This window comes from Rhinolophus hipposideros, assembly GCF_964194185.1.
Source record: "Rhinolophus hipposideros genome assembly, chromosome: 14".
Classification (NCBI taxonomy): Eukaryota; Metazoa; Chordata; class Mammalia; order Chiroptera; family Rhinolophidae; genus Rhinolophus; species Rhinolophus hipposideros.
Window position 1 is genome coordinate 30,271,342 of NC_138060.1, and position 72,089 is coordinate 30,343,430.

The following is a 72,089-nucleotide window of genomic DNA, read 5'->3' on the forward strand; positions in this document are numbered from 1 at the left end:
TTTGATGTAATTGTTATCAGAGAACACAGCATTATTTCTAATTCTTTTAATTTTTTTGTTTTAAATTTTTGTTCTATGACCCAAGATATATTCTATCTTGGTATATGTTCTGTGGGCATTTGGTAGGAATGTGCATTCTGGTAATGTTTGGTGGAATGGGCTATAGATGTTGATTAGATCCTGTTTGTGGATGGTGGTATTGACTTCAGAGTTCTTCTGTCCTTGCTGACTTTCTGTCTAGTTTTTTCATCAATTGTTGGAAGAGGGGGAATGAAGTCTTCGACTACAATCGAATTTTCTATTTAACCAAAGGAGTCATGAATTTAAACAGGTGATAAAGCATGATATCAGGAAGTGAGTACCATGGACACTATTAAGAGATACTACCTGTACTCGTCAAGATTCTTTACGAAATAGAACCAATATAAAGAGATTTATTATGAGGAATGAACCTATGCATTAATGGAGGCTGAGAAGTCCCATGATCTGCTATCTGTAAGCTAGAGACCCAGGAAAGCCAGTGGAGTAATTCAATTCAAATCCATAGTAGGCCTGAGAACTAGGGGAGCCACTGGCCTAAGTCTCACTCCAGGGGCAAAAGAAGATCAATGTCCCAGCTCAAACAGTCAGGCAGAGAGTAAATTCTCCCTTTTCCACCTTTTTTCTTTCTATTCAGGCCCTCAATAGATTAGACGATGCCCGCCCACATTGCAGAGGGCAATCTGCTTTACTCAATCCAATTCAAATGCTAATCTCATCTGGAAACACCAGTACAGACACCCCCAGAAATAATGTTTAGACAAAACACTGAGGGCACCTCATGATCCCACCCAGTTGACACATAAAATTAACCATCACACTATCCAATACCCTGAAAGTTACGGGAACTCCAGTGGCCACATACAAAGATGATTTGTCAGCTTCAATGAATCTATCCAAAGGGGCAGTGTGTTCTCTGGCCTGTCCAGAGTCAAGTTGCAAGTTGTCAGACATAGTTTGGTGATGGTGTTATCTAAAGTGCAAAGGAGATGCCCAGGGGTGGGGAGAAAGGGAGACACATGCTGCCAACCATGGCCCAGGTTACATGTCTTGCTTGGCTGTGTTTTCCTTCAGGGTCCCTTAGCATACAGGGTCGTCAAGTTCAGTTCATTTGAGGAAAAGATCTTCCACTCCACATGTTTGTTAACGGCTCAAGAAACAAAGCATAGTAGAAATAGCAGGGAGATAGGAAATTTCGAATGTTGAAAACTGTATTTAACCTTTCCTAAAGGAACATTAAAGATACTTTAATACTTGGGTTGGGGGAACCCCAGTGTGTGAAAAAAGAAACAGCAATTGCTGACAGAGTCATTTTCCACTGAAGGAACCATGCCAGAATCAATTTCTAATAGGAGGGAAGGGTAATGAGAGTGCATTGTGGATTATAGTCACGTCCTACGTCTCAAAAAGCTTCTGAGACTGTAAATTACCCTGACCTTAAAGAAAATGTTCACACTAAGGCTTTGGTTTTTATGAACATTCCACCTGGACAGTCTGACCTGGCTTTAGATAAAATAAGAAATGAGCCAAGAAACCAGCTGAGCGACACACAGTCAAGGGTCAGGCATGGTTGATGATTGAGTCATCAGTAATGGAAGACCAGCTAGAAATCTTTACATGGGCTTTGTACTGGGTCCTCTTCCAGAAGGCCAGGCCCCAGTGATTTGTACCAGTTTCCAGCCCATTCTCTAGCCCACTTCTTCCTGGCCCTTTTATTAAACATTTACTGCTGAATTAGGTGCAATAGAGGGATACAATATAGGAAGGGAAGGGAACTAACATTTACTGAGTGGTCATTGGCCATTGAGTGTTTCGGAGCCTAATTAACTTAACATTATCCTTTCAACAGGTAGGGCTGTTACCTTACAACATCAACCTGTGTGTGAGGCCCAGCTCTACCACATATTGTGACCTTGAGAAAGTTATTTTAACTTTGTGACCACCAGCTTTCTCATCTGTAAGATGGAAATACTTTCAGGATTGCTGAATGAAGCACCAAACTCTGACACATGGCTAACTGTTGTTACTATCAGCATCAGCTGAAATCTGGCCATTCTCAAGTGTCACCTATCCAAGAAGCCTTCTACAATCGCCTAAAGCTGATGGTATCCCATCTTCCTCCTCTTGTCTTTGGTTTTCTTACTGGAGCTCAACACAGGCAGTGAAGGCTGTTGGAAAGCAGGAATATTCACTGCATCCCTAGCAGCACCTAACAATGGCTTGCACACAGTGGGTCATCTATAAAAGGTCATTGAATTGCAATAGCCGAAACGGGATTTTTCACGGCAAACTATCCATTTAGTACCCTAAATTTGCTAGTTAGTGGTCTGAACTGCCTTTTCTCAACAAAGAAAGAGATGTTTTATATTGACAACAGAGTCCCACAAGCAAGATTTGGGTTCTACATTTAGCATATTATACAACTCATGACCAAATAACCCTTAAAGATGCTCTTAAGAAATGGGCCATGCTGGTGACTGACACGCTGCCTTTCAATAAACCCAACACAGCTATTTCCCCCTTTAATTATTGATTCATGGGTTAAGGCTAGATAACACAGATGGATTGCATTTAGAGGCATGTGATAGGAAAATCATCTGTTTTTAAATTCCCACATCTCATTCAGTGAGGGAAAACGTTCTCGTTATGGGAGGTTCAAAAGAACTGAAGTGTTTTGAAGGAACAGCAGATTCACTTCCTAGTTTGAATTCACTCCATGGGAAGGGAAAAAGTACTGCTAATGTTATTTAAACTATTTCTTTATTTCTGAGCTCCAATAGCGGAATTTGTATAAATCTCTATGTGTGATGCGATTCCACTCTCATCACAGGCTAAGGAACCCACCCTGTCTTAGCTCATCGGTAAATCCTACTCTGGGTTGTGTTGTACACACTAGCTTTTCAGCAAACTGCAAATGCCAGTGGTAAGGGGTGAGAACAGGGGAATATATTTGATCAGTGGAAAATGTTTTAAGCTGACTTAAGTGCTCTCTTTCCTGTAATCTTCACTGTTGAAAGATGTAGCTAAATTTCTGGTCTTTCTGCCTTCTCCTCTAATGCCGAATGCAAGACTGATGTTTCTCCTTATCCGGGGCTCTTAAGTGGCAGTGTGCAGCTTGTATATCTCTTTGGTATCATGCGGATGCTCTCTTATTATCGGCCCCAGCTCCCTATGGAATCATGGCCTTCCAGATCCAGGGTCCAGCGGGAGGGGCCTCTGTGTATGCACTGCTGACACCTGCAGACTGACCGCTACTGCACTGTGTCCTTCATTCTTCACTTGTTTAGCCATGTGGCTACAAGCCACGAAAATCTGTAGCTAGCCCCCAGCCCTTTTTACTGCAATTGGAATTTACAGTGCATGCAGTCTTTCTGGGTTTTTTGTTTGTTTGTTTGTTTGTTGATGATGATGAAACAAGCAAAATAATTTTATAAAGTCTCTTCAAAGAGTAATCACCCTGGATATATTTGTGAGGATAATGTGTTTTTTTATTATATTATTATCATAAACTCAGCATCTTTAGGATAGAAACGGAGTCTTTTTTTCTCTAGCTCTATTACTTTACATGATTCCTAGCACATAATAGGTCCTCAGGAAATGTTATTGAATTTAATTGTATTGTATATATTATCGGCTTGGTGCTGGGTTTTCAACATGAGTTCTATGAAGTCTTAAAATTGTATGAAAAAGTATATGTGTATGTACCTTTTTCCCCCCTCAGGAGAAGATCCTGCTGTTATCTGGGAATACTGGTAACTGACCTTTCCCTCATATTCTTATCCAGATGTGGGAGGAAGCAGTGGTGGAGAGAATGGAGGGAGAACTTGCGACAGATGATTGAACAGAGTCTGTGGGAGAGTCAAGACGGAGAGCTGCTGGGAGAAAATAGGTGCATGAAAAAACACAGGGGGGTGCGGGGGCAACCAGTTGGCTCAGTGGTTGGAGCGTGGTTCTCATAACACCAAGGTCACTGGTTCAATTCCCACATGGGCTGGTGAGAGGCAATGGCTTGAGTTTGGAGCTGAGCTGCTGGTGAGTGGTCAGTTTGCTCAGTGGTTGGAGAGAGGTTCCCATAACACCAGGGTCACCAGTTCGATTCCCACATGGGCCAGTGAGCTACATCCTCTACAACTAGATTGAAAACAACGACTTGACTTGGAGCTGATGGGTCCTGGAAAAACACACTGTTCCGCAATATTCCCCAATTAAAAAAAAATTAAAAGAAAAAACATGGGGAAAATTCTTGCCAAATATGTCAAAATTGTATCCTGCCACATTACCCATAGATGGGTTCAATTTTAAGGGGCACTGAGAAAGGGTCTGTCTCTTCTCCTTTAAAAGTGTAGCTTTGGTGTATGCTAGTATTCTGTTATGCAGCTCCTTGCCAATTCAGCCTAGACCTCCTTATTCTAAATCAGAAAAGCTCATCACCATGATTGTCTTTCATGCTCAGAATGCCTTATTATTAAGACCCAATTATAAACTCCCTAGAGGGTCTTGGTTTCTGGTAATAGCAGGCGAGGTAATTCAGATGAACACACTTGCTGAAAACAACAAAAAACACTGCTAAATTAGATTTCAAACAAACACCACTACATTAAAATAATCAAAGATCTGAAAGAACTTTTTGGTCAATATCTGGATGAAAGTCCTCTGTGGAAGTGGTAAGAAGACCATTGGATGATCAGAAACCCTAGGGGCACCTGTCAGTAATGCTATGGTCACTGGGGACTAGATGAGCACAAGTTAAGGCCGGGCGTCCACTGAAAATGAAATCTTATGGGATACCTTCCCCGAATTAATACGCATGGAGATTAAGGATAAACCAGATCTAACTCTGCCTCCCTTACCCCTCAACCTCAAGGGACTGCAGGAAGGCCTGCCTTGGCAATGAGCAAGGCAGGAGAATTAAAAAGAAAAGGAACAAAATGTCTTTGAGAAATCGTGGCCACAGACCACCACCCTCTTGTGGGTTTGTACTGTGGGTACACTGAGCCTGGGTGGGCTCGAGATTTTTAAGCCATCAATTTGGTGTGACAAGATCTCAATTGTTATTGCTCCCAGATGCCTGGCAAACCAACACAAAGCCTCTCTGAAGGGGGACACATCCAAACTAGGCTTAGGAGTATCCCCATAAATAATTTAAGAACAGTGGCCAGTCCTCCAATCAAAGATACTCAAGCACTGAGGGAACAAGAACCAGCAAAATAATAGAAGAAATAGACTCATACAGACTTCAGCTGTTAGACCCAGGTCTAAAAATAATTTTGCTTATATGTTTATGGAAATAAATGACAACCTTGAAAATAACTATAAGGAAACAATGAAAAGTTACATGCCATATCTGAAAAAGAACCAAACTAAAAATAAAAAAATAAAATTAAAAACTCAATGATCATATTTGCAATATATTGACACTATCAGGGAGAAATAATGAACTGGAAGGTGGGGCAGGTAACTTATATATTATAGGATGCAATGCTCAGAAAATGAAAAACTACACATGGTATGTAGGAGATGGGGAGAATATGGTACAAAGTTCTAACATTGGCATGTCAGGAAGAGACAAAAGAGAATAGGATAGAACTGATGAAATTTTTTTAGAACTGATGAAATACACCTATTCACAGATTTAAGAAACTCTGAGTTCAAAGCAGAATAGAATGTAACCGATGCCTAGACAACTCATAATGAAATTGCAGAAAACCAAGACGTAGAGAAAATTTTAACACAGCCAGAGGAAAAAGGATTGTCTTCGAAGGAGCAATGGACGATGGACTTTTGATTCAAAAATGAATTTGGCCTCTTAGTCTGTGGTCCCCTATAAAATTCTGGACACTCTGGGAGACGCTTGGAAAACCCATGTTGATTGACTGCACTTTAAAGTGATGGGCTAGGTGATGAGTTCATCAGACCAATGTTTGAGAAAGTTATAGAACAAGCCTTGTATAGAATACAGAGTTGGTGGAAAAGGGAGGAGGGAGTACCTGAGAGGTTGGAAGTGGCCGCCAAACACCATCCAGGCCTACCTTATAATTTTCCCTACGATGAATACAGCTTGTTGGTGGAAAATACCTGCTTTCTCCTGCCATCGGTTCCCCATACAGTGATGCAGTAAGGACCAGTTCCTTATCCTTACCTTACAGGCACCTAATGTTACCTTACCTCACATTATTTAATAATGCTAAAGTACCTGCATTCATCAATCAGAAAAGATTCCCATCACAGGCCAGATACTAGCTGTTGTACAAGATCAGGGTCCTGGAGGCCCCCTGTGGTGTAAGTTTCTGTCCCTTAATGGTTAGAATTTGGAGAAGCCCACAGGAGGGACCTGATCAGCTAGGGTGGTGGAGACATTCAAGGCAGCAGGCTACTGTGTTTCCCCGAAAATAAGACCTAGCCGGACAACCAGCTCTAATGCATCTTTTGGAAAAATTAATATAAGACCCGGTATTATATATTTTATATTATATTATATTATATTATTATATTATATCATATTATGTACCTGGTCTTATAGTATAGTAAAATAAGACTGGGTCTTATATTAATTTTTGCTCCAAAAGACGAAAGAGCTGATGGTCCGGCTAGGTCTTATTTTCGGGGAAACACGGTATCTAGCCATTGGTATTTTAATCCACATCCTTGTGGTACTAACACAGCCAGCTGACGCTGAGCCCTACTGACAGCCATTCTACCAGGTTCCTTAGTGGCTCTCATCCTTCCTCTGCTCCCTGGTCACTGCCTCACCTTTCTTCCTTGCAAACTTAAACCTTCCAATAAAGCTGCTTCCTTGTCTAGTTGTACCAGGAATATGCCTTAACAAAAAGCCATAGGACAACTTTTTTTCTCAAAACCTGGCTCCTAGTTTCCCTGGAACACTCAGACGGGCATTACATATTCTCTTTTGGCAAACTGTTCGTTCCTAGATATGACTGTATCATTTTGTTGCACCATAAATGGGCATTATAAAATGAAAATCCACATTGATGCAGAAAATAAGAAATATATCTTGCTTTTATAGTTAGATTCAAAATAGGCTTCCTTCAAAGGACAAGCTCCTTTGCTACGTTTTATATTTGGGTAAAATAATTTGTTTTCTGTATTACACAGTATAAGTTTATAATAGAAAAGTTAGACAATACAAATAAACAAAAGCACCTGTAACCTCCTTCCACGTCCCTCGGATATTGACTTTCCCTATATATGTAGGTACGTGTGTGTGTCTGATCCAATTAACATTTACTTTATACAGAAACATCTTCAGGACAGAGTTATATCTACATTCACTGTCAATGTCAGATGCACCAAGGTATGGCCATATTTTGCAAAAGAAACAATTTATTCTTCCTAGAGACAATACCTTTATTGGATTCTAGTGAATGAATCCAGCATTATCAATGTGAAGTTGCTTTGACATCAAATGAAAAACCTTGTAGGACTGTATGTAGCTCAATGTGATTTCGATTATCGTTTTCAGTTACAAAAACATATCATAAGTTCAGAGCCCAAGGACTTCATTTTTAAACCTTGGGGCTTGAACCACATTTGAATTCAAATTCAGTAATGCCCTTAGATCAACTTGAGCTGACAAATTCTTTAGAAGAAAGTAGAATAGGGCAATTTGGTGGAAATTATACTGTGCAGTGCCTTGTCACTCCAGATATTTCACTTTTACATTAAATTTTTTTCAATTAATTTAAAGGTAACTGCTATATGCCAGATATCCAGGCTATTTGTCATTATTATTCATTTATTTATAGGCAGCACTGTCATTTACAGGGACATAATTCTTGAGGAAACATAATTGCTCTAAACCTATCAACTTGCTTATGTAAAGTTGTAGGTAAAACTTTGCAAAATCTTTTCTCTGGAAAGAAAGTTAAGCGTTGGCTGCCAGAGAATTTTCACCAGGGACCTCATATACTATGCACACTTGGTCCTCTACTCCTGATCCCCTCACCCCCCTCCCCCGGGGTTCTTTGCCCTGAGGGCCAGGGCCTCAGGTTTGTACAGTATATTTCCAAGCATAACGAAGCCTGAACAAAAATTGGCTGATGTAAGGTTGCTTCCAGAGTAAAACAGCACTGCACACTGTGAAATATGCAGGAAGAACTGTATATTCACATGAGTGAAGTAAAAACAAATGTCTATGAACACATCTTGTATTCATAGGAAACATAATTAACAAGAACATAGAATCACAGACTCCACAGTCTAAAGAAGCTTGGAATAGAAGGGACTTTAGAGTTTATTTTGTCCAACATTATTTTGTAGGGTAATGAAACTGAGACCCAGACAGTTCACTGCACAAGACAACCCCCGGGGCAGAGAAATCTGCAGAGACTGCTGGTCATGATTTGCCATGGGTCGTCTTAGCACCCCACGTGTGAAGAGCCAGGTAGAATGTCTGGGTGCATGGAACACTATAGAGGTCCCTAAATCACATGTTTCATAATTCCTATCTGTGATATCACCTCCTTCATTCAAAGCTCACTTTAAACTCTGACTCCTCTAAAAATGTTTATTAAAACAACACGAAGTTAATGCAATTTCCCAAAAGGTAAAATTATACCCACACCAAAAACATGACTAAAAATCTGGATTTTTATGCTTTCTGGTAAACAAAAGCAAACATACCTTCCATCCCGAATCCACATCAAATTCACATGGAGTAAATTTGTGTGAACCAATTTTAAATTCTTAGGTGGTAATCATATGAAGTGCATAGCACATTGTAGTCGCTCAATGCTTTTGCAATCAGTCAAAGCTTTTGCCTCTACGTGCCGGGTAACCACAAGCTTCATTATTCTTTGAAGACAGTTCAATGGTTCTCCAATTTTATTTAGTCTGCTGATGTTTGGTATGTGATTATGTGGTTAAAATCCTCGCTTTCATTCACTGCAAGCAGAAATCTAGCTGATAACCGTAATATTTCCTTTAATGGGGAATGTAACTGACATGCAATGATGAATCAGTAATGGAGCATAAAGATTACCCTAGTTAACATTCTTCAGTGGTTCCCTTCAGGATAAAGTCCAGACACCTTAAACCGGCAATCGTAGACATTCAGGAGCTGAGCTTCATCTGTCTTTCCAGTTCTGTTTCTCAATCCTCCCCAACCTGTTCTCTGGCCCAGGCATGCTGAACTACTTTTAGTTTCCTGGAAAAACCAAACTCTCACTTCCCTTCTCCTGGACTACCCTGTGTATACCCTCTGATGTTTGTCCGGTTAGTTCCTACTCACACTGTAAAGGTCCATTTAGTCGTGCATGTCCATTTGGAGGGTTACTGTCATGAAGTAGGTAATGTCAACTGCACCCTAAATATGAGAACAATCGATCAACTTCCAGTGAGACATCAACATTTGCCTTTTCATAACTAATCTTCTGGTAAAATAGTGACCACCTCCACGTTATCATCCAATCATTTCTTAATCCCTTGCAAACCGGCTGCCCCTGGCATTACTCAACTGAAAATGTTTTGAAGACTACTGTTTTCGTAACCATTTAATTCATTGGCAATGTTTTCTTTTTATTCTCAAATACCAAGCCTCCTTAACTTCTCCAAAGTCATCTAGACTTCTAGTCACCCTACTCTGTCCTTCCTTTTCTTTCTGCAGCATACAGTTTTCCTAGATGTCGTACTCTAATTGTTCCCCCTCTGTGTCATTTACTGGCTCCACTTCTTCCTCTAATTAAAGACATTCCTCTGGGTTCATTAGATTCAAGGCATTAGCATTAGGCTATTGGGATGCCTCCCAATCCTTTCACTCACAAAAACTCAAATCATTTGTGTATCCTGTTGATTCTAGCTTCTCAATGAAAGAGGATGAACTCACAATCCAGTAAAAAGAGCATTAGTTTTCAAGATAAACTTGGGTTCAGATCTGAAGTCCATCACTCCTTGAGCAGTGTGGCATGGAGCATATTAGTTAATCCATTTGGGTCTCAGTTTCTCATCTATAAGTTGGAGAAAATGCCTATATTTTGGTATTACAATCTAAACTGCAGCATACAAAGTGCTTCTGGGTGCCAATGCTGGGTACATAGTGGGCACTCAATAAAATTATTCATTATTACTGTTATTTCCACACCCACTTCCCCAAAACCTGTAAAGTATCTCACTGTCCCAATCCATTTCTTCATACACATCTATAAAAGGCATATCTTATGGGATCGGATATGAACCAGCTTCTTTTCTGGCCCAGTGTTTCCCAATTGCTTACTGAATCAAAGCCCAGTTCCTCCCTATTTAAAAATCTTTTAAGTTTTAGCCCCATCCTTCCTCTCCAGCCTTCTCCCTCACCACCCTTCTCAATGAATATAGCCAAATTCAGTATGTAATGGTTTAAAGAATGAATTTATAGTACGGAATGTTACTCAGTACAGAACTGCAGAACTGAATGTTACTTAACTGTAGTGGAAAAAATGACAAAATATATAGTCAAGGTGAGTGTGATACTTGATTGCTCAGCCCCTCATCAATACCAGCTAGGTAAATCCTTGCGTACCTAGTGGAATACAAGAATTTGAGTTTTCTCAACTGAGTTCCTTGAGAATACAGATGATCTATCACTTTATTTTGTAGTATTTGGTACTGTGCAAAGTCTGAAGATATTTATTCAAGTGTAAGAGTATCCATGAATCAGAAATACTGGAAGCTCCACTTCAAGCAAATTAGGTATAGTTCATATTTGTAAAATTTTCGACTCTTGTGATCCTCAAAAGCATAAGCAAAGTATTCAATTAGTCTCAATTTACATATCATAACATCACACTGCTGGCACTAAAATCCAGTTCCAGACCCACTCTTCTTTCTACTATTGAATATGACAGAAAATCCAAATGGTACAAAAGGGAAGGGTCTTTAGAAATTATTCAACCTAATTTTTTTTTTTTAATGAGGAAAACTGAAGCCCACGAAGAGGTCATCTTAGCAGCAGATCCTAAAAGATCCTAAAAGCCAAATTACCTGATTCAGAGTCCATGTGTTCCTCTGAATGTCACTTTCAATACACATATTTTTATTTTTATTCATTTATTTTTGCATTTCTGAAAATCTAGAGGTCTAAGAAAACCTCCAAGGCTTCCCTCAGGCCAGAGGTACTCGTTTATATGTGGTCAGAGGACACGTTTTATTTGGCCCATGGTATTTAAAAAAAGAAGAAAAGCAGAAATGGAAGGTGAAGGGTGGTTGGCAGTGGTGCAGGTCTTTATTCTAGAGTCCAGCTACCTTAATGAAGAGATATTTGATGCAGTGCAAAGAGCACAGGGCTTTGAGGACAAACGGGTCTGGGATCAGATACTGACTCTGCTGCGTAATATGCAGCCTTGGCCAGGGAACTTCTTTGAGCCTTAGTTTCCTCATCAGTAAAATGGAGATAATTTAGATTTCATGTGGCACACAGCTGAGGATAGACACACATTTGGTGAATGAATAACACGGTCGACGCTCAATAAAAAGGTGAGCCTGTGCAGCTGGTAGTCCCATCGCCGGGCGAGCGCCAGAACGGAAGGCTCTTCACGTCCCTCTGACCTGAGGCCTGAGGCTCCGCCTGGCGTCCCGCTCAAATCTTTCCAGCCTCCATCAGTGCCAGCCAGGTCCCGGGCCCGCAGAGAACTCTCTGGGCCTCTATCTCTGGCCCGTCAGAATCCTGTGGGCTTAGAGCCTTGCCTCGCCTGCATCTCTCTCCCCCTCCCTCTTCTCGGTCCGAGCCCGACAGCGCTTCTCAGCCTCTGGGACACAGCTCCACTATGAGGGGAGCTTCCCCTGCCATTAGCGTCCAGCAGGGATGAAGCATTTCGTCTTTCCCATTTTTTTTCTTTTTATTTTTTTTCCTTTTTTTTTTTTTCCTTTTTTTTTTTTTTTTTTTACGTATCTCGGCTTTCAAGCTCCCTTCCAGGCTCAGCAGCACCGGGCCACGGCCCTTGATGGGCGAGGCCACACCTCCCTGCTCACGCGGCCACAGGAGGGCTGCGTTGCCTAGGAAACTGGGGAGGGGCTTGGGCCGCTTGAGGCCCACGCCTGGTTTGCGCAGGCGCTCGCGCTGGTCCCCTATATCGCGAGAATTGCCACACGGAAGTTCCACGTCAGTCAGTCGGCGGGTCAGCGGGTCGGTGGGTCTTTTCGGGGGTTGTGTTGCCGGTTTCAAGCGAGGGCGGACGGCCTGGGACCGACGGAGACATGGTAGGTCCAGACCCTGCGGGAGGGAGCAAGGCCCCCTCGGCCGAGGCCCGTTCCTGGGGCTCCTGGCCTTGGGGCCGCCGCCTCGGGCCTTGCGGGGTCCCGGTGCCGTTTGAGTTGTGTGGTGGAGGAGGCGGTGGGCCCCCGGAGACCCGGGTGGCCTGGGGCGGCGGTGCCTGGCGTTGAGAGGTCGCTCACTGCTCCGCGCTCGGGCCGTTGGACGGGGCTCGTGGGGTGCGCCCCGGGGTCCGTGGCGGGGGGAGTAAATCCGCGAGGCCGAGACGCACTTGGTGGGAGGCTTTGGCGAAACGCGCTCCTCCCGCCCTTGCATCGGGGACAGCTGGTCTTGGGTCCGTGTGGAACTTACTACTGGTGTAGTGTGTGCTGACCACAGCTTAGGGACGCGGGCAGAGCAGCAAGCAGGAGAGTCAGTGTGTGTGGAGTCAAGAGTGGATTAAAACTGCCTGGGGTCCTGGCTTCGGTTCCTGGGGGGGAAGCAGGGTTACAGGGTCGTTTACAGAACTGGCTGCTCTTTCGCGTTTGCACATGTAGTGGCTGCTGGAACTGTCGGTCGTAACAGCACTTGTGTCATCATCGCCCTCATCCCCAAAATGCGCTGTAATACTTTTGCGCAAGAGTGTTACAATAAGAAGAAAACAAACTACAATAATGTGAAAATGTCTTTTCTGAAAAAAAATGGGAAAAAGTCAATATTTTATATTTAACCATTTTCCTGCCCCCTTTTTTTTTTTTGGAGGTTAAAGATCTTAGGAATTAAGTCCAAGTTGTTCATCTTGCCGTTAAAAAAAACCCCTTAAAATGCAGTTTGTACGGGCTAATTGAGGCAGAGTTAGAGCTGCAGCAGAGATTGATTCCTTGGGGAAGCTGGTGCAAGTTTCGGGTACTCTCAGAAAAACGCACAGGGAAACACAGCATTACATTAATTACAAAGACACCCCCCCCTCCATGAACTTTCTGGAGTCCCCAGGTTAAGAGCGCCTGAACAAGACTTCAAGGGTCTTAGTTATACCACCTCCCATTGCTAAGGACCGGCTTCGGTCTGCGGTCTGCTGCGCTTTCAGTAACGGGCATTGTTGGAAAAGGCCTTCGGATCTGCCCAACTGAGTTTTCTTTTGCAATTTTTACGTTTAAGAGCGTATTTTTGTAATAAAATGTTTCCTTCATTCGTTAACACATTTAAAATTTTTTGTGTAAGATTCAAAATGTTAATGTCTTTGTTCACTTGTTTATCACAGGGCGTTTACTGTGTGCCTTAATTCTCACAACTGGGAAAGGGAGTTAAGTAATATTTGTGGGGTGCTTACGATGGATCAGGCACTGTTCTAACTGCTTAACACTGAATTCGTTTCTCATAATACTAAGAGGTAGATAATAGTATCATAACGTTTCCACTTATGTCAAACCTGAGAGCACTGAAGTAAACCTGTCTGTCTGCTGTTGCACATTTGAAATGAGGGTGGAACTGAAATTTGAATCCAGCATGATTCTCTAGATCTGGATTATACTGTCTGTCCATAAACCCCCATAACCCAAATACAAGCATACCTTGTTTCATTATGCTTTGTTTTATTGCACTTTGCAGATATTTTTTGTTTGTTTGTTTTTACATATTAAAGATAAAACCCTCTACCAGCAAAAAGATTACAATTTGCTAAAGGCTCAGGTGATGGTTGGCATTTTTTAGCAATGAAGTATTTTTTAACTGAGGTGTGTACGTTGTTTTTTAGATATAATGCTGTTGCACACTTAATAGACTACAGTATAGTATAAGCATAACTTTTACATGCATTTGGAAACCAAAAAATTCATGTGACTTGCTTTATTGCAATGGTCTGGAACCAGATCACAATAATATGCAGAGTACCCCTGTTTATATAAGGTGCTGTGGAGATAAAATGTGTAAGCAATGATCCTGCCCTTAGGAAGCATCTACTTTAGAAAGCAAAAAGAGAAATACACACAAATGTTAAAGGTTCAAATTAAATCTTAATTTTAACAGCATCCCATAAGAAAGGATACTTCTGGCTAGAGTAATCAGAAAGATCATGTTGGTGGCAGTAGCTTTTAAGCTGAGTCCTTAAAGTACAGCTTTTGGAAGATGGAGGGAGACGTTTAGAACTGAGGGTACAGAATGAGTACCTTAATCATCTTTGTATTTCACAGTGCCTAGTACAATGTCTCATTCAAAGTAGGCACTTAAATGTTGTGAGAACTCCGGCAAGAGCTCCTCGCTGTGCTTTTGAAACTGGGATTTGTTCTTTGGGTGTAGGTAGAAGTATACTGGGATTGCTCAGTCCCCTGATCCACCTTCTTAGTAATCAATCAGTTAAGACATTTTTATGGTAAAATGTACAGTTGATTTAAGTGTCCAATTTATTAGAGGATTTAAAATATGAGGTGGGATGGCTTATGTGAAAGCCCCACCATGGTTCCTGGCACATAATAGACACTTCATGTTTGTTGATTCTGAAGAGACCAGAAAAAGGAGTTAAAGTTTTTTTATGATAATTAATGGGGCAAAATTCAGAAATGGGTGAAGTAAAAGGTCCTGCTTCCCTGAATGAGCAAAGAACGTGAAGATGATAGTTTGAAAGTAGAAAGTTTGAGATCAGGGGGAGATATGACTGGAAACATTTTTGTGGTGATTGTAGAGAAGAGCCAGAGAACTCTGGTCTTTTAAAGTAAATTAAGAGGTATAGGTTGTTGCTAAAAGCGAGGGAGGCATGTATAGAAGAACAAGGTTAGAAGTAATCAGTGACCCACAGTTGATACAGATGCAAAAAAAATGAATAAAAGCCCTGTGAAGTGTTTGCTTTGTCTCAGGACATTATCTGTGCCGAAATTATCTACCAGTCTTCATTTTGTGTTGAAAGTATCCTTAAATTTCTCTCCCATTCATGATCATCATGGAAGATCACAAAAATAAAGATTTGACGGTAACTCAACCTGACAGATAAACTTTTAGGTTGTGTTTAAGACCTGTTGAAGGGGAAATATGTTTCAAATCAGTCTTTGTCAATTTGCTTCCAAGAGAGAATTAAGACTACTGCCCTAAGGCATCCTGTAAGTAATGAATTAACTTTTCTCCTAGAATGGTATCCTTGGGAGAATTGAGAAAATAGTTGTTTAAATCATTATCTGTTCTGTGGTTTAGATGAGAAATCCAGGTTGAAAAAGGCTGTCTTAAACTATTAGTATTTTCTGGTTTGAAAGAGTATTTTAGTTCTTGTTTAAAATTGTTCTAATTTTTATTAGGTTCCTGTAACTTACGTAAATCCGTTAAAATAATATAAACAACATTTATTTTGACTCCATAGGCCTTCATGGATGTGGATATAACCCATGTTGATCACACATTACATTGCCTAATATTTACTAATATTATTGCCAAAATCTGCTTTTCTTCAAAGAACTTAATTTTTTTTAATTGAGGTATAGTTGACATATAACATTATTAATTTCAGGTGTACAATATAATGATCCGATATTTCTATATCTTATGAAATGATCACAATAAGTCTAACATCCATCACAATGCATAGTTACAAATAATTTGTTTTTTCTTATGATGAGAACTTTTAAGATCCACTCTTAGCAACTTGCAAATATGCAACACAGTATTATTAATTATAGTCACCATGCTGTGCATTACATCCCCATGACTTATTTATTTTACAACTGGAAGTTTGTTCCCTTTGATTCCCTTCACCCATTTCATTGATCCCCCATTCTCCTCTCAGAACCACCAATACGTTCTCTATGAACAGATCTATACACTTGGTTTTTGTTGTTATTTTTGTTTTTAAGATTCCACATAGAAGTGAGATCATACAGTATTTGTCTTTTTCTGTCTGACATTTCATTTAGCGTAATGCCCTCAAGATCTATCCATGTTGTTGCAAGTGGCAAGGTTTCATTCTTTTTATGGCTGAATAATATTCCATTGTGTGTGTGTGTGTCTGTCTTCATTCATTCATTCATGGACACTTGGTTTGTTTCCATGTCTTGGCTATTGTAAATAATGCTGCTGTGAACATGGGGATGCAGATATCTTTCAGAGTTGGTGTTTTTGTTTTCTTTGGACAAATACCCAGAAGTGGAATTGCTAGATCATATGGTAGTTCTATTTTTAATTTTTTGAAGAACCTCCATACTGTTTTCCATAGTGGTTGCACCAATTTACATTCCCACCAAGAGTGCACAAGGGTTCCCTTTTCTCCACATCTTCATTTACACATTACTTCTTGTCTTTTTGGTAATAGCCATTCTAACAGGTGTGAGGTGATATTGTGGTTTTGATTTGCATTTTCCTGATGATTAATGATATTGAGTATCTTTTCATGTACTTGTTGGCCACCTGTATGTCTTTAGAAATATATCTATTCAGATCTTCTGCACATTTTTAAATTGGATTTTTTGTTTTGTTTTGCGGTTGATTAGTATGAGGTCTATGATTTACAATTATTTTCTCCCTTTCTGTAGGTTGCTTTTTCCTTTTGTTGGTGGTTGCCTTTGCTGAGTGGATGCTTTTTAATTTGATGTCGTCCCACATGTTTATTTTTGCTTTTGTTCCCTTTGCTTTTGGTGTCATTCAAAAAATCATGTCTAAGACAGATGTCAGGGTGCTTTTTTTCTACGTATCCTTCTAGGAGTTTTATGGTTTCCGGTCTTAAAGTCTTTATTCCATTTTGAGTTAATTTTTGAGTATGGTGTAAGATAGGGGTCCAGTTTCATTGTTTTATATGTAGCTGTCCAGTTTTCCCAACACCATTTATTGAAGGGACTGACCTTTCCCATTGTATATTCTTGACTCCTTTGTCATAAATTAATTGACCATATGGATGTGTGGGTTTATTTCTGGGCTCTCTATGTGTTCCATTGATCTCTGTGTCTGTTTTTATGCCAATACCATGATGTTTTGATTAATAATATTGTTTAGGGTTACTAAGACTCCATGAATAACTCTTCTTAAGAATGTTTTCTTATGTGATGCTAATGACATGGGCAGAAATTGTGATTTAGTAGATAGTTTATGTTTACTAGGTATTCTGTAAACCAACAGTTCTCAAAATATGGTCGACAATCTCCTAGGAGACTTCTATATACTCTTTCAAGAGATCCACAGATTAAATGGGAAGGATGCATAAAGCACTTGTGTTGCATACTGTTGTTTAAGTTGCTAGCTTTACTTGAAACAATGGCTGACAAACTGTGATTGTTTAGACTCGATTAATTAGCAGACATTTTCTAAAAACTGAAAGAAGTTATTTGATCGTTGACAGTATTTGTTGCTGATTATAAAATTAGAGCTTTCCAGTGAAGGTTAGAATTTTAGAAAACTTCTATCACTGACCTTAATAGATTTCTAATTAATACTTTAAAACATATGATTTGAGGTTGATGGTGATATTCATGAATGTGATTTTGATACTGTATAATGAAACCTGTCAATATTAGAAATATTTGCATAATTCAGTGAACCAACATTTTCCAAATGACCAATGCATGATATTACAAAATGAAACATGGGTGAAAGATCTATTCAAAATACAGACTAGAGGTGGGTACTAGACTTACTGGGGGGATCACTTTGTAAATTATGTAAATGTCTAACCACTATGCTGTACACTTGAAACTAATATAATGTTGAATGTCAACTGTAATTGAAAATTTATAACTTAAATAAAAATACAGAATAAACCGATGAATTTTAAGTAAGTATAAAAAGTTCATTTATGTGGTTTCAGATTTCATACTGCAACCAACCTTTAAGAAACTACCACTTGTTAAGTTTTGGTGTGATATCAAAGAATATCCATAATTACTTGAAAAAAGTATTAAAATGTTTCTAACTACATTTCTTTGTGAGGCCAGGTTTTTTTTTCATATACATCAACCAAAACAACATACCACAACATATTGCCAAAGCAGATATGAAAAACTAACTGCCTTCTGTTAAGTCAGAATTTAAAGTTTTGCAAAAATGTGAAATATTTCACTAAATTTCTTTTGAAAATTGTTATTTTTAATAAAAATATATTGAAGTTAACATGCAATGGGTTTATTTTTGTTATTTGAAAATGAATTAATATATGAGTATTTTAAGTTGTCTCAATTTTAACTTTTAACTTGGTAAATATTAATAGATATAACCCATATAAACAAAAGATTTTTAGGATCCTTAAAATTTTTTAAGAGTATAAAGTGTCCTGAGACCAAAAGTTTGACAACTGCTGCTATAAATTAAAAATTTTAAAGTATATATTTTATATATATATAAGTGAAGAAGTAGATTATATATATATAAGTGAAGAAGTAGAAGAATTTATCTTGTGAATTCCTTTGCCTTAATGAGGATAATATGCATTTTGGTTTTTTGTTATTGGTTATTTTAGGTATGGGTTTGTTTTTTGTTTGTTTTTGATCTGTTTCTCCATCCAACTGTTTAGACTTGAAACTGTACAATTTAGCAAAGTAAAATCTGAATTGTTTTGAAGCCCTGTTAATGCACTGTTTTTAGTTAAGATCTCAAACATGTTTTATTTGGCATAGAAATTTAATGTTGTTGTTTTTTTAATGTTGTTTCTTCTTAGCCTCTACGACTTGATATCAAGAGAAAGCTAACTGCTCGATCTGATCGAGTTAAGAGTGTGGATTTGCACCCCACAGAGCCGTGGATGTTGGCGAGTCTTTACAACGGCAGTGTGTGCGTTTGGAATCATGAAACACAGGTAGGAATTTTTAAGGACTTTATTGGAAACACTGTGTTAGACTGTGTTTATAATGAGAGATAAGAAATATAACAGAGTCCAGTAGCTATATGCAGACTGCTTTCTCAAATTGCTACAAAGAATTTTCAATTAGAGGAACTAACATTTGTAAGGGAATATCTTGTGGGAGAAATTGTTCTGGACTTGTTATGTGCGCTATTTAAATGTTAAATTCTGATGTAGGCAGTATTAGCTTTTCTTTGAAATTAAAGAAACTAAAACCAATATAAAATCACTTGCTTTAGCTAAAGAATTTAATAGTACTTAATTTTCCATTCAGTGAATATTCTAACAATCTTAAGAATGGCATTTTTAATTTTACTTTTTTTCTAACTGCTCGACATAATGATACGCAGATAACTTTCAAATAGCCATACAAATTATAGATTATATCAGAGAAATATTTATAATAAGCTTTTGATTACACATATGAGAATATGCATTTTATACTTGCCTTAAATGCTTGGTTTGTTCTTTCATCTGAGTGAATAATATATCCTTCAAATTAGTTTATCTCATATTTTCCAGTCTTTTTTGACCATCCTTAATCTTTTTCTATCAAAGTATAGAACATATACCATACAGTTATGTGTCTGGTTATACAGTAATTATCCTCAACGTCCAAGGTTAATTATCCTCAACGTCCAGATAAATAAAATTCACATTTGAGGAATTTAAGATGGCAACAGTAGGCTTAGGGAGCCAAGGTCAGCAGTAAACCTAAAAATGCCATTACAGCCTTATATCACTATCCTGAAACAGTAATGACTGCACACTAAACCAAGACCTCATCAGTGACATTTTATACATATTAGCACTCTGTTCTCTGCTGTGTCCTAGGGTCTATAAACATTACCTGACATATAGTAAGTGCTTAATAATTATTTGTTAAATACTGAATAATAAACATTCCATTCTTACTATATCACTATTTCAGGATTTATGTTCTTTGCAGTTTCAAATCTTGACCTTGTGAATTCCTTTTTCCTTGATGCAGATAATATGCATTCCGTTTTTTTATTTTTGGTCTACTTCTCCATGCAAATGTTTAAAAGTTTTCTGATTTTATGCTTTACAGATACGTTGATGCCTCACCCACCACATTTCCTAATTCTTCCTAGGGACCCTCTCTATCATCTCCATTTAGCCATCTCTCAGCTCTGTCGATTCACTGTAGTATATTGTAGTATATTGTTTTCTGAGCATTTAAAATTTTGTTTTCTGTGTATACACAGCACATTACTTATTTATATATACACTGTAGTACATTCTAAAGCCCAGTGTACCTCCTTTATCTTTCTTTAGGTTTTACTGTAACATTACTTTGTCTGGGTCGTCTACTTTGCCTCGTTTTTCTCTTTTGTACCCTTCTGTCCCCTCCTGCAAGGCTGTCTGCTTGTACTTGCATAATTTATCTCATTGGAAATATCTTGTTTAATTTTCTTATTTCCCTCAAGGATGGAAGTTCAATGAGGGTAGGGATCATACTAGTCTTATTTCCCTTACTTGCCCCAAGTACGTACCTGGCAGTCAGGCTCACAGTAGAACAGTTGCTACTTAGTAAGTCTGTTGATGATTGATCGATTTTTGGTTCTCCCTGATTTTTTTTTTTTCCAATTACCAACAGGAGTTACTTGTCGTTCATGTATATCAAGAGCAAAATTCTTTAAAAAGGCAAAAAAGGTTTTTGGAATGAAATTCAAATGTACTTGAATTTCAAATAAGGGATATTATATACTCTTTAAGGTGGTGGTTACAATGGTTTAAAAATCAGTATGTTAGAAGTTGAAGCCATCCTGCTAATTAAATGATATGGGCAAGCCTTGTAAGCATGTGGAGGCTCAGTTTTCTTATTTGAAATGAAGATGATATTGTTTCCATCCCAACAGCACAGGATTGTCAAAAGGACCAAATCAAATTAGGTAAAACTGTATATGAGACCTATAAGCTGCCAGACGTGTGTTCATCATTATTTTCCTAACTTACATTGGGAGTTTACATGTTGAATGTGTAGTGTTTCCTCCTCTTTAGATTGTTTCTAGAGTATGGACACCATCTCTCATTTCATGTGTATCAGCCACAGCACTTAACATGGACCTGAACCATGACTGTTCTGTCACTACTTTATTTTTACTGCTCAGCAGATCCCTGGGTTGTTGGCTCCTCATGAGCTTTCATGAATCTGTCTGTCATCTTATAGATTGCAAGTTCTGTCTGTTCTCAGCGTCTATCACAATTAGCTGGCAGCTGTTGTGCAAGTTGGAGCGTATGTCCCCATTTATTCAGTATTTGTCTGAAGAATCTTCTCAAGCCAGAACTTCTCAACAGTTCTTATGAACCATTTGTATTCTTTTTATTTAGTGCACATGGCCAGTCAATCAGTAAGATTATAATGTTTTCATTACTCTATACAGAAAGATTGAAAAATGGTAGTTGATTGTTAGAATTTTAAGGAACCAGGATCAAAGTGGGAGAACACAGAAATGCATTCATCCCTGCCTTTTTTTTTTAAAGAGGGTCTCCTAGTTTTCTACCTTTATCCTGTGTATATTACTCCACTGTGAACAGTTGAAGGGATATCTAAATCACTGTGCTCTCATACTTCACTAAAAAAAGATAAAGAGCATTTGTATGGAAACATATGCTAAAGTGTGTAAGAGAATTGTATCGCTTTATGAGTTTATGAGTTCATGGGTTTAATTTTAAAAAGAAGAAACTAAGAGCTAATTCATTCAACAAATACTTATAATACTAGTTGTTTTCCAGCCACTGTTTTAGGCTCTGGGAATATAGTGATGAATAAGATTTCTGCATCAGGGAGCTTAGCAGGAAAGATTGACATTAAACATATAATTATGAAGGTGCTAAGTTATGAAGGGGGAGTATAAGGCTCTGTGGGTGGGTTTTCAGGCAGAGGGAACAGGAGCAAATGTAAGGTTGGGAGCAGCCATATGAGGCTAGAGAAGTAGAGAAGGGCTGGAGTGCAGAGGATCTGTAATTTCATCTTGTGGACATTTGCTTTCTTTTATCTTTTTTAAGTATTTTAATTTTGAATCTGTTAAAAAAATGGTCTGTTTTTTTCACTTGACTGTTGAGCTTTCATATTTTAGCCTGAGTATATTTTTAAATTAGAAGTGATCTAAATAATTCTATGTTTTAAATAGAATAGATTTTTTTCAATTATTTTCTCATAACTCAAAGTGTATATTCTTGTTAAATTTTAAAGACACTGGTGAAAACATTTGAAGTGTGTGATCTTCCTGTTCGAGCTGCAAAGTTTGTTGCAAGGAAGAATTGGGTTGTGACAGGAGCGGTAAGTAGTTACACGAATTTCTAATCTCATTTTCTGGATTGGTCGTGATTATATACACGAGTAGCAGAATTTTGATTCTTGATTTGTTTTGTTAATTAGTGTAATGTTTAGAAACATGAACTTTATACCTCGAGCCTATAGTATACGTTTTTGTGCATTGTACCTCATAACAGTAATGATGGCTTTTAAATTTCCATTTCTAGGATGACATGCAGATTAGAGTGTTCAATTACAATACTCTGGAGAGAGTTCATATGTTTGAAGCACACTCAGACTACATTCGCTGTATCGCCGTTCATCCCACCCAGCCTTTCATTCTAACTAGCAGCGGTAAGAGGTGACCCCTTTTGGTCATGTGCATCTCTTTGAGTAATTCATTTTCATTCAGTGAGACATGCAATTCTTTACTGCTGTTAACAAGTAGAGTTCTAATTCCAAGCAGCCTTAAACTATTTAAATCCATTAACTTGCTATCCATGCTGCTTGCTTTTGTATTTTAATGACATATCAACTCTACTTAGGATTTGTATAGCAATTGTCCCAATTCCCAAAGGTCTTCATGTGTCTGCTGAACACAAAGGTAATTTACATGCTAATGAGTGAGCTTTTGGCAGATTGCCACATACCCTAGACAGTTTTACCTTTGTACCAGACTAGTTTGCTCCTTGGTGTTATGTATAAAACAGTGGACCTTTTGGAGGGCAGTTAAGACAAGTTGCAGTGAACTGGCAATAGCTCTTCGAAACATTTTTAAGTTAAAACTTGAGAAGTAACTCAAAACCTCTTTAAACCAATCTTGTATTATTATTATAAGGCTTATTCCCTAAGTGGTCATTGCCGTCATTATTCAGTCACACTTTAATCAAAGTTGTATTACTCTTTTGTCATTCTGTAAAGCCCAGAGTCTTTCATAAATTTTTCCATGAAATTTTTATATTTGCTATTAGTAATTTATCTCCACTTTTCTGTAGAGTTAAGTTTATTCTTAGAATAAATAAGGACTTTGAAAAACCTATTCATTCTGATTGTATTTCTGTAAGTCATGGAATGTATGATTCGTGTTAGATTTGCTGCCTTAAAAGCAGAAAGACGTCTTAGTTCTGAATGACAGAAATAGGAATTGCAACTAACTTGAGACTTTCTTTTGGCCTAGATGACATGCTTATTAAGCTCTGGGACTGGGATAAAAAGTGGTCTTGCTCACAGGTGTTTGAGGGACACACCCATTATGTCATGCAGATTGTGATCAACCCCAAAGATAACAATCAGTTTGCCAGCGCATCTTTGGACAGGACCATCAAGGTAGGGTTCCCACCTCTTGTGTCAGGTATGATTGTTGGTGATACAGTTGTTTTAGGTATTTTACTACTGGTTGCCCAGTTATTTCCATCTTAGAAGTTTCTCTCAGAAGCTAATTTTTTTTAAATTTATTGGGGTGACAATTGTTAGTGAAATTACATAGGTTTCAGGTGTACAATTCTTTATTACATCATCTATAAATCCTATTGTGTGTTCACCACCCGGAGTCAGTTCTCCTTCCATCACCATTTATTTGTCACAAGCTCATTTTGAAGTCAAAATAGGACTTCTCGTTTTGACCTAGAAGGGATCTATTTAGAAAAACATTGTGGCAACTCTGTGTTCTTAGTTTTTTCCCATGTGGAAGCAATATGTTGGAAGACTTTTAAACCTCTGCAAACCCAGCATACGAAAAATGCCCATAAATTCTCTAGGTTAGTATTTCCTCTCCTTTCAGTGTGTACGTTGTTGACCTGTGCTGATTATTTATCTGTTTTATATTTAAATTTCATCTGCCTCCATTCTCTTTCCTTACTCCATTTTTCCATACTGCAGCCAGTTATCTTTCTATAACATGAATTCTATCTTATCAGTTGCCAACATAAGGATAAAGTCCAAAAGCCTTAGTGCAGAATACAAGGGTTTCCAAGACTAGCCTCAGCTAATATTATGAGATATGTCCTGTAATCCTGGTCTACTCACTATTCTCTAGATGTCATGAATGTTCACAGAATTATACCTTACTTAGCTGTTCCCTCTGCCTGCAGTACTCTTTATTCTCCCTTTCTGATTTATTTTCCTCTGCAGAATTACTCATCTTTCAAGGCTTAGCACAATTATTTACCCTGAGAAGCTCTCTTCAAACATCCATTTCACCTCCAGACAGATCCAGTCATGCTCATCCCATTCCCTCCATTGCTTTTTGCCTCTGTTACGCTTTCACATTGAATAATAATGTGTCTTTGGAAATCTTTATCCCCTGAAACATTGATGTTGGGGGCAGGAACTGTCACCCTTCTCCCCCAAACAGACACTCATTAGCAAGACGCACTGTGCCTCTCCAGTACCAGATGCTTCATACATGTCGTCGTGAATGCAGTCATATTCCTTTTTCCATTGCAGTATTTAAAATGCCTCTGTATGCATAGATTTAAAATTATATATTGCATTGACTTTTGATGACGTTATGCTTATAGCTATATAACATTTTTATTTTCCTTTAACTTATATAAAATGTTATGTGCTATTTGCCTGACAATTTAATTATTAAATGTTACATGTCTGAATATCTTAGGGATTTTTTCCTTTCATTGGATTATCTTTGCTTTTGACGTAGGTTGGAAACTTTGAAATTAGTTTTGAACTTTTTTCACTAAATTAGGTATATTTTGAGAATAAGAATCATCTCATCTTTGGTTGTACTAAAGTTTGTTGTATACAGTAGGTGGTAAACATTTGTCTACACATCTTTATACTTCCCACAGGGTATCCCATATAGTAGGCGCTCATTAAATATTTGTAAAGATAAAGCTCAGTACCAGTGCTATAGTAATGTTTGACTACTTTTCCATACTTTTAATTTTTTAGTTCAGGAGTAATGTTCTCCTTTCAATATAGCTTACTAAATCCACTCTCGTTAGCTTTATATTAAATCTCACATAAAATCATTTTCTACCCTTCAAGCAGTGTTTCACAAAGTGTAGCCTGTGGATCACCCGAGTGTCTGTTAAAAATCAGATTCCTAAGCTTCATTGTAGAGCCACAATCTGAATCACAGTCTCTGGGGGTTAAAGCCTGGAAATTGGCATTTTCAGATTATAAAATAGTGATTCTGCCCCCATGGAAATTCAGGTGAAAAACAATGTAGTTTCTCTCTCCTGGGCTTTCACATTTTATATAATATGTCAGAAGTGTGATAGAGCTGTCTTCTGAAAAGCAAGTCTGCTTACTGACTGGCAAATGCTGTTCTCTGAAGGTATGGCAGCTGGGCTCTTCCTCACCAAACTTCACTTTGGAGGGACATGAGAAAGGCGTCAATTGCATTGATTACTACAGTGGTGGCGACAAACCATACCTCATTTCAGGTGCCGATGACCGTCTGGTTAAAATATGGGACTATCAGGTATAGTTCTTTTGTAACCTTACTTGCCATATGTCAGACATGCTTCTTTTTCTTATAGGACAATTAAAATTTAGGTGGTTGAACTGTGTTCATAGCACAATAAACTTAAGGCCTCAGTACTTGCACCTAAAGTGTAGTCCCAGAATTCTCCATAAAAATGAAAAAAAAATAAAAAAAGCGTATCAAGGTTTTAAAAATAAAATAAAAATAATCATGTTTATTTTTCATTCAATAGTAGGAATTAAAAATTTTAACATTTTAATTAAAATGAATTGTTACCTCTTCTAGTATCCTCACTGGCAGGCTTCCATTTATATTTGAAAACTAGGTCAATGAATAATGTCATGACATAGCCATGGTACAAGCATTTTGATGCACAGATTCTTGTAAACCTAGTTATGAACTCTTCTTACTGTGCTTTTTATCTTCAAGATTTTGTTTAATTTTTTTGTTTCTCACATCAAATTTCCCCAAATAATTAATAAAGTGAGGCCTAGAAAACCAGTTTCACCCAGGAACTTACTCAAATTTGTATTTAAATACAGAATAAGAATATTAGACATTATCTTAGGAATTCAGGGGAAAAATACTTAGATGCAAACCAGAGATCTTTCGTTGGGGGGTGGTGGTGGTGGTGGTGGTGGTGGTGGTGGTGTGTGTGTGTGTGTCTTTAAATGTGATCTTTACATTTGCCTATATTATCAAATAATAAGAGGAAATATGTACACACAAGATAATTCTATTTCAAAATGTCTATTAAATATTATTTAGATTGTCATAACCATTATGATTTATAATGTATGTGTGCACTGGGAAAATTAAAGATGAGTTATTTGTTTTTCACTAATAAAAATGTTTTCTGGGTCTTGATTACAGAATAAAACATGTGTACAGACACTGGAAGGACATGCCCAAAATGTGTCTTGCGCCAGTTTTCATCCTGAGTTGCCAATCATCATCACAGGTTCAGAAGATGGTAAGTTGGAAATGTATGCTTACAATTACTAAGTAGATATTTAAGTCAGGTAGTGCCCTGCATTGTAATCGAAGGTTTCCACGGATTTTTAATATTTTTATTAGAGTACAATACTTAAGCTATAAAAGAGTAAATGGACATCATCATCATCATTCTAACGTGTTTTGACTCTGTTACTTAAATACGAGGACAGCCAAAAAAAGCCTAGAGAAAAACTGAAGAAGCCTGTGCTTTGGAGTCCAGAACCTGGAGTCAGATTCAGATTCTGCCACTTCATGGATGTGTGGTTGAGCAAATTATGAAATGGGATCAGACATAGCCACCTTACAGGGTTATAGTGAAAGGATGAAAAGAAATCACGTGTATTTAACACCTAGCACATAGTAGGTACTGTACCCAGGAAATCCTGTCATTAGTTCACACTTAAAATTACATTTCTTAGTTTTAGTTTCTTACAAAGTTTCTATTACTAATTTATTTATGTTGCTTTATAAGATCACTTATAGACTATAGGTTGCTTTATAAGATCACTTATAGACTATAGATTAAAAAAATAAGCTGCTAGGAAGTGTTTTCTATTTGAATATAAAGACTTTGGGAGCTGGTGTAAATTATTGTTGGCTGTTTAAATTAAAAGGAAATACTTCTTTTTAGGAACCGTGCGTATATGGCATTCAAGCACGTACCGCCTTGAAAGCACGCTGAATTATGGAATGGAGAGGGTGTGGTGCGTGGCCAGTCTGAGAGGGTCCAACAATGTTGCTCTGGGCTATGATGAAGGGAGTATCATTGTTAAGGTAATCTCTAATTATACTGGATGCAGGAGAAGCAATTTTCCATGTGTTTTAGTACAGTCATTTTCTAAGTCACCAGTTAGCTTTGTTAAACTGGCACTTTTTTCATTAAGCACAAGAGATTAAGCACTGGAGATTTGATTTGAAGCAAAAGAAAGGAACCGTCTGTTAAATGAAAATAGAAAATGTTAATTGTGTTGTGGTTTTGTTTTCCTTTTCATTGCTAAGAGCCATTTGTCATTCTTTCAGCTTGGTCGGGAGGAACCTGCGATGTCCATGGACGCCAATGGGAAGATAATTTGGGCCAAGCATTCAGAAGTGCAGCAGGCCAACCTAAAAGCCATGGGAGATGCTGAAATTAAAGATGGAGAAAGATTGCCACTGGCAGTAAAGGATATGGGCAGTTGTGAAATATACCCTCAGACTATTCAGCACAATCCTAATGGGCGGTAAGCTGGCACCAAAATCTCTCTGAGCTTCTGTGTACGTTAGCGTAGGGTTTGCATGTCCCCAGCATGTCCGCTGCTGCCAGATGGTGGGTAGTCCTCACGGAGCTTTTGTTCTGGCCTCACAGTCCTCAGCGCAGCCACGCCAGTCGATCAAGCTGGCCTGCGAGGTGAGGCGTATTTACCTTCCTGGCCTGGTCCCATGGCACAGTTTTTTTTGTTTTGTTTTTTGTTTTATACCATATTAAGATTGAGGAAATTTATTGTAGGTTGAGATTAAATAGTATGTTACCAGGTAAGAGAAAATTATCATCTTTTACATGTTTTTTCCCATAAAACTACTTCAAATAAGTAACCTAAGCATTACTCAAAATATGTTAATATTACACAAATTATTTGAATAACCATGGCACAGTTTTGAACAGTTAAATAGTTTGGGTTTATTCTTATTGCAGATGTGTTGGGTCTGTGTCCTTGTGCCCCTCCGAGGGCAAGGGTCACGTCTCATGCTGAGACTTAGTAGGTGTGCTCTCAGTGTTTGCTGACTCATTGCTCTTTAAGCAGAAAACCTGGCTCTAGCTATGTATCTTTTGAAAAAGTTTTGGGATTGGCAATAAATCTTTTTCTTCAATTTGAACCATCAGTTCTGTTCCTCCCTTAAGATTTATAAAGCACCACATATCTTGTGAGAGAAGAGTTGCTAGCATGATGAATTTAAGCCTGTGGAGCTTTAAAAATTATTTTACAATAGATCTGGGCACTTTCTGAGTGCCCAGATAATGCTGTTCTGAGTATTAAGGAAGATAAAGTATGTAAACCAAGTATGCTGCTTAGTTCAGTAAATGGTATTCATGATTATTTGTCATAAAATCTTTTTATGAAGATTAACACATATATTTTTCCCTTAATATCATAAAACACTTTTTTGCTTTGTTTTGCATTTCACCTTTGGCAATCCAATAGCAGCCAATAAAGTGTTCTAAATTAGATCTTTTAAAGAGGGTTACTTTATGTCTGTTGAGAAAATTTTGATTGCAACATTCTATTTTTACTCAATATTTAAGTGCTAAAATATCCTGTTTATTTTGACAAATTTAACAGTCATTGAAAACTGGAGTGAGATGTTTTTATTCATTTGAATGATCAGCCTTAAAATGATCCTAGTCTTGCAACAAGATAGGGCCTTCTGTGGGTATAAATGTAGTGAGCAAACTACTAGGCATCTTGGTGCTGAACAAATACTAGCCCGGTTAGGGGAATCCTCCCCCACACCCCCAGCCCTTCTCATTTTCCTGTCCTCAGTCGCCTTTGTTTATAAGAGAAAGCAACGCAGTAACATTTTCAGCAATAACCCCATCTTCATAATTTTCTTTTGGATTTTTGGATAGAATATTTACATCTATCTCTGTATTCAAAGAAATGTGTAACTTTAAAAGATATTAGGTTCAATTGTAGCAGTCAACTGAAATAACATTTGTGATCGGAAATATTATACCATAAATATGAATCATTGTTTCTTATGCATGTTGTTGGTCCTCTGTACTTCCCTCCCTGGCTTCTGTAATCTCTAGGTTTGTGGTGGTGTGTGGTGATGGCGAGTATATCATCTACACAGCAATGGCCCTGAGAAACAAGAGCTTTGGGTCGGCGCAGGAGTTTGCATGGGCCCATGATTCCTCAGAGTAAGTTTTGGCTGTGTGCTAGCCAGCCTGCACTGACTGCAAATGCATACGCCTGTGTTAAAGAGGTTCCTGATGCCCAATGTAGGCCATGTTTCTCCACGTTAAACACCAGTTCTCAGAGCTGTCTGTGGGAAGATCAGAGTCATAGACAGCTGTGCAGCATGAGCTGCCTTTGCCTTTTTACTATAGTCAGCACTGAGCTGGCTTGCTCAAATTAACCTAATAATCCCATTAAATGGGGGACCCAGCACCCATTTCCTTGATGGGAGCCCATGGCAGGGCCTGGTGCTTATAGGCTCAAGGCAGAGGAGGTCCTTAAGTCAGGTCCTTAGCAGGTGACCTGGTGTGACCCTGTGACCTGGAGTCCTGAGGTGCTAATGCCCCTTTATAAGTCGCTTGGGAGAAATGCTATAGTCTGATGTCATCTTGATGAGAGCTTCGTTGAGTCTTTATAAAACTCATTTTCTGTGATGTTACCCACCTCCCACTCTTTTTTTTTTTTTAAATTAAATTTCTGGGGTGACTATGGTTAGTAAAATTTTATAGGTTTCAAGCGTGCATTTCTGTAATACATCAGCTGTATATCGCATCGTGTGTTCACCATCCAGAGTCAGTCCTTCAATCACCATATATTTGATCTTTTCCCTCCTCTACCACCACCTCCCATTCTTAACAAATTCTGTCTGAATTCAGAATGTTCATAAAATGTTCTCATTAAAAACAGGAAACAACATTTAACTCTAAATTATTATAGCAGATAGTTGCCAACTGGTTCATTTTTCATTCCTGTTTGGTGCGTGTAAGACATTAGGGCTTTTGGTTTTTTTCAGACCTTACACTGAATTACGTCTTCACAGTTTTTTTGTTTTGTTTTCCCCATATTGTGTTGCCCCTGGTCCCAGCAGTGGGTAAGCTAAGCTTCAGTGTTGTGTAATCATTTTTTTTCTTAACACAAAGGTTTATTGAGAGGTAAGGAATTATTTTGATCTTTTCATAAATTTCCTAACTACGCTCATTCAGGCATAGTTCCGTATACTAACAGGTACTTTGTGATCATCTTAAGCAAAATCACAATTCATGAATTGCCTTACGTCTCTCAGCATACCTCTCCCTCTGCTTTGGTAGTTCCCTCTTTTCAGCCTTAGCCCTCCAAAACCCTTCTCTGCAACTTTTCTGTCTTGAGCAAAGCACATGTCAGTAAGTATTCCTGAATGTCCAGGAATGGCCACAGGCTCGCTCATTTTGTAAGGCAGATGCCCAAATATATGCAATTTTCTTAAAGTTGTTGCCAAACAAGGCTGACTAATGAGCCACTTACAAGTTTTGCTTAATTTTTTAGTATATGTGCTGCTGAAGCGAGCACAGTTTTGCTTAATTTTTTAAGCCACTTTTTTGAGGTATCATTTATATAAAATAAAAAGCACTATTTTAAGTGTGCATTTCAATGAATTTGAACCAATGTATACAAACTTGAACCACCAGCACAATCAAGATACAGAACATTTCTACCTCAAAAAAATTCCCGTGTTTCCCTTAACAGTCAGTACCCTGCCCCTGCTCCCTGGCCCCAGCAAATACTGATCTGCTTTTTTGTCACTTGTAGATTAGATTTGTCTTTAAAAAGACAAACACAGTTTCATATAAATGGAGTTGTACGGTATATACTCTTAATGTCTTGCTTAGCTCAGCATGTTTTTGATTGGTTCCCTTTTTTGCAGAGTAGTGTTCCATTGTATAAATATATTAGTCGGTTTACTCACTTACCTACTGATGGACGTTTGGATCTTTTTCAGGTCCTGAAATAATTTGTGAGCCCTAGTAATTTGTGTACTAATGTGCAACCCATTCATTATTTGTCCAACTCTAAGGAGTTCACTGATCTCTTAGGGAAAATATTGTTTCAGTGAATCTTCAAATATTTTATATTTCTGCATAATTCACTACTCATGTATTTGAAGATACATTTGGTGGAATTATGATTTAGTATATAATATACTGTATGCCTTCTATTTTTCCCCCAGATACGCAATAAGAGAAAGCAACAGTGTTGTAAAGATATTTAAGAACTTTAAGGAAAAGAAATCATTTAAACCAGATTTTGGAGCTGAAAGTGAGTGTTATTTATATGTGATACATTTTTAGAAGCTTTGTAATGGCTCAGAAAATATCTAAACAAAAACCTTTTTGTTCCTTTTAGGTATCTATGGAGGCTTCTTATTGGGAGTCAGGTCTGTAAATGGCTTAGCTTTCTATGACTGGGACAATACAGAACTCATACGCAGAATTGAAATTCAGCCCAAACATGTGAGTTCCCGCCACTGTTTTGGGAATGTGCATCTGTATAATGAGCTCTGGGTCCCTGAGACCAAGAAATGTCCTTGTACCCTACTGTCCCCGTTCCATGGTGTTGGACTCAGCACCATTTACCTCAGGATTGCTTACAAAATCAGAATTATGGAACTAAAATGAGGAAATAGATGTTGGCTATTTTGAAAAATATAAAGTTATACAAATGTCAAGTACTTTTCGTATTTGAAATGGCTTCTGACTGAGTAAAAAAAGCATGCTTTGAAGACAAGACTGAGAGTTCTTGATGTGGAAAGGCCTAAAAAGCTTCCACTCTGTTCAGAAAGCCTTTTTATACTTTAGCTGACAGTGGCTGTTTCAATTTTTGGTAACCATCTCCGGGACAAAATTTTCTGTTTTTAGAACTGCCTGCTTCTTTGACAACTTTCACCTTCAGGAAATTATCTTTGGAGACAAATCCACCTCCCTAGGGTCCTGGTTCTGTCTTCTCAGTGAGCAAAGGGGACAAAATTGTTTCCTAAGGGGTGAAAAAACTTTATAAAGCATAAGTATTCGTTTTATATATATACACACATATATATATATGTTTTCTATATGTACCAGATGTGTATATATATGCACACCTGGTACATATACATGTATATATACTGGGGGTGCCAAAAGTGTATACACATGACTTGTATTCATCTTTTGTTATCGCTATATGTTAAAATTTAATACAGTTTTTCCTTTTCTTAAAATGCGTATGCATTTATTTGCTCCCTCTGTAATGCATAGTATATAGTATCTGTGGTACTAAAATTTCATGGGTGGTTGATAACGGGGAAGAAAGGGGTGAGAAGTGCTGCTGGAGAGCAGTGAGGAACAAACAGGCTGCTGCTGCTCTGAGTTCCAGCACAGCTGGTGTGTGCTGGCAGCTCCCGGCCCTTCCTCCCTTAGAACAGCACTGCCCTTCCACCCTCCCAAATGTATGTCTCTGCACAGCGTGTTGTTAAGTACACGAGTCATCTTAATATAAGAAGATAAATCTTGTAAGAAACAAAGTGTATGCAGTTTATCACATCCACTGACATCCAAAATCATTTGTGTTTTTGTGTTTCCTGTTACAGATTTTCTGGTCTGACTCTGGAGAGCTAGTCTGTATTGCCACTGAGGAGTCATTTTTTATCCTTAAGTATTTGTCGGAAAAAGTCTTGGCTGCCCAGGAAACGCATGAGGGTGTTACTGAAGATGGCATTGAAGACGCCTTTGAGGTAATTACATCAGTACAACTTCAGCTTTGTTTTTAACTATATTCTTATAACAGAATGTCACTCATTTTAACATTTTATTATAAACTAGGTTTAGGAACCTAAGCATTTAAGGAATTATGGTAAAAATGTGAAAATTAAAATCATGGCTCAAAGATCAAGTGTGAAAGTATTTGTGTTTAAAAGAAATTTGTGCTTTGATTTTAGGAAATCTGTAGACTAACTTTGATATCTTTCAGTAAGGAAATTAAAAGGTATTTTGATCTTAAGACAGTTTGGCTAGAGTGACTTAAGTGAGCTTTCAGATAAATCATCCATTGTGGAGATGTCCTGGAAGATTTTATGAAACACTTATGCCAGTTTCATGTGTGCTAGAAGTTTAGATAAACATGTTTTTAGATCACAGCTTTAACACAATAGGATTTTACATTATAAAAAGTCATCCATGATTGTGTTCTTAAATGAAGAAACAAGATAGAAGTTCTAATGATAGACTTTTCTTTCTTGAAATATTAAAAGGATTTTGCTTTGCATTCTTCATTCTACCTTATCACCCTCAATTGTATTGTTTTTTGTTATGGATAGGATTTCTAATACTGCATAAATTAATAATAGAATTCCTTTCCTTCTTTTAGGTTCTTGGTGAGATTCAGGAAATTGTGAAAACAGGGCTGTGGGTAGGCGATTGCTTCATTTACACAAGTTCTGTGAACAGATTAAATTATTATGTCGGAGGAGAAATAGTCACCATTGCCCACTTGGACAGGTAACTGAGTATCATTTTGCTTTTGTCTTAAGCATCTTAAATTTAAAAATATACTGAAAGAGAGAATAAGAAAGAGGGAGAGAGAGAGAGAGATTATCTGCTGATTTGGGCTTACTTCTAAATTAATTTCTGTTCTAACACAGGACAATGTATCTCCTGGGCTATATTCCTAAGGACAACAGGCTTTACCTGGGGGATAAAGAACTGAACATCGTTAGCTACTCCCTGCTGGTTTCAGTGTTGGAATACCAGACGGCTGTAATGCGGAGGGACTTCAGCATGGCCGATAAGGTCCTTCCCACCATTCCAAAAGAACAGAGGACCCGAGTTGCACACTTTTTGGAAAAGCAGGTAAGAGCGTTTTGTTTATTTATCTTATTTTTGTGTGTTTTTTAACACTAGCAATTTGAAAGAATGTTAGTATGAGTTTGAAAAACTTAATTTCTTAATTGTCACCGATTTTCTTATGGCAGTGGTATCTCCTGTAAATTTAAGTCATTATACTCTTCCTTCTCCTTTCGCAGTACCCCAGAGCTTGGTACCCCCATTTAAATGTTAGAGATGATTTTTAGTCTTCCCTTTCTATAGACTTCTTTTCCATTCTATCAATAGTTTCGTTTCTGTCTGTGTTGCATTTTTGTCTATCCTAGCTGGCTTTGTTTGTTTGGTTTTTTGTAAAATACACACAACAAAATTTACCATTAGTGATATGCGTTTTTCACAATGTGGTGTTTTTAAATCAAAGTTACAGGTACATGAAGTATAAAGTTTTGTAAGGCTTAAGAAAAAAACAGTCCTCCCCGCTCATTTCTACACCCTAGAATTAATCATTTTTAATTCATTTTAGCTGACTCTCTTGGTATTTATTTCCACATTCTCAGTAACGTGCTTATATTGCTATTTCTCAGCTTTAGGCATTTCTTGTGATTTCCCACTCCATAGATGAGGCTTGATCTTTCACCTCCCCTGCTTCTACCACATACCTGCCACTTTTATTCCTTATCCTCGCAATATAATCGTATCATAATTTTGATTAGATCAGCATTCGATGGTTTAATCATGGCTCTGTAAACACTGTTCACCACTGACCTATGTGTATTACAGCTTTCCCTTCTTGCAGCTTTTTTTTTCCTGGAGTTAATAATTGTCTTTTTATTTTAAACTGCTTATTTTGTATCCACTTACGCTTATTCTCCCAACTCTGCTTGTTCTCCAGTTTTCCTTGAAATCTCCTTCCAAAATGTTTAGTCTGCTTCAGTCTGGTTTTTTTTGCTCTCATCAAGCATATCCCCCCTTCACCATCACACTGGGGCTCCCCCTTTGCCTTTCTGAGTTGGAGCTATTATTGCCTATATCCCGTCGCCCTTGGTTCACTCCCTCATTTGGCTGCGGCGTGTTCTTCAGTAGTTTCCTGAGATAAGGGTTATTAAGGGGAAGTAGATTGTTTTGTGATCTTGACTACCTGAAGGTGCCATTGTTCTACACTAAAACATATTGACCATTTAACTGGATATAGAATTCTAGGTTGGGGGTAATTTTTTCTCAAGAATTTAGAGACATTGTACTAGAACTAGCCTTCTAGCTTTTAGTTATTGTTCAAGTCTAAAGCCATTTGTATTCCTGATTCTTGGTACCTAATCTGTTTTTTCTCTCTTTTGGATCTTGTCCCTATTGTTCTGAGCTATCATGATGGTGGGCCTTGAAAGTGGTCAGTTATAATTCATTGCGCTGGGTATTAGATGAACTCTTTTCATTGGAAACGCATGTCCTTAATTTTTGAGTTTTTTAAAATCATTTCTCTGATGATTTCCTTCATTTTCTCTAGTCTCTCTTTGTGGAATTGTTATTCAAATGTTGGACCTCCTGCACTGGTTTTCTCTTTTTGTTCTTCTTGGACTTTTAAAACCTTGTTTATGGGTGAAAGTTTCTCCCATATGAATGATAAGAATGATAGTTTTTTGTTGTTGTTTTGAAGTTTTCTTTTCCCCCTACATAGTAGGCTTCCTTCACGTTGCAGTTATCGGTTCATTTTAATCTGTTTTTCCTGTTAGAGATTTTGCTCAGGTATCTGATGTTCCTTGGGCACTCATTTAAGAGTGGAGGTCTAAGGAGATCAAAAGGTGTTTTGAGTGTAGGTTTGTTGTGCATGGACTTACAATATGTGATGTGATTGGGGAACCTCAATGTCGGTATCTTCACATAATGAATTTAATAACTTCAGTTATTCATTTAATGAATTTACTGAACCTAACATTGTACCAGGCACCGTTCTAATTGGCATATATAGCCCTCATCGGCATTTTAGTATTTTTAAGTCATACCCCTTGGCATGGCTAAAGTTTACAGAGAAGTTCCCCCAATTACCATCATCCTGAGCACTAAGTAGAAAACAGCTTGGTGTCTCAGTGTTTAGTATTTCATTTAGTCTCAACATTCCATTCTCATAATCTCGTTTTCCTTTTGATACTCAGTACTCCTTCCTCCAGGTGTGCAAGGTATCCCTCAGACAGAGACCCTCTAGTTTCCCTCTCCAAAGAATGAACCTGTCTTCTGTGGGTGTCGAGGGGTGTGCGGGAGAGTAGGCACCTCGGATATCTGCTTCTCATGCAGACTTTCAGGCAGTTTCATTTATGTTTTTTTAAGTCTACTCTTCACGAGACACCTTTGGGGATTCTGAGGTGTGAATCAGCTTGTTTCTTCTACGCTGTTTTCACTCCCGATTCCGGATTAGTTTTATCTAGTGTTTTACCTGAATGTTTATACTCCACTTTTCCAGGTTCCAAAATTTTGCTATTAATGTCTCTTCTGCCTTTCTGTGTGTTCTTGGGAGTGTGTGTCTGAGAATAAGAATCCCATTAGTGTCGTTTCAGTGGGGATTTGGAGGAAAACAGAAGTGAGTGTATTGAGTCCACCTGATGTTATCTGCTTTGTCCTTGCCTATATGACTAGTTTCACAGATCTCCTGTCCTCCTAGATTTTATATTGTCTACATCAGTGCCAGGGAAGAGAAGGAGTAACGCAGGTTATTCAGAATGCCTTGTTTACAGTGTACTCGTGGGTGACTAGGGGGAGGGGCCGCTTGGGAAAGGAGCTAACTTAGAAATTACAGTAGTTGGTTTGAAGCCTGTTCCTGGTGAGTCTGGAGTAGTGGAGCAGGGGAAGGAATACTTGCCGATAAACTGGATGTGAGACTAACGATAAAGACATAGGTATGCCACCCAGTCAGGACCTGACAGCAAATGTTTGCTAAATGACCTACAGATGCTGGAAAAGCTGAAGGTTTTATGTTTGACTCCTTTTCTTTGAGGGACTGGCCTGGATGCTGGAAGGCCCAGCTTAGTGACTAGGTTAGGAACAGCTAGGTCTACATCAGTGTCCTTTTGTTTTCTTAATGACTCCTGTTCAACTTTCTAAAATACTTTTGGACATTTCTATTTACTTTCACATTTCTAATTTTACTAGTTGTTTTACTTGAGTTTATCTAGCATTGTTCAGCTTCCATCGCTTAGAAAACAGTAGGCATTGTGTGACTGAATTTTGTCTGCTGGGATTCTTATCAGTTAATGACTCCTTAATTTTCCTCTACTCATTGGAATATTTTGTTTTATGTTACTTTTGTTTAAGTAATGGGGTTTCTATGTCAGCAGCGTATTTTAGTTTGAGAGGGAAGTGATTTGCCCTGTGCATGTGTGTACACTTTTCTATACAGACCACACACATTTTTATATACATAAATACACACATACATATGTATTTTTGAATCTGTTTAGGGCTTCAAGCAGCAAGCTCTTACAGTATCCACAGACCCCGAGCATCGCTTTGAACTTGCTCTTCAGCTTGGAGAACTGAAAATTGCATACCAATTAGCAGTGGAAGCAGAGGTATGTACTCATAACTCGTGGAAAGGTAACCAGGTTCTTTTATGTGTTTAGTGTACTTGTAAGTCGTGTTATTCAAGTTTTATGAAGTGATTCATTTTGGTGAGTTTATTGCCTCTCTTTGGTCTTGTTAAAAAATGCAAGGAAAGGTTCTGACACTTTGGAAGTTATGTTAAGATCATCCAAATATGCAGCATTTTATTTGATTTCTGAGAAGCTACAAATGATAGATAATATTTATTGTTAAATATTTAAGGACATAAAAGTTTAATCTTAAAAAAACTGGTATTAAATCACTCGTTAAAATAATTGCTATCTAATTGTCTTAAAACTCCCATTAGATGGTTTTAGTTTTATTTTTGCTGTGTAATTACAAAATAAAAACATAATAGGTTGATGTTTATTCATGCATCATTAAAATTGATCTGTTTGAACTAATTTTGTATGTGTGAATAATTGCCATTTTCTTATACATTTTGTCATTCCATTTTATTTTGATAGAACCAGTACTTGAGTTGTACTTTATATATAGAGAGAGTTGTACGTAAAATATATATAGATTACCAGGGGTGCAAAAAAAATTTATACAAGTGGACACTTTGGTCAACGTTGTTCAAGCACTAGTTCACCGTAATCAGAAGTGTCTGGGCGCTGATGGTAACCAATTTGAGCACCTCTTGTAATTGCAGATGTCAAACATGACTTGTATTTATCTTTTGTTAATGAGTATACATTGGGTATTACAATTTTAAGTTTTTTCCTTTCTTAAAATGTGTATACATTTTTTTGTCTCCCATTGTCAGCACAGTAATATAGGTTAATAGAATAATGTTGATGTTAGAAATTTAAATATTCCCCAAAATATTTTAACTTGGAAACTCTCTTCATACAGTCAGAACAGAAGTGGAAACAACTTGCTGAACTCGCCATTAGTAAATGTCAGTTTGGCCTAGCCCAGGAGTGCCTGCACCACGCACAGGATTATGGGGGGCTGCTGCTTTTGGCCACTGCCTCTGGAAATGCTAGTATGGTCAACAAGCTAGCAGAGGGTGCGGAGCGAGATGGCAAGAATAACGTGGCGTTCATGAGCTACTTCTTACAGGGCAAGTAAGTATTAATCCAGGCTCTAAAAGAAGTGGGCATGGCAGTTAAAAGCACTTACTTCTGCACTGACTTTGAGGGTGGTTTTTGGAGAAGAATGTGAAGAATGAACCCTTGAGTTTGAACTAATGCCTGGCCGAATGGTATTCCTCGTGGGGACAGTCAGAGATAGTGCTCCCTGAAGTACTGGGGTTTTTGTGTCAGTGGGGCATTTCTAGTTTGAGAGGGAAATGATTTGCTTTTAGATTCTTCTCAGGTGGCACTCACCTTTAGTAAAGGATGCTCTTAGCACACTTGGTCTGAATGTTGGAGGAAAATTAGTCTGGGGGGCTCAACGTGGAGACATTTCTCAATTGCCCTGACACTGATTTTATGATGGCAGGTTATGTACTGCTCCAGCTGGTACCTGAATGGCAGGTGATTTTACCCAAATTGGGTAATTCTGATCTGTTCATGGCAAGAATAAAGGGGGATGAAGATGCCAGTTACTTTTAGATTTGAATGCAACTATAAAGCATAAAAAAAGTTGTTTTGAAAAGTCTAGCAGTTAGTACAAACCACATGATTTCGGCTTTGACCATGTTATGAAATAAAACTCAAAAATATTCACTAACCTTGCCCTACATGCTAACTTTTTAAACCCCACACTTTATCATGAAAACTTTATTATAAAACTTGGGATATATCCCAATGTATGTATTTATGCTTTTATGTTTATAATATTTATATATATCATACATGTTTATAAACTTATGTACCTTGTAAGAAGAGGTCCACTATTCTTTACCCATAATTCAAAATCCAAAAATATTCTGAAAATAGTTTTTTATAACTTTTATGAGGGCAAAACCTGACCTAAAGTACTACCATGTCTCCCTAAAAATAAGAACTAGCTGGACAATCAGCTCTAATGTGTCTTTTGGAGAAAAAAAATATAAGACCAGGTCTTATATTTTTAGTAAATTAAATTTATAGTAAAATAAGACCGGGTCTTATATTAATTTTTGCTCCAAAAGATGCATTAGAGCTGATTGTCCACTTAGGTCTTATTTTCAGGGAAAGACGGTATTAGTTGTCTTTCTGCCACTTGGTATGTTTTATCACATTTAGCATTTATGTGTTATTGCAGAATATTAATGCTTGTGTTAATGCAGAATATTAATGTTTTTATTTGATGCTGATGATGTTAGGTGAAGTGTTACCTTTCTAAAATTCAAGAAATTCTGAATTCTAAAATACATTATCCTCTTTATCAAAAAATCAAAAAAAATAAAATAAAATTAAAATGAAAAACGACACTTGGGTATTTTCTACTGGATTGTCCAGCACAGCCCATATTGGAGACACTGCCCTCGACATTGCCACTTGTGAACCTGTTTTGTTCCCATGTATCCTGAAGCTTTTAAAAGAATGATGCTCCCTTAACTTGTCTTGAAAAGCCCCTTTAGATTCCTCTTAGGAGTTAAAATAAGTTAGAGGTTGAAAATGGTCACAAAAGTTGTCTTATCCTTCACACTCCTGGAGCCTATTGATTATGTAATACACTGGTGGTGACAAGTTGATGGTTCAGTGACAGAAATGAGGTATATGTGTGGAAATTGAGGAGGGAATGCTGACTTTGCAACACTAAATCCACATTTCTTTAATGTGTTAAGTGCCAGTGTTAATAGCATTTATTCTTGGAAACAGTGTCTCTCCTTTTTAATCTTTAGGCTCGATGCTTGCCTGGAGCTCTTGATTAGAACTGGACGACTTCCAGAAGCTGCCTTCTTGGCGCGGACTTACTTACCCAGTCAGGTTTCAAGGTACAGACTTAATTTTAGGAAGAAATGTTTCAAATAAAAACAGCACACTTATTCAGTCTCCCTTTGCTTCCATATCTGTACTAGGGTGGTGAAACTCTGGAGAGAAAATCTCTCAAAAGTCAATCAGAAAGCAGCGGAATCCCTTGCTGATCCAACAGAGTATGAAAACCTTTTCCCTGGACTAAAAGAAGCCTTTGTTGTGGAAGAATGGCTGAAGGAAACACATGCTGATCTGTGGCCAGCCAAACAATACCCACTTGTCACGGTGCGTGGCCGGTGCCAGGCCTCATTTAGTGTGACTGCAGGGCAGCAGTGCATTCATGACTTAAATTTTTGAACTGTACCACATTATTGTCGCATTAAGAGCTAAGATCTGGGATTTAGACCAAATTTATAGATGAATTATGACTTCAAAATATTTCATTTCATTCCTGGTTTATTCCCTAATAGCCAAATGAAGAAAGAAATGTTATGGAAGAGGCAAAAGGCTTTCAGCCCTCAAAGTCTGCACAACAGGTCAGTAGAATACTTACTACATGAGATAATCTGGTTGAGATTTATTGATTTTAAGTACCATCTCCCGCTTCCTAATCCTGATTACCCTTGCCTTGGGGAAAACTTCAAAATCCTGAACACATTCCTTTGTTTTTCTGTGTATCTCCACTTGGGCTTTCAGGATCTTGATGAGAAACCTGCTTCTCCTACTCCAGTTATCATGGCCTCCCACACAGCCAACAAAGAAGAAAAGGTATGGCCACCACTCCCAAACTTCCCACTGGAAAGTCAGCCTTACCCCTCCCTCACTGTGTCTGCAGGATGTGCAGGCCTCCGCATTTTACAGGACGTTATCAGTTTCAGAGTAGGGGCTTTGAAACGGGAAGATGTCCTTTTGTCTGACTACAGGCATACCTCATTTTATTGTGCTTTGTTTTATTGCACTTCGCAGATACGCATTTTTTACAAATTGGAGGCAAGACACTACACCCCCCACCCAGCAAAAAGATTGACTTGCTGAAGGCTCAGATGATAGCATTTCTTAGCAGTAAAGTGTTAATTAAGATGTAGTTTGCTTTTTAGATACAACGCTTTTGCACATTGAATAGGCTACAGTATAGTGTAAATATAACTTACATGCACTGGGAAATCAAAAACTTGGTGTGACTTCGCTTTACTGAGCTATTCTATTCACTTTATTGGGATGGTCTAGAACTTAACCCACAACATTTCCGAGGTGTGCTGTATTGTTTTAGTTCTCTTTGGATCATAAATGAGGTAACTTTTCTTAAAATACAGCACTGTGTGACTCACCCTCTTCCTTTCCTTTGTAGAGCTTACTCGAACTGGAAGTAGATTTGGATAATTTGGAATTAGAAGATATCGACACAACAGATATCAACCTGGATGAAGATATTTTGGATGACTAAACAGATTATTATTGTGAACAGGTATTGATCGTCATGCTGCCCACAGTGCTTTGGACTCAGAACTCCTTAGATTTTTATATGTAAATGCTGTGGCCCCCCGGGAACACAGTGCCCTCCTCGTCTTAGGAGGAGTTTATGGGCAGCATCTACATCACCGTTTCCTTGTCAACTAAAACATGTGGACTTTGATTTTTTTTTCATACTGTCATTAGACTATCTCATAAAACCTTTTGAACTAATGAAGATAACTTCGTTTCCTTTCTAAACAACGAAAACAGGCTTCTAGTTTTAAAAGGCTGAGCCCAAACTACACCTCACCCTACAGAACAGCCCACATTCTCTTTGCATCACTAAATCATATTTTCACATATGATCACATTTTTCCTCGACCTGAATATCCGTGCCATAATTTTACAAACCTTTTTTCTTAATCTCACTGCATTATTCCCCTCAGTCTACGTGGCTTGGGTTCTCATGCCTTGCCCTGATTTTGTCTGGTAGCTCCCTGCTTCTGGAATCTGGGTCTGAAGCCCCAGCTCCTCTGACCTCCTTAAGCTGGGCTCTGTGTAACTTACAGATTGCCCTCTTTGGTAACATGTGAAGGCACAATACCTTTTTCTTCTTACACTGCACTTACCTGATATGATTAGAGAAATTAATATCCAGGCATTCGAACATACTTCTTAATTATCCCTTTGTGGCCTGGGAAAGTGAGTGGGATAAGAAGTTCTTCTTTGTACCTTTTAACATTCTTAAGCACTCAGCTCAATATTAACAGAGAAAGCTAGTCAGTATTTAATAAAATGAAATTTATTTAAATATTTTCAGGAAGCTGCAGAATGGCTAATGAATGTTTCTTGATAAGTTTGCAGTGTTAATTCTATATATGCTCCCTTCTGTGCTTCTGTTTTTGCAAAGACCTGTTTAAATTTAAACAAAGAAAGGTTTGAAAGCAGTAGAACATACACTGCTTACAAAGTTTTTAGTGTTGATACACCATTAACATTTCTGTAATAGCACAGAAAAGTACCAGTTTAAAAGTCTTCCAAGTTTCATAATTTTTTTTCTGATTATAAAGCAATAGCATATTACAGGGATAAGAAAAACAGTATCCAGCACAGCTCATGCAACACTAATTCTAAACACCCGAAGTATCCTAATGTGGCTGCCATTTGTCAGGAAAAAGGGTAAGAAAATCTGACATGTGCACATCCTGCTAGATCAAAATGAAATCAGGTTCAAAGGAAAGCTGGAGGATGAGAGTTAGCAAACTAATTTTTCACTTTAAAGAATATTTTCTCCAGGAGCGGACTGGTGGCTCAGTTGGTTAGAGCACAAGCTCTGGGCAACAAGGCTGCCGATTCGATTCCCACAGGGGCCAGCAAGCTTAGCCCTCTGCAACTAGAATGAAGTCAGTGAGCTGCCGCTGAGCTCCCGGATGGCCAGGTGGCTCAGTTGGTTGGAGTGTGGGCTTACAACCACAAGGTTTCCGGTTTGACTCCCACACGGGATGGTGGGCTGCCCTCCCTGTAACTAAGATTGAATATGGCACCTTGAGCTGAGCTCCCAGATGGCTCAGTTGGGTGGAGCGTGGGCTCTCAACCACAAGGTTGCTGGTTCAACTCCCACAAGGGATGGCGGGCTGTGCCCCCTGCAACTAGAAACGGCAACTGGACCTGGAGCTGAGCTGTGCCCTCCACAGCTAAGGCTGAAAGGACAACAACTTGACTTGGGTGGAGCAGAGTCCTGGGAAAAACACACTACTGTTCCCCAATCAAAAAAAAAAAAGTCCAGGAAGTACACACTGTTCCCCAATAAAGTCCTGTTTCCCTTCCCCAATAAAATCTTTTAAAAATATATATTTTCTCCAAAAGCTTTTGCTTTACCTGGCTTATGGAAAATCGGTATTAGTACTGTCGTGTCTCTCTACTCCTCCTAAGGTGTCATCCATCACTGGTCGTTTTTATCCTTAGTAAGCTTTACATATTGGTTTGCGGATGCATAAGACAATACTGGGATAGAAGTCAGATCCACAAAACCATGTCTGTCCTCAGCATTAGAAGACGTGAAAATTATACAATGAGCTCCCCTTCCCTTCCTGAAAAAAATCATCTCAACTCTCAACATTTACAGAGAAATCCGTGTAAGCCAATGGTTTTGAGGTATGCAGCTAAGTCTCGGTAAAATACAAGCACCACCCTCTCCCTTTCTGGACCCCTAGACAAGAATGTGACCAGACTGAAGGTCAGGAGGCTGCACTGGGGACATGTGCCCCTAGTCCTCCACCATGCCCAGCCGGTGACTTCATCACCTCAGATGCCAGTACTCCAAAGAATGGGGTTCCTGCCCCACTATCTGCAGCTCCCCACGCCCTGTCCAGGCTGAAGAAATATGGGGGCTCTGATCACTGTTTCAAGACCACAGATCTATCCGGCTAACATTAAACATAACCCACCTCAGAATTCTCCCCAACTCAATCATCACACAACAGACAACGTGGAAAAAACCTGTACCTTAATTAAATGTAATCCCTCAGCAGCCTGCTCCTTGGCCTCTTGAGCTGACCGGCCGTCTGGATGGAGGAGGTGATACAGCTGGACCAAGCTGATGGCATCATCCACTCTAGAGTGAAAGGCTTCACTGTTAAAAGGGCTTACTGTTTGCATTTGCTTCACCCTCCCATAGAAAGGTGCACCAATTTAAAACCAAATTACATTTCGATCTTTTCTTGGGCCAGAAAAACTTTTTTAAAGTCTTCAGTTTTATATTTTAAATGCATTTTCAGGGAAATTGGTTAATTTAGGCTTCATGCCAACTCAGGTAGGTAGGGCAGGATTCGTAGGCAGTGCCCAATTTATGAAAGTGAATGTATTCTAAAAGGGTCTGGATTCTTTTTTTAAAACACAGCATCATTTCTCACAGAAAATAGCCTTCCTAACAGTAGATGATTTCCAGGCCAGCGCACGTCACCAGCAGATAATGTCATCCAACTTAGGGCAGGAACATACCTTCATCGCACATACCACATTTCCCCGAAAATAAGACCTAGCCGGACAATCAGCTCTAATGCACCTTTTGGAGCAAAAATTAATATAAGACCTGGTCTTATTATAAGACCGGGTATAATATATATTATATATATAAACATTATGTATAATATATATTATAATAAATATAATACTGGATCTTATATTAATTTTTGCTCCAAAAGACGCATTAGAGCTGATTGTTTGGCTAGGTCTTATTTTCGGGGAAACATAGTAAGCCAGAGGCTGGCGGTCATGGGTATACTCAGAGCCACTCTCCTTTAAGATCAGCAGTGACATCTACTACAATTTTCATCGGGACTAGTGGGTAAATACCTCTACAAGAGGCCTCCTATGAGCCCAAGGGAAAACACTGGGCCACCTGTGTAGTCACAGGAATCCATTAGTAAAAACTGGCACCCTAGTGAAACAAGTTTGAAATTATGCCCATCAGACAGAAGGAAAGCCAGCTGCTACTTTAGCAATCTAACTTCAGCATCACACAATTGTGTGTGATGAAGCCAGAATAAGAATTCAATTCTGGTTTATACTTATATTTTTAGAAACCTGTAAACAATTTTTATCAACATTAAAACTTCCCTACCCTTCCCAAACCACCAATCACTATCTTCTCACATATCACACTTTCCTACCCTTTGCCACCTCAAATCTGTGGGGTATGTAAAAATAATCCTTCTAAAATGCTTGTTCTTTTGAGGTTCTGCTGTGTACCCTTAGTGAGCTACTGGCTTCCAGTTGTGGGGTGGAGTGAGGACACCCTAATTCATTGCTCCCACAGCTGTCACTCTTTGACCTTGCCTAATTTCCTATTACCTGAGCTGGGGGATAGAGTGGGGTGACTAGGGAAGAGCTAAGGAATTTCTCAAGCCATGCTGAACTTAGAGAATGCTCTGGGCTGATCCCAGGCCCATTTACCCTACAGACCTACCCATGGAGGAACTGAGAAACCAGACCTGCTTAGATGATAAAACTTTCCAGTGGAAAACCATTTCAAAAATGTTCATTTTAAATCTGTTGTGCTTGTTATAATCTAACAAAATCCAATAAATGTGGCAACAAAATATCTCCTCAAATAAAAGATAAAATTCCCTTTTAGAACTTAGTTAGGCATGTGGCCCTGTAAAGAGCTCAACTGGATTTCTATGTATCAGAATCATGTTTATGGGTTCATTACATTCATGCTAAAATATAATGCCTGTATCTCACAGAACAATTTATTAGGTAGGTGGCAAAACTAATTGTGGTTTAAAAGATTAAAAATTGCAAAAACCACAATTACTTTTGCACCAACCCAATAGCTTCATACCCAGCCCAAGAACAAATTTACACGTTCAAAAAGATTTTAAGACTCTCAATTCAAAACCAACAGTGGACTTGAGTCTGAAATGTTTGCAGAATCCCAATTCTGACCTGGGCTCCATTCATTGAGGATATGCACCCTCTCCCATCTAACCTGGGATTTGCAGCAAGCTGTACAATTCAGATTTACATAGGAACAATTCTACTTTGCAAAGCAGGAAAGGTTAACTCAGGACTCAAAACTCCCTCCCAGTATGCAAATGAACGGCTTCAGATGTACAGCTTACATGACATAATGAGTATTACTATATTACCCCGTATTAGTACATCTTAATAAAGAACTTTACTGTTCAAAGTTTTAAATTTCTGTGCTGCTCTAATTTCTTATTCCCCCCAAATTACATTACTATGAAACGATTACGTTTCTCAAATGATTACATTTGAGAAACTTAAGAAAATTCACTCCCACGTGATATCAATGCTGATGCACCTAAAGGAAGTCCCTCGTGAGCATCCTCAGGACAAGCAGCTGCTCAGCCTTCTGCTCACGTGGGATGAAGGTGTTCGTGCCCTCAGCACTAGATTACACCAGCGTGCTGGTGACGGGCGGGCTGGAGATCATCTACCATCAGGAAGGATGTTTCTATGAGAAATGACGCTCTTTCCAAATACGGGCTGTGTTTCTTAGACAATGCCTATGGAACCTTCTGGTTACAAATGCCTTATCTTTGTGTGCATGGTTCAGGTTATATGGCGGATACTCTGAGTAAAAACTCCTTACATCCTGAAGGTGGCAATAATCACTAACCCTCTTCTTGCAGTTTACACTTTGAGTCAAGCAAGGGCTTTTTGTAGAAAGTTGACTTTCTTACTACGACCATACTGGTTTCTTTTCCTTGTCATTTTGGCCTTTCTAACTCAATCAATAGAAAGATACTCAAAAACCGTTTTCAGTTTTATCACAAGTTGTAAAGTACACTATTACTTGAGCTAGAAGGCTGGGAGGACCCCAGCCTGCATGCTAAAATACAATAGACAGTCTTTGTTTCATGCAACTTTGAAAAAAATTGTAACCTTTTTGAAGCCTTAACAATCTTGGCAAAAACAAGGGCTATCAAAAACAAGAGTATTTCCATAAATTAAATGACGACGTTTACTGATCAGCCCTAGAAATAGTCCTTTCAAAAAACAAGCACATCGCCCTTCCTCACATTTCCTATTTAATTTCCTTTGAGTATCTGGAAAGTTCACTGATACCCAGGAGCACTGGCGAGGCCAGGGATGAGTCAATGTCCAAGGTGTACAGTACAGATCCAAAGCCACCCACCCTTTCAAAGAATCTAGCTTTGCTTACATAACACAAAATCAAAGACAGAAAACTGGTTTACGTGGGAAGAACAAACCCATAAACTGAGGTAAGTGAAAGCTACTTATCACTGGACGGTACACTGTTATCACTGGAAACATAACAGCTCAAATTACAGACTTAATATTACAGACTTAGTATTACGGGAATAAGAATTTCTTTTACCTACTAAGATCGTACTTACAGATCTCTCTGAATCTGGTCAATCAGTAAACCATCAATCGTTTTCTTATTTACAAAATACCAAGCCATTCCACCAAAGTGTCTTGTTGAACGTAAAAGGTCATACTTTCCATGTTTATCTATATCTTCATAGGTCTGACGATGAAACTATCACATAAAATGCAATTTTTCAAAAAACATGAAAGTAAAAAGTGAGCAACATTACTGGATATACACTTACTAGCATAAGTGCTGCCCAAGAAAGTATCAATCACACCAGGTCTGCTTACTACCTGCCTCCACCATCATTAACCAGCAGGTACGATTTAGACCAGCCTGCCACCATGGCAGCATATGGCAGCCTGGAACAAGTCTCCCACACCTTTACAGCCAGATCAATTTTTCCGCATCCAAATACTATTTATTACACATAGACCACCGGAAACAATGGACCATCATTTCTTGGTCACTAGGAGAAAAAAGAAATCAAGAATATTCTTTCTGGGGCGGCCGGTTAGCTCAGTTAGTTAAAGCGCAATGCTCATAACACCAGAGTTGCTGGTTCGATGCCGGCACGGGCCAGTGTGAGCTGCGCCCTCCACAACTAGATTGAAACAACTACTTGACTTGAAGCTGATGGGTCCTGGAAAACCACACTTAAAATACATAAAAGTTAAAAAAAAAAATGTTCTTTCCTCCCTTTTTCCCCTATCTCATCAACTACCCTAATTCCACCAACTACTCCATTCCATCTTAGTAACTAATGTTCCTTCACTTCTCTTTCCAAACTGATCTTCCTAAACGAGGACTCTGATGAGGGCATTTCTGTGTTCGAAGGTTTTCCAATCCCACTAATTGAAGCCCAGATTCCTCAGCCTACCATCTGAGGTCAGCTGTGACAGGGCCCCATCTACCCGTCTAGTGTAATCCTGCGCCACCCTACGTACACACAGCATGTACAGCAAACCGCACGACTGGCCATTTCCCAAGCATACTTTGTTTCCTGTCTGTCCATACTGTCTTTCCACCTGAACTCCACCTGCCACAATGTCCCCTGCCCTTCTAGAACCCTCGTCAAGATCCCTCTGCAGCCTTTCCTGAGAGCACTTGGCAACCCTCTCTTAGCATGTAACACTGGAGCTCAGGTAATAACTGTCTGTATACTTACATGGCGCCCCTCGCAGTCCTTCCTGGACGGAAGCTCTGACACAGCGCCTCCTTCTGGCATCACCCACACCCTCCACGATACTGCCTCATACAGAGAAGGTACTACCTCATTACTTCTTAAATTGAATTATAAGACATACACACTGCATTTTAGTCAAGTTTAGTAAGTAACTTTGTTCCTGTATGATAAACTGAAAAAAAGAACAGGCTTTGCCATCAAGTTTGGGTCCTACTTCTACCACTTACTAGCTCTGCAACTTTCGGCAAGCCACTTAACTCTCCAAGCTTAGATTCTCTCATCCATAACTCAGGGGCGACTGAGGATAAACTATCTGGTGCACATCAGATCCTTAACGGTGCTCAGGTATTAGGTTGGTGCAAAAGTCACGGCAGTTTAAAAGGTTAAAAACAAGGGCAAAAACCGCAATGACTTTTGCACCAACCGAATATTTCCCTTCTCTTTCTCCTGCATCAAAGCTTATATATAACCTGCCTCATTGTGCGAGATTAAAAATTTTACAACCATACTTAAACCCATATACTTTAGAAACTACAAAATATACTCACTTTGATATATTCAGCAGAATCTGGCTCAAACTGGGCAACACAGAGATTGAGGACATCAACATGCCGGTCCTGGCTATACATGGTCTGAAACCACACGGCAGAGTTGGAATTGATGAGAACACAAAAGTTCAACACCCGTCCTGGGGCCAGGACAGGCCTGCCCCTCCACGCACAGGCCACATCTGCGCCCATCAAGAGGCACGCAGAACTAACACAGGCTTGGCAACTCAAAGCCAGATACAAATCCCAGCTACGAGACAGATAACCCTAGTCGAGTTATCATACCAGAGCCTACCGGTGGTTCTCATAATCTTCAACAAAGAACCCATCACCACTGACTATGAAACCCAGTCACCTTACCTGAAGATTTTCTTCCTTGAAAATTATTGGTGTTAAGGTTCTCCGACCTTCTTTTGGGAAATAAACTTGTATCATCCGGTCCCGTTCTTCCCAAGAGGCTTTGCGTAGAGTGCCACTTGGTTCTCTGACGACAATAAAACGCTCCTGAAATAGAAAACACAATCAAGGATGAGTTTACAAAGATTTATTTTTAGGTCCATGTCCCATTAAACACCATCATAAGAATAGTTTGCAATCAACAATATAAAGTGCAACTGGGAAACGTAAATGCAAGCATAGGTCTGACTTCAATGATAATTTTAAACCTCAAAGATTTGATATTTCCTTCACTAATCACTGCTGTGCCTCTGACAATCAGAAATCTAAAATGAAAGTATTTACTAAACACCAACTATGGTCCTAAAGTGGGTTCAATACATAAAATGGTTCAACTAAAGCTGATCTGAGATTCACCTAAACGCATTTCAGAGGAAAGAAGTGCTACAAAACCTTTTCAGATTGTTTCATTTCCCCATGCCAAAGTCTCACCTAAACAGATTTTACTACTTTATAATCTACATTGAAAGTCCTGGGGATATAAGGAGCAAACCCAAGAACTTAAGAGTCTTAATTCCACACCTGATTCCTCATACTGGCATGTGACATAATTGTCAAACTGACTGACCCACCTCCCTCTGCTCCCCTCACTCTTCCAAGTGCCAGGTCCCCAGGCCATGGCCTCTGAATTCCACCCACTCTCTGTACCACTCAACAGGCAATTTATCATGGGCGGGATTCCTGATGTCTCTCAGATATTAATATTGATATTTAATATTATTAATATTATTACTGAGCTGGAAAAGGGCAGGAACTGTGGATTATAATTTTTTGCAACACTCAGACTGACAACAGAGCTTCATATATAACAGATTACTGATATACATCTGATGAACCAGATGGTACTGACTCTCAACTTTTCAGAGGTGTACGAGTCTCTGTAAGTGTGTTGAGGATAATTAAAACCATCATCAACCACTGCAAATAGAGAGAAAAAATAGCCAATGCCAAAACAACACAATTGCTCCTCAAAATGACTTTGGTCATTTGAATTCCAACTTCCTTTTTCCCTTTCAGATTAAAGAATGTTCCCACAAACCAGTCTTCACAGCACTGCAAACATATCACATCTTCTAACCATAAGCATATATGATAAAAAGACTAATACGGGCTGGACCTTTCCCCAACCCTAGCATTATGTAACATTCTGCATTTTGTGCGCTGAATTGTAAATTACTCTTTACTTGAAAAGGCTCAACCATAAAACTGAAATATTTTGTAAGTATCACAGTGTTCCTACGGAACTAGCAATAAAGGGAAGAGGAGCTAGAGAATAGAAACAACAGCAGGGGTGCTGTCTGAAAATCATCTGGGGAAACTTGCCATTCTTAATGCGAATTCTGAAAAGTGAAAATCTTTTGGGAAGTCTGGGTTTTTGGCATATCAAGAATTTACAGGAAAGAAACACTGTCTTCTCAAAAAGAGTTCGCTAAGGAAGTCAGTCTAACTTGGGCAGGAAGAATCTCTCTTTTCCCATTGCCTTGAAGATTTTTGCCTAGTTGTTTTAGGGGTGGGTTTCTGTCTGTAAACCCCTTGTTCTGTCTTAGCACATGTCTCTTTCGTTGCAGTTAATCTGGAATATACTGTTTCCATAATCTGCAAGGAAATGGTAACAAGATGTGGGGCTGGTCTGCATGTCTCTTCTTCCTTAAGCTGTATCTTCCACAAGGGTCTCCCCCAGTCACAGAAATTCTGGTTTGGAAGAATTGGGGACGGGGGTCACATGACGTTGGCCCTTATAACTCAGTCCACACGTTAAGTATTTCAAACAGAGATCATTTGGTGATTATATACTCACCCGGTGTGGTATGTTATATGATATATCAGTAAATACATATTTGGCTGTTTCTGTTCCTTCCAAAATCTTATCTTCAGCTAACACGTCATTTATTGGTACTCGCTCTTCCAGAACAGGTGGCATTTTCAATCGTACTTTAGCTGCCTCAATTGCTTTTCTTGTAGCCTAATGAAATAAAATATTTCTTAAGGAAAGCCACAGGTTACAGACCAAAGGATCATCTGACAAAAGTAGATACTAATCAAAAATGCAAAAGACCACGAAGAGAAGAAGCCACAGGCATGAAGCAGTGAGTGAAAAGCCAGGCTTGGACTCCTGGACCCTGTCCTCTGCCTCTGTGGTATGGCTGAGAGCACCAGCTACAGGCTCGCCGTTCTCCAAACAGCAAAGGAATGCTCTGAGACACAGCCAGGCCACAAGAGCTGCTTGAAATAGAATAAAGGATTTCATTTATTGAGTGCTTGCTATGTGCCAGATATTGTTTAAATACTCTGAATGTATTTGGCCCGATGAGCTAGGTGCTATTGTTATCTCATTTCATGGAAGAGAAAACAGAGGCACACAAATGTTAAGTAAATTGCTACGAAGACGCAGCACTGGGATGTGAACCCAGACAACTCAACTCGAGTCCATGTTCTTAACCGCTGACCACACTGCTCCATGCCACCGTTAACAGTGGTGACCTCTGAGAAGTGAAAGGGGGTCTTTCACTCTTCATGGGATATACTATTAGATATTTGAATTTTTTGCTGTAAGTTATTTTTTAATTAGCAAGAAGAGCAATACTGCTTTACATATTCATACATCAAAGCATTTCCCACAAGGCACTCAACACCCCTTGACTGCAGCAGGACGGACATCGGTGCCTCGAGCAGAACGCTGTTCTGAACGATGTCAGAATCTCACCAAAGCGTCAGCCTCGAAGCAGCTCACAGTAACTGTTCCTCCAGGAAGGAAGCTGGAGCAGGCAGGACAAAGGAAGGGTGCTCAGACTGCTTTGGGAGCAGAGGCGGCTCTGCTCAGACACCCAGACTTGAACCACAGACCCTCCCCCCCGAGTCTGCCTAATTTTGGCCATGCTCCCTGCTCCTCTCTACCTCCCTGTTCCCATTTCTCTCCTCAGTTTTGTGCCTGGATCATCCCTTCCATCAGTGCCTGTGGAAGAGCAAATATCAGCATCGGGAGGGGACTCCTGAAATTTTTTTTAACCCTTTAAAGAAAGGTATTCTACCAATATTCTCGTACCTCTTCCAACTGTGCCTGGGTCATTAGCTTATATGTTGGTGGCTTCAGCGCTTGTATAGCTGGCTTAAAAATCTTCTGCAAATTTAAGCCTGTCATCTTGATGAGTATGCTTTGGACTTCCTCATCCATAAACGTAGGTTTCTTGATCTCTGAGCTACCGGATTCTGTTAAAATGGATTTTAGTAAATAAGAAGATGGCAAAAATGACAAGCCAACAAGACCTCTAAATAGAAAAGTTAAAAATAAAAATGATTAACACAAAGTCTACCTTAATATGCATAATGCTAATACCTACGAGATTCACTCATTCCTTCATTCAAAATTTACTTGATATTTATGATGATGAGGATATAGTTTGTGCCAAAAAGGCACTCAAAGTCTAGTGGAAGAATCAACAGGAAAAAAGTAATTAATGTAATAATAATAATAATAGTTGCTATCATTTACAGTTGTCTCCTATATATCAGACATTACATATGCTTTCAGGAATGCTTACAACGCACAAAATAGGCAGTGAAATCCCAATTTTATAAATGAGGACACTGGAGCCTGCCAAAAGCCCCAGATATTAAGTGATAGAGCCAGGATTTAAACCAAGGTTTATATTATTCTAGAGCCTAGATCAATTCCAATCTATCATGGTGCTCCTTGTGTAAGCGCTACATACAAGGAAGGCGTGGGGGGGGGGGGAGAGGGAGGGCTACAGAGAAGGGGAGGGCAAGAACTAAGCATCGCCTGGGAGCAAGGCAGGGCATGACTGAGTCCAAGAAGGCTTCCCAGGGGCCTAAAATGGGGCAAAACAAAAAGGAAAGGAAATTCTAGGCTGAGGGCTTGCAGCTAGGAAAGAAAGGCCTGGATCACTGGACAAGACACTGAAGGGGCCGTGTGTGTCCTGAAGAGCCCTGGATGGGAGAGGAGACCAGATGTCAGCTCTGCCCCATGCAGTCTGCAGTTTGCCTATCCCCCTGCCTAACCACCTCTTCCTCTGCTAGTCCTGTAGATGCCAGTGACCCTCAGGATTCTCAACTACATCGCTCTTTTCTCCCTTCTCACATTCTCGATGGATGATCTCCTAGCCTCCTATACCTTTAATTACTTCTATATACTAGAGACTCAAATCTGAACCTCCAGCCAAGATCCTCTTCCATCCAAATACTCAATGGACATGTCACATGCACTTCAATATTGCCAAAGCAGGTCCCCATCAACTTCTCCTGTTTCAATCTTGCTTTTCCTTCTATTTCCTGTCATATTAGCACCATTCAGTAAGTCATGTGGGCCAGATACCTTATGGTCATGCCTGACTTCTTTACTCCCCACATCTAGATTAACAGTAATGAGAACAGCTGACATTCATTAGGTATGTACTACATGCCAAGACTTACTAAGTACTTTACAAATAGCATATTTAGTCCTCATAACCCTGCAAATGCCATGATTATCCCCATTTTAGAAAAAAGGACACTGACACAGAACATATTGCGTGTGATACGTCATAAATCTCTCTTGAATCCATTTCCCACTGCTACCACCCGAGTCAAAGCCATCCTCATCTCTTGCCTTAGCCTCCTAACCAGTGGCCCTGCCTCCCCTCTGACTCCACTATAAACCATTCTCCACAGAACAACCAGAGTAATCTCTTAAAAATATAATACAAACAATAAAAAAATTACCAATGAGTTGGTTCTTTGGACAGATAAACAAAACTGGCAAAGCTTTAACTAGACTAACCAAGGAAAAAAGAGAACCCAAATCAAAATTATAAATGAAAAGGGAGACAATATAACTGATACCACAGAAATACAAAGAATCATGTGGCTACTGTGAATAACTATATGCCAACAAACTGGACAATCTAAAAGAAATGGAAAAATTCTTAGAAACATACAACCCACCAAGACTAAATCAGAAAGAAATAGAAAATCAGAGCTGACCAATTACTAGTAAGGAGATGGAATCAGTAATCAAAAATCTACCAATGAAGAGAAGTCCAAGGCTAGATGAGCTTTACCAAACATTTAAAGAATTAACACAATCCTATTCAAACTCTTCCCAAAACTTGGAGAGGAGGGAACACTCCCAAACTTATTTCACAAGGCCAGCATTAACTTGATACCAAAGCCAGAAAAGGACACTGACAGAAAACTACAGGGCAATATCCCTGGTGAATACAAATGCAAAAATTCTCAGTAAAATTCAGTAGCACATTAAAAAGATCATTCACCGTGACCGAGTGGGATTTATCCTTGGGATGCAAGGATGGTTCAACATAATCAATGTAATACGCCACATTAATAGAATGAAAGAAAAAAATCATATGATCACTTCATATGATGCAGAAAAAATACTGTGCAAAATTCAACATCCATTCATGATAAAAACTCTTTTAACAAATTAGGTATAGAAGAAACATACTTCAACCTAATAAGCCATATATGACAAATCCACAGCTAATATCATACAATGGTGGAAGGGTGAACGCCTTTCCTCTAAGATCAGGAACCAGAAAGGGGTACCCACTCTCCCCACTCCTAATTGACATAGTACTGGGAGTCCCAGCCAGAGCAATTAGGCAAGAAAAAAAAAAAAAAAGAAAAGAAAAACCTCAGAATTGAAAAGGAAGAAATAAAATTGTCTCTACTTGCAGATGATATGATTTTATATATAGAAAATCCTAAAGACTCCACCAAAAAAAGTTACACCTAATCAACAAATTCAGTAAAGTTGGATACAAAATTAACATTAAAAAATCAGTAGCATTTCTATACACTAACAACAAACTTTCCAAAAAAGAAATAAAGAAAATGACCCCATTTATAATAGCATCAAAAACAATAAAATAGTAATAAGGTGAGGAGGTGAACGATCTCTATGCTGAAAACTCCAAGATACTGATGAAAGAAACTGAAGACACAAATAAATGTGTCCGGTTTTCATGGAAGAATGAAAATGTCCATACTACCCAATGCCATCTATAGATTTGATGCAATCCCTATTAAGATTCCAATAGCATTTTTTTTACAGAAATAGAAAAAACAATCCTAAAATTTATATGGAACCACAGAAGATCCTGAATAGCCAAAGCAATCCTGAGAAAGAAAAACAAAGCGGGAGGCATCACATGTCCTGATTTCAAGCTATATTATAAACCTATAGTAATTAAAACTGTATGTTACTGGCATAAAAACAGGCACATAGACCACTGGAGTAGAACTGTGAGCCCAGAAATAAACCCACACATATAGGGTCAACTAATATTTGACAAGGGAGCTAAGAATATGCAATGGAGAAAACAGTCTCTTCAATAAATGGTGCTGGGAAAAGTGGATATTCACAAGTAAAAGAATGGAACTAGACCACTATCTTACACCACTCATAAAAATTAACTCAAAATGGATTAAAGACTTAAATGTAAGACCAGAAAACATAAAACTCCTAGAAGAAAACATAGGGGAAAAGCTCCTTGATATCAGTCTTGGCAATGATTTTTTTGGAACACACCTAAAGCACAAACAACAAAATCAAAAATAAACAAGTGGGACAAAATCAAACCAAAAGGTTTCTGCACAACAAAAGAAAATATCAACAAAATAAAAAGACAACCTACGGAATGGGAAAAAATATTAGCAAAATATGCATCTCACAAGGGGTTACTATCCAAATATATAAAGAACTCATACAACTCAATAGCAAAGAACAAACAATCCAATTGAAAAATGGGGAAAGGACTTGAATAGATATTTTTCCAAAGACATATGAATGGCTCACAGGTACACAAATAGATGCTCAACATCATTAATCATCAGGGAAATGCAAATCAAAACCACAATGAGATATAACCTCATGCCTGTTAGAACGACTATCATCAAAAAGACAGGAGATTAACAAATGCTGGAGAGGATGTGGAGAAAAGAGAACCCTTGTGCACTGTGGTGGGATTGTAAACTGATACCGCCACTATGGAAACAGTACGGAAGTTCCTCAAAAAATTAAAAATAGAACTACCAAATGATGCAGCAATTCCACTTCTGGGAACATAATGTGAAGGAAACAAAAACACTTTGTCGAAGAGGCATCTGCACCCTCACATTCATAGCGGCATCACTGAGAATAGCCAAGACACAAAAACAACCTAAGGGTCCATGACCAGGTGAATGGATGAAGATGAGATACACATACACACACATCCATCCTGCTATTTGCAACCTCATGGATGGACCTTGAAAGCATTATGCTAAGTGACATGAGTCAGAAAGAGAAAGACGAATACTGGATAATCTCATTTATATGTGTAATCTAAAAACAACCTCAAAAACCAAGCTCATAGAAAAAAGAGATCAGATCCGGGATTACCAAAGGTGGGGGGAAGGGCTGGATGAAGGTGGTCACAAGGTACAAACGTCCAGTTCTAAGATAAATAAGCACCAGGGCACGTAATGTGCAACAGGATGACTAGTTAACATTGTTGTATGGTATATGTGAAAACTGTTAAGAGACTAAGTCACAAAACTATTTTTCTTTTTTTACCTGTACGAGGGTGGGTGTTAACTTACCATAATAATTTCAAGATACATGTTAAGTCAGATCATTATGCTGGGCACCTTAAACGTATCTGCTGTTGTATGTCAATTATATTTCAATAAAACTGGGGGGGGGGGAATTTTAATTTTTAAAACTGTAGTCGCTCCCAGGCTTGAAACTTCCCAATAGCTCACAGCATCGATGAGGGAAAAGCGGAGGCGGTCCGCCTACGTCACTGCGTCCCCCTCCGGCCAAGGTGCTCCCAGGACCAGAAGGCTTTCCTGCCCTCATCTCTGGCACCCAGGGCCCGTCGTAGGGCCGCGCACGCAGCAGGCGCCCAGCTTGTCACCGTCCCGTGCCCTCCAGCTGAACCTCAAAGGCGCCGCAAACCCAAGGTGTCCACGACCGATGTGCAACTGCCTGTCCTCCCATCTCTTCCCCTCCTCGCGTGCCCTTCCCCCTCCTCTTCCCTCCTTTGCCTCCTCCCCGATACAACGTCTCCACATCGCATCTCTGTCTCGGTAGAACGAGCGCTACTCTTCCTTTACTCGACGGCTCGAGCCAGAAACCTGAGAAGCAACCATCCTTTCTCCAAATCCAAAACCCCTCAACCGCACACGGTGCTTTGCCAAGAGCGGAGCTCAGGCACTGCTGGTGAAGCAGGTGACGACGGACCGTGCTGGTACAGAAGAGAGACCGCGGGGGGAGGACACACCGCTGCGGGGGGACCCGGGCGCGGGGAAGGGCTCCACGTGGGGCTCGCCAGCCAGAAGCGGACCTCGGTCTCCCAGAACGTGCTCCGTCCGGTCACTTACCGGCCTCGGAAGCGAGCCGACGACACGGTATTCCCGTCCCGCAGGGCCCAGGCAGTTGCTGAGGGAGGGCGTCGGGCCGAGGCCGAACCCGGGACCGGAAACAGACCCGTTCTGTGCCTCGCGAACCCGTAAGGAGGCCCCACAGCACCACAGACGTTCTGAGAGTCGCCATAATTATCCGGGGCCGCTTACCCCAGGGGCGGCTGGGAGCGATGCCGGGTCTCGCGAGGTTCCTGCGGCATGCTGGGAAATGTAGTCTGGCTGCGCGAGGAGGAAGGCGGCGGCGACGCAACTTCTGTGCCTTTTATAACTTGTTTCTATAAATCGCTTGTTCACACGTACCAAGTGTTCATGTTCTTCTGTATGCATAGAGCCAAAGGCAAAACTTTACCTTCCCTATGTGCTCTTTTTCCTGGACCTTTCCTTCGTTTCCATGGCTCTAAAGAACAAATTTCCATTTCCTGTCTAAAACTTCTCCCAGCCCCAAGTTTAAATTCATCTGCCTATTCGACTTAACCATTCAAACTTCGCACAGAGCTCCGCACCCCCAAATATAACTCCTGGTACCAAGCCCGGACTGCCACCACCGTCGTCATCCCCCCTAAACTCACGCACCTTATTCTGTCTCAGAAACGTACTCGGTTCCTTCAGAGCCCTTTGCTGTTTGTGATGATTTTGCTAATTTATCTACAGTTATTTTGCTCACCCCACGAAGACAATGACTCTCCCTATTGTATTATAACAGCACCTAGCTGGCACAGCTCTGTCCGCAGCAAGCATTTGCCAGATAAATGACTACATAAGTGATGAAATGATCCTGCTATTTTCTTGCCAGCTGTGTGTGCAGGTCTTAGCCTCCCCCGGGAGTGTAGGTCGGTGTCTGTGCAGAGAACTAATCCCAAGACTTGGTGTCGTGCGGGGGACCCTGCTCGCTGCGCCATTTGTCGTGCGGGGCGTCTGGCGGGGTCTCCGCTCCCGCTCCCCACATAAGAACGCAGGACGTGGGGAGGCCAAAAAGGAACACCCACGGAGCCATAGGTAGGGAAGTCATATCACTATATTATCGCCGGCGGCATCCGCCTCTCTGCAATCCGCTCTTGCTAGCCCCCATCTTCTCTGCTAGCGTAGCCACAGCAGTTATATTAGTGGCCAATGGCCTACGGGTTACAGCTGACAGCCAACTAGCCACAGCTGCTGGCCATCTGATCACAGTTGATGGCCATTTACTACCTGAGCCAGCACCTTTCTATGTGAGGCCGAGAGCCTGGAAACTGCTTTTTGGGGCTTCGTCCCCACACTTGGCTAAAGAAGGGTGTTAAGCAACCCCTTGTTTGAATTAGCAGGACAGGTGGACCCGTCTTCTAATCTCACCTCCTTTCTCCCACTGCCCAGTAAGAACTCTGTTTATGAACACATTCCCCGTTTGGGTGGGGAAGCAGAGAGCCCTAAGCTTGGTGCTGCATTCAGGCACGACTGCTGCCCTGGCTTCCCAATCCTTCCTCTCACACCTATGTGACGAAAAGTGACAGGGAGTGGCAGTGGGACGCCCTTACTCTGAGAATCAACCACCTACTTTCTCGTAGGCACTGCTGAGAGTATAGGCCTCAGAGGCTGTGTTTCCCTATAATATGCCCCTGGACAGAACTGATTGGACAATGAGTGGCTACCATGCAGGAGGAATGAATCCCCTGGCTGCTGTATTAGTTCCCCATGGCCACTGGAACAAATTTGGTGACTTAAAACAACAGGAATTTATTCTCTCACAGTTCTGGATGCCAGTAATCTGAAATCAGTACCACTGGGCTGAAATCAAAGTATCAGCAGAGCTGTCCTCCCTTCAGAGGCTTTAGGAGAGAAACTGTTCCTAATCTTTTCCAGCTTCTGGTGGCTGCAAGCATTCCCTGGCTTATGGCCTCATCACTCGAATCTCTGCCTCCATCTTCATATCATCTTCTCGTCTGTCTGTGCCCAATCTCCCTTTGCCTCACTCTGATATGAATATATATGATTGCAAGTAGGGCCCACCACATAATATAGGAAGGATAATCACCCCATCTTAAAAACCTTAATTGAATCACCTCTGCAAAGATGCCGTTTCCATATAAGGCAACATTCACAGGTTCCAGGGATTAGGAAGTAAATAGCTTATGGGGGAGGAGCAGTACGTTTTTCAGCCTACCCCAGCTGTCCAGGTACCAAACAAATTTTCTCTCCATGTTTCAAGCTAAGAAACACAGAAACTATAGTGGATGGTAGAAGCTTAAAGTGAGTAACTAGGTTTGGAGCAGTCTTTTTCAGCAATATGCTCATTAATGACAGCAGAGAAAACCAGTCTCCAGAGAAAGGCAGGAAAATGGAGCCGAAGCAGAGATGGCAGACTATGAGGTTTGAGAAAGAGAGAGATGGAAAAAGGTGCTGTCTTGGCCACAGACCCTCCCACTTTCCTTTCATTAACCTCCTTTACTTAGGCTATACTACCGTTTTACTGACATGGAATAACCAAGATTCCTGGGTCCAGCTGTAACCTTGGGCAGATGCCCACATCTTTCAGAGCCTCAGTCCCTCACCTGCAAAATGGGTATAATGATAGTACTTATCTTGCAGACTTTGAAAATAAAGTACTTTCAGGACCTGATGCTTGGTGTTTCAGAAGGAGGTGTAAGAAGGTCATTTGGCAACAAGTGAGTGGCTTTCGAAAAATCTTCAAAGGGAGAGCTTTAGAGACTTATATGTCCATTAGTTATGATTTTCTTGGAAGCAACAGAAATTTTTCTTGACTAACACAGAGGTGGAGGTGATTGGAAGGATGCTGAATATCTCACAGAGTTAAAGGAAAAGCTGAGTGGCCAAGCTTCAGGAAGGTCTTGGAGGATAGAAGCTCCAGGGACCCCCAATAAGGCAAGAACTCAAGAGAAATCTCTCCAGGAGGCTGCTTTGTTCCAGTTAACATGATTTCCAACAAACTCAAGTTCCTGGTGAGAGGAGCTGATTGGCCTGCGTGGAGTCCTAGTCCCCCCTGGGGAATGGGGAGAGTGGGCCCTCTGACTGACAGTTCCAAGACACCCTGGCTGCACCTACGGCTAGGATTCATCAGGTCAACTCCAGGAGAATGATCTCCAGCTCTGTGGAGAAATCATGGGTACTATACCTGAAACTAATACAAAATAATAGTGAACGTCAACTGTACCTGAAAAAAGGAAAATAAAAGTTAAAATGAAATAAAAAAGTATAGTGACTTTTCAATTACCTAACTGTCAGTGAGTTTACAAGGTCTAAACTTTTCATTGTTTCTTTAAAGGGACTAGGATTTTGCCCCGGGCTTTTAGAATTCTTCAAGATGAGGGCGTGGGAGTAGAAGTCAGAGATTGGGCAGGAGAGAAAAAAGATGTCCTGAAACAGGTGACAGTCTGAACAATCCAAGAACCACTGCAATCTTCAGCAACACCCTTGCAGTAGCGATAGTCTTCAAAAACCTATCTTTGAAGCCTTCCCCGAGAGCCACATCTGCCCCATTTTTGTCCTCACCCAGAGTGTATTTCCCCTGTCCCTCTTCAGAATCGAAACAGTCGACGTGTTCCTACAGACACAAATTTCACGGTCAAAGCCCCTTTGGGCACTGAAAAGGGACAGCTAGCAAGAAAGGAGTAAAGTGACAAGGGACAACTGATGAATGGAAGTTCCCAAGGAAGCTGGAGGGAATGGGATCCTAAGTGGGGACATCCGCCTTTGATGGGAAGGTGCCTTTGGACCAGGAGGCAAGGAATTAAAAGATGGGTAGAATGTATCCACAGGTTTTGAGGGAATCAGAGCGCCTACCTGCCTCTCTGCCTCTCTTTTTCTGAGCAACAGAAAGCGAAGTTATTGGCTGAGAAAAGGCAGGGCTGTGTTGGGAGCTTCAGGAGCAAGAAGTGAGAAGTAGCTGCTGAGGGAGCTGTGCACAGGACGGTGATGCTAGAACCTGAAGCCGCAAAGGCCCACCCCGAGGGGTGGGGGCATTCTGCAGCAGTGCAGGAGAAGAGGGGCCAGGATCCGGAAGCCCGGAAACTATTTCTGATAGTTCTAGAGGAAAGGACAAACGTATGAAGATGTGCCTGGTGTTGAAGGATACGACTCAGCACAGCCACTTGCCTTCTCGCTCTGAGCGCAGGATCTTCTCATGAGTCCCCTTGCTCTTCACCTTCCCATGTCTCTTTTCAGATTGGCGAGGCAGACAGGGCAGACCCTGATTTCCCATCTTCAATACGTGTACACTGAGGCTCCAAAGTTGAGTCTTGCCCAAGGCCACCGAATTAATTCAACGCAGAGACCCTACACTGCGGGGTCTCTGGCAGCTTTTATGGTGGAAAAGCTCTGTTCCCTTGTGTTTCAAGGGGTGAGGAAAAACATGGACACTTCCATCAATGATACAAATTGTCTCCTGAGCCCAGAATGTGGCTCAAAAAGAGAGCAGGCAGGGAGACTGTCCTCTACCAGCAGGGGTGGGGGCGAATGAGTCAGCTCCCCCCACCCTGGAGTGACCAGTTTATTACCAATTTTCCACATGGCAATGTCTCTTTTCTTCTGACAGCACCTACTGAACTACAACTCTATCCCAAACCGGACACTTGAAATAGAAAATGATTGCCAGAGGCCAAGGCTACATCGGTCTATGACGATAGGCAGACTTTCTGTCTTATAGCACAGGGACATAAACGTCAAAGGCACTTAGGCCAGCTCCTTCCAGATGCTCCTGCCATCCCAGATGCCCCCACAATGACACAGGCCCAGAGCAACCACCCCCCTGTCGCAGCCATCGTGGATCTGATCTATGCTAGCTGACACTTGGCTCCCCTGCTCCTGAGAGCTGGCTGCTGTCAGGTTTGGTATGTGGAACATTTTGTCTGAGGGACATGCTGGCCTGGGTTGAAAGTAATTCCCATCAGCTCAGTACTGGGTGGTCTGTCACAGGGTTATTTTTCAGTTCCATCTGAACTCAGGAAGTCCTTTGGACTGAGAGCTGGTATTTTCAAAGATTAGGAAGCCCATCAGAAATTTCTTTCATGATAAAATGTGGTATATCCGATTGCCCTGACTTGCCTGCCGTCCCAGATCCGGGGCCTGAGCAGAATTTCACTTTCGCCTCAGGACTGAGGTGTCCTGGGGATTCCTGGGGTCTCGCCTGGGAGAGGCTGGCAGCAGCTCGTGTGGTCTCCGCTAACGGGAAGCCAGAACCAAAGGGCAGAATGTATGCTCTTAGGGGCCCTATGTGTGTGTGCCTGTGTGTATGTGCACATGCAATGTGTGTGTTTGGCTGTATGTGTCATGGCCATGTGTGTGTGCATGTGTTTGTGTTTCTCTTCGAGGGTGTGTGTGTGCATACATGTGTGTATGTATGGGTAGCCATTTTGTATGCCCACAGATGTGCATGTGTGTTCAAATATGTGTGTACACAGGTACATGTATGGTGAACATGGGTATATGCATTTGTGTGGTCTTGAGTGTGGACAGATGGACACGCATATGTTCACATATGTGCATTGGCCTGGGAATGGGGGCAGTTTCATAGTAAGAGCTTTGGAATCAAATTCTAATTCCACAATTTATTATTATCGTATGAGCCCTTGCTACTCACCATCTTGGTTTCCTCCTCTCTAAGATGGGATGACAGCAGCTTCCACATAGGTCGGGGGTGAGGGTTAGCAGACAAGAAGCAGTCCGGCCCATCAAGGGGTAGATAATATTATTACTGTTACTGTCATCGTCATCGTTGCCATCACCATCATCATCATCATTCTTCCCTCGGCTGACCTTGTTCCCTGGCTGTGTGGCATTCATTCTGTCTCCTGTAAAACCCGTCCAGGGCTGCAGACATTTCCAACAGACATGAACTGACTTGCACTAGCAGAGCAGAGAAATGAGTGACCAGGTCCACTCCCCTCCCCGCTGTGAATCGGCTACATCAGTAAATCATTTCCCCAGCAGCCAAATGGCACCAGCAAACCTCCTTCCTCAGGAAGTGTCCTTGCCACCCTGTTAAGTCTCATAGAGGTGAACGTAATCAAATGGTTATTGGTCACCTTCTGCATACCCGGGCCTGATACAGGATGGTGGAAGATACGAGAAGAGAATACCCATATCCCCGACCTCAATGACTTCCCTGTGGAGTTGACTGGCTTTTTTAAATAAATAAATAAATAAATAAATAAATAAGTGAACAAACAGGCTTATTTGGGTACAATCGGCTTACAATAAACAGCACATATTTCAAGCATATCATTTGGTAAGTTTCACCCTATGTACACACCATATAACCATCACCACAATCAATATAATGAACATGTCCATCATCCCAAAAGTTTCCTTGTGCCCTCTGGTAATCCCTTCCTCCCATTCTTCCTGACAACTCCTACCAGAAAACCCTTGCTTTCTTTCCCGACAGATTCCCTGCATTTTTCAGACTTTTGGTTTTAAAAAGGTATCATCAGCATTTATTCTTTTCTTTTTTTTTTGGTCTGGCTTCTTTAATTTAGCACAGTTATTTTAAGATTCATCCATATTGTCACGTGTATCAATAGTTTGTTCCTTTTTATTGCTGGATAATATTTCATCATATGGATATACCACAATTTGTTATCCATTCACCTATCGAGGGGCTTTTGTTTGGGGTTTTTCCAGTCTTTGGGTTACAAATAAAATTCCTATGAACTTTTGTGTACAAGTCTTGGGACATGTATTTCCATTTCTCTTGGGAAAATATCTAGAAGTGGGATGATTGAATCATATGTACATTTAACTTTTTAAGAAACTTCCAAACTGTTTTTTAAAGCAATTGTGCCATTTTACTTCTCCACAGTGTGTGAGAGTTTTCTTTCCTCAGCATCCTCACCAACACTTGATAATGGTCAGTCTTTTTAATTTTAGCCGTTTTAATAGGTGTGTTGTAGTAGTTCATTGCAGTTTTTCATTTGCACTGGCCTAATGACCGCTGAGTATCTTTTCATGTGCTTATTTGGCATCCATGTATCTTCTTTGACAAGTTGTCCATTCAAATCTTTTGCCATTTTTGAAGTTGGGCTGTTTGTTTTCTTATTATTGAATTTCAGGAATTCTTAACTGTTTTCTTATTATTGAATTTCAGGAATTCTTAAATATTCTGGGTATAAGTCCTATGTTTAAAATGTTTGCAAATATTTTCTCCCTGTTTGTGGCTTGCCTTTGTACTCTCTAAACAATATTTTTTAAAGAGAAATTTTAAATTTTGATGAAGTTCAATTTATCAATGTGTTCTTTTATGAGTCATGCCTTGCCTAATCCAAGATCACAAACATTTTTTACTGTTTTCTTCTAGAAGGTTTATAGTTTTACATTTCACATGTAGGTGTATGGTCCATTTTGAGTTAAATTTTTTATATAATATGAGGTATGAATTGAAGTATATTTTTGCATATGGATACAAATGGTTCCAAGTTGAAAAGAATATCCTTGCTGCACTGAATTGCCTTTGCACCTTTTTCATTAGCTGTCCAAATACATATGGATCTATTTCTGGAATCTCTGTTCTGTTCTGTTGGTCTATTTTTATATCTTTATACCAATACTGTGCTGTTTTTATTACTGTGGTTTTACAATCAATCTTGAAATCAGATAGTGTTAGTTCCCCAATTTTGTTCTTTTTTTTTTCAAAGTTGTTTTTGCTATTTTATATTCTTTATATTTCCATATAAATTTTAGAATCAGGTTTTCAATGTCTACAAAAATCCTGCTGGAATTTTTATTGAGATTATATCAAATCTCAGATAAAACTTAAGATCTTAGATCAAATCAAATCTATTCTTAACAATAGTGAGTCTGTTCACCCATGAACAATGACTCCCTCTCCCTTTATTTAGGTCTTCTTTAATTTCTCTCAGCAATGTTTTGTATTTTCAATGTACAGATCATATCTTTTGTCAGATTTATCCCTAAGAGTTTCATATTTTTGATGCTCTTATAAATGTTATTATTACTTTCATTCCAATTTATGATTGTTGCTCATCTGTAGAGAGACAACTGATGTTTGTATATCAATCCTTATCCTGCAAATTTGTTAAACTCACTTTTTAAAATTAATTAATTAATTTTCAATTATAGTTGACATTCAGTGTATTTTATATTAGTTTCAGGTGTACAACATATTTTCTATGACTTAAAGCTTTTAAAATTTATTGAAATTTGATTTATAGCCCAGAATACAGGCCCCTTTGGTGAATGTTCAGTGTGCAATTGGTTACCTTTCAGTTATTAATTTCTAATTGAATTCCATTGTGATCTGAGGGCAGGCCTTGTATGATTTCTATGCCTTTAAATTTGTTAAGGTGTGTTTTATGACTTAGAATATGGTCTATTTTGATGAATGTTCCATGTGAGCTTGAGAAGAAGGTTTATTCCACTGTTGTTGGATGAAGCAGTCGATAGATGTCAACTGTATCCAGTGATGGACGGTGCTGTTGAGTTTAATTATCTTCCTTACTGATTTTCTGCCGGCTGGATCTGTCCATTTCAGATAGAGGGGTGTTGAAGTCCCAACTGAAATAGAGGATTCCTCTATTTCTCCTTGTCGTTCTATCAGTTTTTGCCTCACATATTTTGATGCTGTGTGGCGAGGTGCATACACATTAAGGATTATTATGACTTTTTGGAAAATTGACCCCTTTATCATTACATAATACCCTTCTTTATTCCTGATAACTTTCCTTATTCTAAAGTCTGCTCTGTCTACTTTTTTTTGGTTAGTGTTAGCATGGTATATCTAGCTCCATCCATTTACTTTTCATCTAAATGTCTCTTTATATATAAAGTGGGTTTCTTGTAGACAACCTATAGTTGGGTCTTGTTTTTTGATCCCCTCTGACATTCTCTGTCTTTTAATTGGTATGTTTAGACCATTGCCATTTAAAGCAATTATTGATATAGTTGGATTAATATCTATCATATTTGTTACTGTTTTCTTTGTTCTTTGTTTCTGTTTTTGTCTTCTAGTTTTTTTCTGCCTGTTTTCATTTTAATTGAGTATTTTACATGATTTAATTTTCTCTCCTTTCTTAGCCTATCAGTTATATTTCTTTATTTAATGTCTGCCTTAGAGTTTGCAATATACATTTCCACTATTCTAAGTCCACTTTCAAATAACACTACACCACTTCATGGGAAGTGTGAATACCTTATAGTAAGAAAATAATCCTAATTCCTCCCTCCTATCCCTTGTATCATTGCTGTCATTCATTTCACTTATACATAAGCCTATATGAATATATACATAAGTGTACATAATCTTAAATATATACATAAGTGTACATGATCTAGTATATTGTTGCTATTATGATTTTGAACAAACCATTATCTGTTAGATCAATTAAGAATAAGAAAAATAAGTTTTTCTTTTACCTTCATTTATTCCTTCTCCAGTGTTCTTCCTTTCTTTATATAGATCCAAGTTTCTGACCTATATCATTTGTCTTGTCTCTGAAGAACTTCTTTTAACATTTCTTGCAAAGCAGATCTGCTGGCAAAAAAAAAAAAAAATCCCTCAATTTTTGTTTCTCTGGGAAAAAAATCTTTATTTCACTTTCACTTTTGAAGGATAATTTTGTAAGGTACAGAATTCTAGATTGACGGATTTTTTTCTCTTTCAACACTTTAAATATGTCATTCCACTCTCTCTTGCTTGTACGGTTTCTGAGAAATCTGATGTAATTCTTACCTTTGCTTCTCTATTGGTAAGGTGTTTTTCTTCTGGCTTCTTTCAAGAATTTTTCTTTATCTTCAATTTTCTACAGTTTGAATATGATATGCCTCCATGTAGATTACTGGATGTTCATCTTGCTTGCTGTTCTATGAGATTCCTGGATCTGTGGTTGGATGTCTGACATTAATTTGAGGAAATTCTCAGTTATTATTGCTTCAAATATTTCTTGTGTTCCCTTTTTTCCCCTTCTCCTTCTTGTATTCCCATTACATGTATGTTACACTTTTGTAATCATCCCACCGTTTTTAGATATTCTGTTCTGTTTTGTCTAGTCTTGATTCTCTTTGCTTTTCCATTTTGGAAGTTTCTACTGACATCCTCAAGCTCAGAGATTCTTTCCTCAACCATGCCCAGTTCACTGAGTTTATCAAAGGCATTCTTCATTTCTGTTACAGATTTTTTTGATCTCCAGTATTTATTTTTAATTTTTTCTTAGAATTCTCAGCTCTCTTCTTACATTGCCCATCTATTCTTGCTTCTCCGTTGGCACGCTTGGCATATTAATCATAGTTGTTTTAAATTCATCTTCTAATAATTCCGTATCTGAGTCTGGTTCTGATGCTTGCTCTGTCTCTTCAAATTATGGGTTTTTTTGCCCTTTAGCATCCCATATAATTTTTTCTTGTACGTGGACATGGTGTACTGAGTAAAAGCGATGTGGTGATGAGGTGTGGACATGGAGGAAGTGTTCTATATTCCTATGATTGGGTCTCATGGGTACAGGTAATGAGCCTGTACCTTTGCGAACCTCAAAGCTTCTCAGTTTCTCCCTCACCCCGTTAGGTGCAATAGGATTGTTAGTGGGAGCTAGAGTTGGGTATTTTCCTTCCTCCGGGTCACCTAGGCTCTGGTAAAACCCCAGCAGGTTAGGCTCCGATAAAAGTTTCTCTTGAGGTCAGGCCTTATCTAGAAGAACAGAGTGGTTGGGCATATTTGAAAATGGTTACTTTCCCCCTTCCTTGCAGAAAGCATGAGATTTTTCTCTGCTCTTCACTGAGAACCTGGTCCATCTCCTAGAGGTAAAACTCACACAGAAGTCTAGAGTCCCCCTGGAACTTTTAACCCTCATACGCTTGTTCACACTGAGCTTCCAGCAATTTGTCAATTACAGTTCAGGTTTTCCTACCTCTGTACCGGTTCCTAGAGGTTTCTGCTCCTACAAGTTGTGATTTTGTGTATCCTCCTATCTGTCTCTCCAGTTTTGTGGGTAGCAGTTTGCCCTCTGTCCTCTCGTCTCTGACAGATCTAAGAAGAATTGTTGATTTTTCGTTTGTTCAGCTTTTTATTTGTTAGGATATAGTGATGATTTCCGAGCTCCTTACATGCTAGACCGGAAACCGATTTGGATTTTATTTGTCCAATCTGTTCATAATCCCTTTTCCCTCTTGTTCTGCTTTCTTCCAAATTAGTTGAGTATTTTTTTAAAATAATCCTTTTTATATCCTTTTTTGGCTTCTTATATTTTTATTTCAGTGATTGTATTCAGATAGTATATATCTATAACACAGCATACTTTCAACTGATATTAGACTATTTCACATACAAGAACCTTACAATAGTATACTTCTGTTTTTCCCCTCATTTTATCATGCATTTTACTTATATATATACTCGTATGTTATGTGCCCCCCAATGGATTACTATTTTTGTTTAAACAGTCAATTACCTTAAAAAATTATTTTTAACTTACTGGACCGCTAGTTTATTACAGAGGATATTAAAGGATACGAATCAACAGTCAGATGAAGAGATGTAAAGGGCAAAGCATGGGAAAGGGCACAAAGCTTCCATTCCCTACCAGTATCTCAACATGTTCACCAACACCTTTTTAATTTTAATACTTTATTTTTTAGAGTAGTTCTAGGTTTCTAGAAAAATTAAGCAGAAAGCAGAGTTCCCAGACACTGCCCTCAGTTTCCCCTATAATTAGCCTTTTACATTTGTTACCATTGGTGAACCAATCTTGACACATTTTTAAAAAAATGTGTCATAGTTTACACCAGGGTTCAATCTTTGTGTTGTGCATTCTGTGGGTTTTGACAAATGCATTATGTCAAGTATCTACCATTACAGTATCGTTCAGAATACTTTCACTGCCCATAAAATGCTCCTATTCATCCCTTCCTACTCCCCCTGAAACTTTGGCAACCATGGCTTTTCCTAGGATGTCATGTAGTTGGAATCATACAGTATGTAGCCTTTTTAGACTGGCTTCTTTCACTTAGTAATATTCATTTAACATTCTTCCATGTCTTTTTGTGGCTTGATAGCTCATTTCTTTTTCTTTCTTTCTTTCTTTCTTTCTTTCTTTCTTTCTTTCTTTCTTTCTTTCTTTCTTTCCTTCTTTCTTTCTTTCTTTCTTTCTTTCTTTCTTTCTTTCTTTCTTTCTTTTTTCTTGTTTATGTGGGGGATACAACTATAAAGCAAACATGTTTATTTTTGTTTTTTCAATTTAACTATAAAATCTTTCTGATTATCTTATGATCACACCTTATTTAACTGACCCACATAAAAACCATACGTATACGGTTTTTAAGATATATACAGATAGTTCATTTCTTTTTATCACTGGAGAATAGCACCTCATATGGATGTAGCACAGTTTGCTTATCCATCCAGCTATTGAGACACATCTTGATTGCTTCCAGTCGTTGGTGATTATGAATAAAGCTGTTATAAACATTCATATCTAGGTTTTTGTGTGGACATAAGTTTCAACTCATTTAAGTAAATATTTAGGAGCACAATTACTGGATATTATGGTAAGAGTACATTTAGTTTTGAAAAAAAATTGCCAAACTGTCTTCCAAAGTGGCTGTACCACTTTGCATTCCCAACAATTATATTTTAAATATATGTAAGTAATAAAAAATTATGTATTTTTCAATGTATGCCATTTCCAGTGTTCTTCACTCATTTGTATAGATCCAGATTTTCATCTGGCCCTTAACAGGTGCTCTGGGTTCTTGTTGAGCGCCAGTCTGCACGGTGAGGGGACATGTGTCCTCCTAGGATGACACTAGGTGGCACTGTGGGACCGCTGTCAGGATGCAGACCCTGGGTGTTCGCCCGTCAGCCCATGTGGAGCCTGCCAGTCCATAGTGGGGCCAGGGCAGCAGCCTCCGTGTTCAGCTTTTCTCTGATGACACAGTGTGTCCTCCCTTTTCATGCAGCCTCTTGATTCCTTTTCCACCGGCTCTGCAGACCCTCCTGCCAGAGGCATGGAATCTCCCAGGATGAAGGGGGCGGTGGGGAGCAGACAGGAGCCCTGGGCCTGGGAGAGAGGGTGACCATGCTGCAAAGACCCTGTCTACCTCCTAAACGCCAAAAGCCAGCATTCAGGCATGCAACCCCCTCTTTCTGTTCTGGAAGCTTGGTGATAACTCTCTGCAACTCTGTCTTTGGGGAGACTTGCTTTTCTAAAAGGATGTGTTTAGTAGAACCAGAGGGCCAGCTCTCCTCCCATCTGACACTCAGAAACTCTGCTTGTGCCCATGGGCTTTTGCTATGGACCTTTCAAATGTGGGGTGAAGGAGAGACTGAATCAGGAAACGCCAGACGTAGAAGGCAAGCTCCACCTCAACAAACCTGGTGACTTAGAATTAGAGTTGGCTCATCTGCAAAGTGGGAGCATAATCCCGGCTTACAGGGGTGCAGTGAGGAATACGTGAGTATGTCTTCTGGAAGTGCTTTGTCTGCTGGAA

At 39.5% G+C, this 72,089-nt stretch overlaps 2 protein-coding genes across 2 annotated transcripts; one reads left to right on the forward strand and one right to left on the reverse strand.

The window, feature by feature from the left end:
• Nucleotides 1-12,096: 12,096 nt before the first annotated feature.
• Nucleotides 12,097-42,418, forward strand: COPB2 (COPI coat complex subunit beta 2). Its single transcript, XM_081072780.1, has 22 exons — nt 12,097-12,228; nt 18,840-18,977; nt 22,243-22,329; nt 22,533-22,659; nt 23,483-23,631; nt 25,604-25,750; nt 26,627-26,726; nt 27,381-27,523; nt 27,770-27,969; nt 29,538-29,648; nt 31,670-31,758; nt 31,846-31,952; nt 33,065-33,208; nt 33,841-33,971; nt 34,115-34,322; nt 37,742-37,852; nt 38,742-38,956; nt 40,663-40,755; nt 40,840-41,020; nt 41,206-41,271; nt 41,432-41,503; nt 42,084-42,418. Exons 1-22 carry the CDS (start codon nt 12,226-12,228, stop codon nt 42,177-42,179), a joined length of 2,718 nt encoding a protein of 905 aa, XP_080928906.1. The 5' UTR covers nt 12,097-12,225; the 3' UTR covers nt 42,180-42,418.
• Nucleotides 42,419-42,570: 152 nt separating this feature from the next.
• On the reverse strand, nt 42,571-58,811 carry MRPS22 (mitochondrial ribosomal protein S22). The gene is made up of 8 exons (XM_081072781.1): nt 58,623-58,811; nt 53,287-53,450; nt 52,042-52,206; nt 50,148-50,291; nt 49,788-49,871; nt 48,076-48,221; nt 44,693-44,801; nt 42,571-43,099 (listed from the first exon to the last, which is right to left on the reverse strand). Exons 1-8 carry the CDS (start codon nt 58,792-58,794, stop codon nt 43,004-43,006), a joined length of 1,080 nt encoding a protein of 359 aa, XP_080928907.1. The 5' UTR covers nt 58,795-58,811; the 3' UTR covers nt 42,571-43,003.
• Between the last annotated feature and the right edge of the window lie 13,278 nt (nt 58,812-72,089).

What these genes read in the sequence shown, in the direction of transcription:
- COPB2 (XM_081072780.1), top strand. An exon ending in AATTAGCAGTGGAAGCAGAG is followed by an intron (nt 37,853 to 38,741) that starts GTATGTACTCAT and finishes CTCTTCATACAG; the next exon opens with TCAGAACAGAAGTGGAAACA. An exon ending in CCTCAAAGTCTGCACAACAG is followed by an intron (nt 41,272 to 41,431) that starts GTCAGTAGAATA and finishes TTGGGCTTTCAG; the next exon opens with GATCTTGATGAGAAACCTGC.
- MRPS22 (XM_081072781.1), bottom strand. Translation starts at nt 58,794, where the DNA reads ATGGCGACTCTCAGAACGTCTGTGGTGCTGTGGGGCCTCCTTACGGGT. An exon ending in TCGGCTCGCTTCCGAGGCCG is followed by an intron (nt 53,451 to 58,622) that starts GTAAGTGACCGG and finishes CCATTTTAACAG; the next exon opens with AATCCGGTAGCTCAGAGATC. An exon ending in AGGGATTACATTTAATTAAG is followed by an intron (nt 43,100 to 44,692) that starts GTACAGGTTTTT and finishes AAATTTAAACAG; the next exon opens with GTCTTTGCAAAAACAGAAGC.